The 69,906-nt window shown below is 44.0% G+C and overlaps 1 protein-coding gene across 1 annotated transcript; it reads left to right on the top strand.

Annotated features, from left to right (window-relative positions):
• The first annotated feature begins 13,804 nt into the window (after positions 1 to 13,804).
• On the top strand, positions 13,805 to 43,801 carry RCAN3 (RCAN family member 3). The gene is made up of 5 exons (XM_052635688.1): positions 13,805 to 13,882; positions 22,306 to 22,546; positions 40,977 to 41,150; positions 42,205 to 42,376; positions 43,617 to 43,801. Exons 2-5 carry the CDS (start codon positions 22,352 to 22,354, stop codon positions 43,799 to 43,801), a joined length of 726 nt encoding a protein of 241 aa, XP_052491648.1. The 5' UTR covers positions 13,805 to 13,882; positions 22,306 to 22,351.
• Positions 43,802 to 69,906: the final 26,105 nt, after the last annotated feature.

The raw sequence follows: 69,906 nt of genomic DNA, 5'->3' as shown, positions 1-69,906 counted from the left end.
GTCTGTTGTTCCATGTCCAGTTCTAACTGTTGCTTCCTGGCCTGCATACAGGTTTCTCAAGAGGCAGGTCAGGTGGTCTGGTATTCCCATTTCTTGAAGAATTTTCCACAGTCTGTTGTGATCCACATAGTCAAAGGCTTTGGCATAGTCAATAAAGCAGAAATAGATGTTTTTCTGGAACTCTCTTGCTTTTTCGACGATCCAGTGGACGTTGGCAATTTGATCTCTGGTTCCTCTGCCTTTTCTAAAACCAGCTTGAACATCTAGAAATTCATGGTTTATGTATTGCTGAAGCCTGGCTTGGAGAATTTTGAGCATTACTTTACTAGCATGTGAGATGAGTGCAATTGTGCGGTAGTTTGAGCATTCTTTGGCATTGCCTTTCTTTGGGATTGGAATGAAAACTGATCTTTTCCAGTCCTGTGGCCACTGCTGAGTTTTCCAAATTTGCTGGCATGTTGAGTGCAACACTTTTACAGCATCATCTTTTAGGATTTGAAATAGCTCCACTGGAATTCCATCACCTCCACTAGCTTTGTTCGTAGTGATGCTTCCTAAGGCCCATTTGACTTCACATTCCAGGATGTCTGGCTCTAGGTGAGTGATCACATCATTGTGATTATCTGGGTCATGAAGATCTCTTTTTACAGTTCTTCTGTGTATTCTTGCCACCTCTTCTTAATATCTTCTGCTTCTGTTAGGTTCAGACCATTTCTGTCCTTTATCGAGCCCATCTTTGCATGAAATGTTCCCTTGGTATCTCTAGTTTTCTTGAAGAGATCTCTCATCTTCCCCATTCTGTTCTTTCCCTCTATTTCTTTGCATTGATCGCTGAGGAAGGCTTTCTTATCTCTCCTTGCTATTCTTTGGAACTCTGCAATCAAAGGGGTATATCTTTCCTTTTCTCTTTTGCTTTTTACTTCCCTTCTTTTCAGAGCTATTTGTAAGGCCTCCTCAGACAGCCATTTTGCTTTTTTGCATTTCTTTTCCATGGGGTTGGTCTTGATTCCTTTCTCCTGTGCAATGTCATGAACCTCCGTCCATAGATCATCAGGGACTCTGTCTATCAGATCTAGTCCCTTAAATCTATTTCTCACTTCCACTCTATAATCATAAGGGATTTGATTTAGGTCATACCTGAATGATCTAGTGGTTTTCCCTACTTTCTTCAATTTCAGTCTGAATTTGGCAATAAGAAGTTCATGATCTGAGCCACAGTCAGCTCCTGCTCTTGTTCTTGCTGACTGTAAAGAGCTTCTCCATTTTGGCTGCAAAGAATATAATCCATCTGATTTCTGTGTTGACCATCTGGTGATGTCCATGTGTAGAGTCTTCTCTTGTGTTGTTGGAAGAGGGTGTTTGCTATGACCAGTGTGTTCTCTTGGCAGAACTCTATTAGCCTTTGCCCTGCTTCATTCCATACTCCAAGGCCAAATTTGCCTGTTACTCCAGGTGTTTCTTGACTTCCTACTTTTGCATTCCAGTCCCTTATAATGAAAAGGACATCTATAATGAAAAGGACATCCCCTATAATGAAAAGGACCAGGGAGGTAGGGAGGGATAAATTATGAGTTTGAAAATAGCAGATATAAACAACTGTATATAAAACAAACAAGGTCCTACTATATAGCACAGGAAACTATAGTCAACATCTTATAATAACTTATAATGGAAATGAAGTGAAAGTTGCTCAGTCATGTACAACTGTTTGTGACCCCATGGACTGTATAGTCCCTGGAATTCTCCAGGCCACAATACCAGAGTGAGTAGCCTTTCCCTTCTCCAGGGGATCTTCCCAACCCAGAATCGAACCCAGGTCTCCCTCATTGCAGGCAGATTCTTTACCAGCTGAGCCACAAGGACAGCCCGAGAATACTGGAGTGGGTAGCCTATCCCTTCTCCAGCAGATCTTTCCTACCCAGGAATTGAACCAGGGTCTCCTGCATTGCAGGTGGATTGTTTATCAACTGAGCTACGAGGGAAGCCCCATAATGGATAAGACTATGAAAAAGAATATATATATATATATATATATGCATGTATATATATAACTAAATCACTTTGCTCTACACCAGAAACTAACAGAAGAAGAAGAGGTCAGAGAGCTGACTTGTACTCTCCCCACCACGTGAGGATATACAAGGAGACGCCTATAAACCAGGCAGAAGGCACTCACCAGAGCTTGATCATGACCTTGGACTGCTAACCTCCAGAACTGAGAAACAGTTGATAAGCTACCCAGTTTATGTTGTTGATAAGCCACCCAGTTTATGGTGTTTCGATACTGCAGCCCAAGCTGATTAAGACAGCACATCCTTATCAAGCTTTTCTCTCTGCTCTAAACCCACCCTTCCAGGAGATGGCTTTGAGGGTGCCGGGGCTGAAACCACCTTTCTGCTTTGCCAGTTGCTGCTCCCCGTGAAGGAGACTGTGAGGCTGCAGGAGGAAGAAGGGACTTGAACCTTCCTGTCTATCTCCTGTTCTATCATAGCCCAGTAACACCGCTTCATTCTCGCACAGCAGCAGCTTCCCCTGGTTTTGCAGTTCTTTCCAACTCCTGCACACCAGCTTCATGGCCACCTCTTAGAGACATCAGCACCCTCTACTTAGAGGTCTGGGTCCCAGGTCTACTGTATCATCCCATTATATATAGATATTGTAACAGCTTTAATGATATATTCACATACCATACAATTCACTCATCTAAAGTGTACAATTCAACGATTCTTAGAATACCCATGGATGTGTGTGACCATCACCATCATTGCAGGGGTTAATAGGCAGCCATCTGTTGCCCTGGCTAACCCATGAGAAAATCACCATGGAAAATGATTAAAAGCGAAATATAGCAATGTAGCATAACCCAAATAAAAGTAAACTGTGTTGATTGTTGGAGTCGTCATACCCTGCTAAGCTAAGGAAAAACATAGTGTGGACCTTGGAACACCAGGTCAGCACAAGTTCGGAACACTGTGCACACACCAAGATGTTTTCCCAAGGCATATGCAAGTCTATGACCTCCAGCTAGGTGATAGCCCTTGTACAAGAAAATAACAAAGATAGTTTAATCGATAAAATGGGAGACGTGACTGGGGACGTAGGAGGCTGACGTCATCCGGGAAACAGGAGGCTGACTTCATCGTAGCATAGCAGACATTTCTGCTTGCCAAGACCACTAAAGAAAAGTGATATGGCTCCAAGGAACAGAGATCTTGATCCAAGAGGTCTTGGGTCCCCCGGTCCCATCTTTCAAACTTTAATTCTGTCTCTAGTTTCTTTTTCCCAAACTGTGCGTCGACCACTTCCAATCCCTACCTGCTGCACTGGGTGCAGCACACCATTAACTTTAGAACAATTTCATCACCTCGAAGAGAAGCTCTGGGAAAGAAAATAACAGGTGTCGGTAAGGACGTGGAGACGCTGGGACCCTGTGCACTCTAGTGGGAAGGCAAAAAGATGCAGGCACTCTGGAAAACAGTCTAGCGCTTTCTCAAAAATTTTAAAAATAAAGTAACCATATGATCCAGAAATGCCGCTTCTGGGTATATACAAAAAAGAACTGAGGCGTCCCTGATGGCTCAGTGGTAAAGAATCCCCCTGGCAATGCAAGCAACACGGGTTCAATCCCTGATCCGAGATCAAACATGTCATGGAGTATCTAAGCCTGTGTACCATGGCTACTGAGCCTGTGTCCTAGAGCCTGGGAGCCACAGCTACTGAGCCCACATGCGGCAACCACTGAAGCCCGCACAGCCTAGAGCCTGTGCTCCGCAGCAAGAGCAGCCGCCACAATGAGAAGCCTGCGCGTACAGCTGGAGAGTAGCCCCTGCTCGCCACGACGAGAGAAAAGCCTGTGCAGCCAAAAGTAAATAAATAAAGGAATACTTTTTAAAAAGGAATCAAAAGCAGGGACTCAGATATTTGAATATACATGCTCACAGTAGCATTATTCATAATAGTCAAAAGAAGGAATCAACTCAGTGTCCATTGACAGGTGGGTAAACACAGTATGGTGTACAGATAAAACAGAATACTATTCAGCCTTATAAGGAAAGAAATTCTGACATATGCTGCAATATGGATGAAACCTGAAAACATTATACTAAGTGAAATAAGCCATTCACAAGAGGACAAATACTGTATGAGTCCACTTATACAAAGCACTTAAAGTAGTCCAATTCATAGACACAGAAAGTAGGGGATGGGAGTGGCCAGGAGCTGGGGTAGGGGGCAGTTAACTGGGTAGAGAGTTTCAGTTTGGAAAGATGAAAAATGTTCCAGAGATGGATGGTAGTGATGTTTGCACATCAGTGCAAATGTACTTAGTGTCCCTAAACTGCATACTTTAAAATAGTTAAAACGGTATATTTTATGTTGTACGTATTTTACCACAATTTAAAAACACCTGTACCCTGTAGCTATCAATGCCCCCATCCCATATTCCCTATGCCCCCTAATCCTACCCTCCCAGCCACTGGTAACCACTACTCTATCTTATTTGTAGATTTCTCGGTTTGGGACTTTGACGTGAATGGAATCATATAATACATGGACTAGTGTCCCTGGCTTCTTTCACTCAGTTCCTCGAAATCATAGCATGTATCCATGCTTCATTCCTTTTTATGGCTGAATATCCTCTTATCTTCTAAGTGTTAATAATTGAGTCTCTTCTTCTCTTGGTATCCTTCATTCTAGGAATGGGAAGCTGCTTCCTGCAGTTGCTACCTCTGTGATCCCTTAGAGGTTTTTTTGGTTTTTGTTTGTTTTTTTTTAAACCCATTTAGGCTTCCCTGGCGACTCAGTGGTAAAGAATCTGCCTGCAATGCAGGAGACGTGGGTTCAATTTCTGGGTCAGGAAGATCCCCTGGAGAAGGAAATGGCAACCCACTCCAGTGTTCTTGCTTGGGAAATCCCATGGACAGAGGACTCTGGCCGGCTACAGTCAATGGGGTCCCAAGAGTTGGACACGAATTAGTGACTAAAGAAGTTACTAGTTAATATCTTAATATGTTGGGTAACAATTACTTTATCTTAAATTCTTTTTGTTGAAATCACTGGTGTGATTTCTGTCTCCTGATCAAACCCTGATAGTCTAGCAAAATCAAAATAATTTTAACTCCTGGGCTATTCATGCAGCTGCTGGCATGAATAATAATGTTCCATTTTCTTCCTTTGCTCTGTGTCCCACCCCCTTTTCTGATTAGGGTCATCGAGTTATTATCTTCCACCCATCTGCAGCTCAAATTAATCAGGAAATAATATCTCCTCCTAACAAATTCCAGGAATGAAATGTTTAAAGAATGGCTCCTTCCAGCATAGAGTAGTTCTGCTTCTCCTGAACCAATCTGCAGTTAATTTTGCAGCCTTTGAGTCTGCAGGTAAGTAGGACTGATTCTTTCTGATTTGAAGAACATAACTGGATGAAATTGTTCAGAGCATTCCGGCTTCAGAAACCGCTAATACACCTTATCTTACAAAAAGATTGCAAAGAAATATAGCAAACTATTGAATAATCTCTAGACCATGGGGTTGTAAGTGATTTTCATTTTCTTATTTATCCTTTTGCTTTCAAACTACCCATAAAAGCCAAGTCTAGCTTTGATAATGAGAAATTTCTAAATATTAAAAATTGACATCACGCATCCTCCAACCAGTGTTGAATGCAGTGCTGGTTGCATTGTAACTCCTTGGGGGAATGACTGATTTTTCCAAGGGGAGACAAATTAAGGTGTTACCAGGGAAGCAGGCTAATTTAAGGCTCTTCAGGAAAAGGTGCCATGTGCGAGGCAAAACCCACAGGACATCGAGTGTGTGTGGCAGGTCATGAATTTAAGTACCTACTATACCCCAGTACTATGAGCCTTTGAGACAGAGGCTGAGCTCAACTGGCAGGCACACTTCTATTTCCAGGCCTCCTGCTTTCTCAGTACGTACTCTCAGAAGTAGCTGTTTCCTCCCTCCCTTTCTCTCTTCCACATTTATTAGCACCTACCACACACAGAGCCCCGGTGGCTCAGACAGTAAAGAATCCGCCTGCAAAGCAGGAGACGTAAGAGACGAGGGTTCAGTCCTTAAGTGAGGAAGATCTCCTGGAGAAGGAAATGGCAACCCATTCCATTTTTCTTGCCTGGAGTATTCCATGGGCAGAAGAGCCTGGCAGGGGTCCATGGGGTCGCAAGCGTCGGACACGACTTAGCAACTAATGCTTTCTCTTACCACTTACTTACCATATACTAGAACCAGATATTGTTATAGAAGCTGGGTATGTATCAGTGGACAGACTATTCCCTGCCCCCATAGAACTGATATTCTAGTAATGTGAGCTTAGTCGCTCAGTTGTGTCTGACTTCTTATGACCCTACAGACTATAGACGTCCAGGCTCCTCTGTCCATGGGATTCTCAGGGGAAAATACTGGCATGGATTGCCATTTCCTCCTCCAGGGAATCTTCCCAACCCAGGGATCGAAGCTGCATCTCCTGTGTCTCCTGCATTGCAGGCAGACTCTTCACCAACTGAACCATGGGGAAGCCCCTTTAGTAATGAATTTAGGTCATTAAACCAGTAATGGCATAATTATTTCCTTAAATACAGTTTTGCCAGATGCTGTGAAAAGTAGTACAGGGAACTGTGGGGTCACGCACAAGGTGTATCAGCTGGGATTAGGTTCGGCTGCAACAGACAAACAGAGAAAGAATATCTCTCTCCCGGGTAAAGGCAGTCTGGATACAGGTAACCCAGGGCTGGTATGACAGCTCCGGGTCACAAGGGATCCAGGATCCTCATCTTTCGGATCCACCACCCCAGAATGTGGCTTCCATCTTCAAGGTTACTTCCCAGTCCAAAATGACTGCTGGAACCCCAGCTATCATATTCAGATTTCAGGCTACAAAACAAGTGCACAGGGTACCTCTCCGACCTAAGTCAGCTTCCTTTTGCCAGTATCTCACTAGGAAAAATTCATGCTTAGCTGCAAGGGAGGCAACACCAGTCCATCCTAAAGGAAATCAGTCCTGGGTGTTCCTTGGAAGGACTGATGTTGAAGCTGAGACTCCAATACTTTGGCCACCTGATGCAAAGAGCTGACTCATTGGAAAAAACTCCAATGCTGGGAAAGATTGACGGCGGGAGGAGAAGGGGATGACAGAAGATGAGATGGTTGGATGGCATCACTGACTCAATGAACATGGGTTTGGGTGGACTCTGGGAGTTGGTGATGGACAGAGAGGCCTGGCATGCTGCGGTTCATGGGGTCGCAAAGAGTCGGACACGACTGAGCAACTGAACTGAACTGAACTGAACTGAATGTTTACTGAGCGATTGTAATGTGTCTGGCACTTTATAAAACAAGCCTGCGAACTTTCGTGGTGGTGCACTGGTTAGAAGTCCGCCTGCCCATGCAGGTGACATGGGTTTGATCGCTGGTCCCAGAAGATCTCATATGCCGTGAGGCAACTAAGCTGGGACCCCACAACTACTGAGCCTGTGAGTCCTAGGGCCCTTGTGCTGTGAGAAGAGAAGCCACTGCAAGGAGAAGCTGGGCACTACAGCCAGAGTGCCCTCCCACCCTGTGCCACAGCTAGAGAAAGTCCAGGGGCAGCAGCGAAGGCCCAGCACAGCCGCAAATAAGTTAATTTTAAAAAGCAAGCCTGCAATGCACATACCATCACTGTCATTCAACAGACTGGAAAAGTGAGGTTCAGCGGGTTTTAAAAAACTACTCGAAGATCATGCCACCAGTGATGGTGGAGCTGACGTCCTGAAGCCCACCAGCTTCAGAAGCACAGCTCTTTGCACTGTATTTTGCTGCCTTTCCACCAGCAACTGAAAAATGGAGAAGAAAGTTCCTCATGCTTGTCACTGGCTCTATTTAAAGAAAAGCTACCTTTTTTTTTTCTATTTAAAATGCATAGATGCTTTGCAGTCACTGTAAAGAACTGAGGCAGATCTGTATAAAAGCAGGAACGTCATTTGTTTTGTTCACTGCTGTCTTCTCAGTGCCTAGAATGGTGCCTGGCAAATAGCAGAAATCCAGTAACGATGAATGTTCCCAGAATGTTCTTTCGTATCCCTTCCCAATCAATCTCTAGCCTTCAGCCCATCCACCGTCCTGAGGCTGATCACCATAGTCTGGCCTTCGGTTTAAGTTCATGTGCATATATATTGTCCATCTTTAACTCTTTGATGTCTGCCTTCTTTTGGCCCAACAATTGTTTTGAGAGTTATTTATGTTGTTACGTGTGTCAGTAGTTTATACTTTTATGGCTGCGTAGTATTCCCTTGTTTGAATACACCATAGCTTGTTTATCCATTCTTCTTTTCATGGACATTTAGACTATTCCAAGTTTGGAGGTATTATGAATAAAGATGGTAAGAAAATTGTTGTACAAAGCCCCCACTTTGGGGGAACATTTGCTAACATTTTTGTTGAATATATATCTAGAAGTAGAATTTCTGTATCACAGGGTAGGTGTACATTTAGCTTAAAAAACTGGCAAAGTTTCCAAAAATTGGTTGTCTCCTTTTACATTCCACCAGCAACACTAGAGTGTGGGATGGAGATCTTTCACCATTTCTATTAATTCCAGAGCACAAACCAATAAGAACTTTTTAAAGTTATGAGTTTTAAGTCTACTTAAATAAGAATAACCAAATCTGCAATAAAATGATCTGTCTGGAAATTCTCCTCCGAGGCAAGCGAAGAGATACTCAGGATCTGACGGGTTCTGTTTGAATTTTTCAGGACAGAAAAATGCTTATCAGTCTTGGCCCAGGTTTCATTGGAGATCAATTTCTCTCGTGTTTTTCTCTGCTTGGAACTCAAACCTCACAGTGATGAAGAGGAGAGGGAGTGACTGTTAGAAATGTAAAACCACGTGAGGTTCATTCATAACTTATCGCACACTGGCGGCACAATGGTAAGAGGAAAAATGTGGAAGATTCCACCCTTGCTCTCAAGTTACCGGCAGCCTAGCTGACGTCTACAAGATGGCACCTCTTCCCCTGCTCACCATGTAAAGACTGAGGTTGTTTTGGATTCTGCTCTTTGCCCTTTTTGTGTTTTTTCCCACCTGCTCCTCCTGAGTCATCTCACGTGAGTCAATAATTTCAACTACCCAGCACACCTCCTTCCAAAATCACTGCCCTTCATCTGAGCCCACTCCTAGGCTCCAGATCTGTGTCTTCTAGCTGCTTCCATCTCTATTGCTCATAACCTGCATTAATTCATCAGGAAATTTTGTTAACTTTGCCTTTAAATATCACCAGGAACATACTATTTTTTACCACTTCCTTGTCCAAGCCACCGTCATTTCTGGTCTGCCTCATTGTAATAACACCACCAAACCAGTATTGCCATCTTATCGTTGTTGCCTGATCTTTACTCATTTCCCTTTCTTTGGGTAATAAAAAACTTGAATTATCTTTGGTGAGCGTAACCGTCAAAGTTCCAGCAGAAGGTTAATCTAAGCTGAGTTTGGTAAAGGGTGTGTACAAATGTGTGGGCAGGGTTAAGGGAAACAGGAAGAAATGATGGGATGAAACCCCAAGACTGCCAGCAGAAGAGAGCTATTAATACCACCACTTAGGAAAAGAGAAGGGAGACCACCAGAACCAGGAGCGAGAGCTGTGTGGAGAGCGGCACACAACAGAAGACTCAGCAGAGGTATGTAGCCAGCCTGCAGTGACTCAGAAGGGCAAGTCCCGTGGAATAATACTCTTACTTCATCCTCCTCAACTCTCTGAGATCTTCCAATGTCTTTTATGGATAAATCTGACGATAAGCCAGAGTATAAGGGACCCATTGAAGCAGTGTATGCAGGTCACCTCCAGAGACACAAATTAGGAAGAAAAAAAGTAGAGTAGATAAAGGAACCAAAAATACATTTTTGGTCACAGAGAAAGTCCCCTTTCCCTAGTTCTCAGAGATGTAAGAGCTGCTGATCACACCGTAAGGGCTTCCCAGTGGCTCAGTGGTAAAGAGTCCACCTGCCAAGGCAGGAGACATGAGTTCCATTGTGGGTGAGGAGGATTCCCTGGAGGAGGAAATGGCAATCCACTCCAGTACTCTTTCTTGGAGAATCCCAAGGACAGAGGAGCCTGGTGGGCTACAGTTCATAGGGTCACAAAGAGTCAGACACGACTGAGTGACTGAGCGTGCCCACGTGCACACGCCACCACACCTTAGCTCTGGAGGTTAGCACATGCCCCAGGTCTGGGCTGTTGGAGTACTCAATCCCCCTTCTGAAGAGAGTGGCTTGATGATGCACAAGAAACCCAAGTTAGATCAACAAAATGCAGTTCTGGGACTTTCATTCACAGCATGGAGGAAAAAACCTCTCTGCCAGTAAGATATGATTTGAAGTTGTTAGCAGTCATTCTGCCATCTCCTGAGGAAAGACAGCCTCAGAATGAAGTCAACACAAAGGAAAACAGAGTGAAATGGAAATCAAATTCTGATGTCATACTTTTAAGCTCCTAGATCCAGCCATGCCTGAAGCCCACATTTCTGAGTTACATGAGTTAATGAATTCCATTTATTGTTTAATCCAACTTGAGTGGCTTATTACATGCAAAAAAAACTTTTGAATAATATTTAATACTTATCCCAGAGACTAATGCAAAGATATATCTTTATATCTCTAAATATGCCACTATTTCTAGGGAATGTCCTTTTCCATATTCTTCACCTAGAAAACTCCTCCTCAAATAACTTCTTAATACAAAGCCTTTCCTCAGTTTTCCAGGTAGAATTGCTCTCGTCTTCCTCTGCATTGTCAGCACTTTGCGAATGTCTCTATTTGTATATACAAAACTGTGTTGTGGTTACTTGTTTGCTTATCGGTCTCCCCTGCCTGTGAACTCCTGAAGTGTAGATTTGTATAAGCCTAGTACCCAGCCCAAGGCCTAATATCTCAGGGAAACCCTGAGTCGAACAAGGCTAAATCAGTCTGTTTTAGCTTTGACTAGACGGACCAACAGGTCCATCTACTCAAGGCTATGGTTTTTCCAGTAGTCATGTATGGACCCGAGAGTTGGATCATAAAGAAGGCTGAGTGCTGAAGAACTGATGCCTGCAAACTGTGGTGCTGGGGAAGACTCTTGAGAGTCCCTTGGACATCAAGGAGATCAAACCAGTCCATCCTAAAGGAAATTAACCCTAAATATTCATTGGAAGGACTGATGCTGAAGCTGAAGTTCCAATACTCTGGCCACCTGATGTGAAGAACTGACTCGTTGGAAAAGACCTTGATGCTGGGAAAGATCGAAGGCAGGCAGAGAAGGGGACAACAGAGGATGAGATGGTTGGATGGCATCACTGACTCAATGGACGTGCGTCTGAGCAAGCTCTGGGAGCTGGTGAAGGATATGGGAGCTTGGCTTGCTACAGTCTGTTGGGTCGCAAAGAGTTGGACGTGACTGAGTGACTGAACAACAATAAACCAGTCTTTTTACTTTAGGGTCTCTCAGAGCCATTTCTGTGGTTAGACGCATTAACGGATCCCCATGCAGGGGTACAGGATGCAGCGGTTTCCAAATTCATTTTAAACGAAAACCTCAACTTTTGCTGAAGTTGCTGTGTTCGAGAAATTTAGAGAAGAAAAACTGCGGTTCTTAGGGGGACTGTAACAGACAAAGTGGCTCTTGGTAGATGTTTTTTAAGCATATAAAAGTGAGAACTTGGTAGGGGGTAGAAGGCAGCAGGGTTGGAAGCAGCAGAAACATCAGAAGCAATGAACAGGAAGCCAGAGGGGTGATCCCCTGGACATATCTCTGTGATAGTGCCAGGTCAATTGTTAAGAGTGATTGGGGCCATAACGCAACCCTGTTTCCTTAGTTTAAATCTAACAGAGATTACATATATTCTACACATCTTATTTTTTAATTTTTAGTTTGTTTTTGTTGGAATATAGTTGCCTCACAGTGCTGTGTCAGCCTCTGCTGTGAATCAGCCATAACTATTCATATATCCCCTCTTTTTTGGATATCCTTCCCAATTTAGGTCACCACAGAGCACCTAATAGAGTTCCCTGTGCTACATAGTAGGTTTCCATTCAGTTCAGTTCAGTCGCTCAGTGGTGTCCAGCTCTTTGCGACCCCATGGACTGCAGCATGCCAGGCCTCCCTGTCCATCACCAACTCCCGGAGCTTACTCAAACTCATGTCCATTGAGTTGGTGATGCCATCCAACCACTTCATCCTCTGTCATTCCCTTCTCCTCCTGCCTTCTATCTTTCCCAGCATCAGGGTCTTTTCCAATGAGTCGGCTCTTTTCATCAGATGATCAACGTATTGGAGCTTCAGCTTCACAGTCCTTCCAGGGAATATTCAGGGTTGATTTCCTTTAGGATTAACTGGTTTGATCTTGCAGTTCAAGGGGAAGAGTATATATATAAATACACGATAGTTCTTTTTCCCTTTCTGACTTAGTTCATTCTGTATGAGTCTCTAGATCCACATATTCTACACACCTTAAACCTTCTTCCTGTCCCCTGAACCCAGAGGCTAAGTGCCTAACAGCAGGGCTTCCTTGATTTTGACCCTCAGTTTGCTTCACTTTGCCTCAGAGGCAGCTATGTCTGCGAGATCAGAAACTGGTTTTCTTCTAATTTCACATCCTTCAGACAAATTCCCTTCTTGTTCTGTGCCACTGTTTACCTCTCTGTGAACCAAGAGAAGGAGAGGCAGGCTCCCTTCCAGGCTTGGCTCAGATGCCTGGGGGGAATTTTTTTTTTTTTTTTTTAATAACCTGCCAAAGGAAACCTCAGTTCTAAGACTGTAACTTTGGACAACTTATTGAACAGCTTAGGCCTTTGATCTATTTGTAAAAGAACATAATTATGCCCCACTGTTTCCGGAGAATTCAGGGAGAATCAAGAAAGACTGTGTCATGAAAAGCGTTTTGCAAACAAGAAATAAAATATTAGAAATGTAAATATTGTTAGTATTGTACATACGATGGAGAGAAGGGAGGGGAGAGTGGAGAGGAAAGGCAGGCGGGAAGGCGCCAGAATTCCACCTTGGCTCAAAGCGCAGAAAAAGGCACAGCACTCCGATGCAACCTATAGCTCAGCCACCCACATAACTAGCTGCTCTCCATGGGCAATTAAGCCCCTGGAAGCCCATCTTATCTATAACAGGAGGATAACAATGTTCGGTTCGCTGCTTGCGAGGTTACATGAGGTAAATCCTGCAAAGCAAGCGGTGCAGTGTACATAGTAATTGGCTCGCAGTAAATGTTCGTAATATTCCTACTAATTATTCTTGCCATCGACATAATAGGGCCAAACAGAAAAAAAAAAGAGAGAGAGAGAAGCTATTTTTGGTCACGATGCAAGACGCAAAGATCGCCTAAGGTCCCGCCGTCGAGGGAACCTTAACACCACCCACCCAGCGTGACAGCCCGAGCCCCCAAGCTCTCCGCGGAAGAGAAAACCCGGGAAGGCAAGCCCAGAGCGCGCGGCCGCGCCCCGCCCACACGGCCGCTCCCAGCCCACACGGCCGCACGCGAGGGGCGTGGCCGCTTCCTGTTGGCGTAGGGGCCCGGCGCGCCCCTGCCGGGCGCAGACCTCGAGCGCCTGCGCCGCGCGCGCTCGCCGGAGGCGGAGCTGAGCCGCGCGGGGCCGGGCGCGCGCGCCCGACGCCAACCGCCCAGCTCGCCCGGTGGCGGCTCGCGCCCTGCGCCCAGGGAGTAGCTCGCGCCGGGGTCGAGGGCGTGGCGGCCCGGCAACCGGCGCCGCACAGACTCAGCCGCGGCCATCTCCCGCCGTGTCTCCCCAGAGGCCCAGCCCCTTTGCGACCCCCGAGCTCCCGCGTAGCCCGTCTGGCAGCCCCGGCCTCTCCTTCCCTTACCTGCCTGCCTGCTGCGGCGACCACTCGCGCAGGTGAGTCTCCGCTTCGCCGGGTGGGGCCCGCGCCCGCCTCTCCGAGCAGGCTCTGCACCCGGCTCGGGAGGATTGGGGTGCACTGGGTGTGGAAAGTTAAAAAAAAAAAAAGAAAAGAAAGAAACAGTCCGCCTGTGCCCTGGAGGGGTGGGCGCTCCGTGTGCGCCAGACCCCAGAGATGCTGCGCCTTTGCCTCCCAGGTCCAGCCCTTCTCGCGCCCAGGGTCTTCTCTGACAGCTCTGGGATGATGTATTTGCAGAACACAACCAAGAGAAAGGATCTGTCTCCCAACAGCTGTTTGACCCTTTGAAAAGCTGACAGGTCCAACCTGCTCCGGGGCGACCAGAAGGTGGAAGCCCATCTTTGTTGTTGTGGTTGTTCTCCTTTCTCAGTGGTGCGTGTGTAACCATCGCATTACCTGTTGGATAACTTCTTGAAACTTGTCTGTCTGCTTCCTTCTGCTGCCTGGGCCAACACCAGGGATAATCCCAATAGAGCAGTAGTGGTCTGTTTTCAGCTTGCTTCGTCTCAGCTTCCGTGCAAAATCTGATCATCTCCTTCAGGAGATTAGGAGCCTAGGGCAGGGAGCAGTTCGGGTCCGTGTTGCAGATACTAACAATTATTTAACGTGATGCTTTACGGCAGTGCTCAAAAGTATTAACTCCCTCTTATTGAAAGTCACCTGTTGTTGTTGAGTCTCTAAATCGTGTCCGACTCTTTGCGACCCGATGGACTGTAGCCCGCCAGGCTCCTCTGTCCATGGGATTCTCCAGGCAAGAATACTGGAGTGGGTTGCCATTTTCTTCTCCAGGGAATCTTCCCGACCCTGGGATGGAACCCACCTCTCCTGCGTTGGCAGTTGGATTCTTTACCGCTGAGCCACCACGGAAGGCTGAAGTCTCTGCATTTCATGGAGTCTCACATGTACTATTTGATAATCGATTGAGGGATTCCCTGGTAAAGAATCCGCCTGCCGGTGCAGGAGACTCGGGAGACGCAGGTTCGATCCCTGAGTCGGGAAGATCCCCTGGAGGAGGAAATGGCAACCCACTCCAGTAATCTTGCCTGGAAAGTCCCATGGTCAGAGGAGCCTGGTGGGTTACAGCCCATGGGCTCACAAAGAGTCAGAACCGATGGAGAACACACGCATGACTCGTTGTAGCTGTGATTACATAGGATTTAAAATGATTAATTTTAAGACTGTTTCATTAGTTGTGATTCAAAATACTAAATTATAAAACACAAAATATTGAGACTCAGAATATAGATGTTTGTGTATCACCTGACGGTCGTGCTTTTTGGTGGGGGTTTTGTATTGGTTTTCTAGAAATGGACTTTTGATGCAGAAAGACAGTGAAAGGCTTGAAAACTCAGGTCCCCATCTTTAGCCACGCTGTCAGCTTTATGTTTTACTGGGTTAGCAAAACTTCTTTCTTAGAGTGGGAAGAGATCTCAGTGCTTTTTGAGAAGGCAAGATTTTTTTTCCGCTGTTGAATTAGAACATTTGTAAAACATCTAAACATGTGCATGTTAACGGTTACAAGTGAGTACAGATTTTGTATGGTGCTGGAGGATATAGTGGTTGAAAGCATCATGAAAAAGTGTGATCTGGAAATCCATTAGACTGAAGTCTGTGAAATAATGGGAGCTCTAAAGTTCAATGCCATTTATTATCTAGACCAGAGAACTACAGGAGGTGGAGGCCAGACAGACAGTGTATCTCCACTTTTCCCCTCGAATGTAAAGGTTATAGTGAAGGGAAACGAATTACATGCTGTGAAAGAAATAGCGTCAGTCCTTATATCTGTACTTCAGTTGTTCTTTAAAACCAGTTATTTTCATTTGTTCTGTCAGTTCGTTCTTGTTATTTCTCTCTCCTGCTGAAAAGTACTTCACTGCATCTCAGTAATTATAACAGGACCCTTGCTGAATTACATATGAAAAGAGGGCACAGGCCGTTGAAACATACAAAATTCAAAAATCTAATTTTCACCTTTACTATGGCACCATTTTTTTTTCCTTACCACAACTACTAGAAAGTAGTAAGATTTTCTGCCTGTAAGTAGTGAATGGGGAGGAAGTGAAAGATAACAGACTTGCAAGAAAGCTATCTGAAACCCTCACACTGACAATCCAGAGGGTTCTTTTTTTGAAAAAAAAAAAAAAAAAAAAAAAGGAATTTAGTCTAAACTTATAATATGGAAATTTTAAAAGGTATCTAGTAGTTCAACAACATCTCTAAGTATTTTCCTCATTATATATTGAGAGGAAAAATGTAACCCAAAAAGCCAGATGACTTTTCCCAGGTTATTCAGCAGGGCACTTGTGGAGCTGGAAATAAGGTATTTGTTTGCTTCCAGTATTGATTGATCACGTCAGAAAATAATAAGTTGCATCTAGCTAAGGTATGTTAAATATTCACCAAGTTGAGAAGCATACTGTTTTGAAAAATTATTATTATTTTTTAATCCTGGAAGAGGAATTTACCTTTTCCTGATCAGAGTTTAAAATGCAAAGTCAGATTCACATGCTTGACATTTTCCCTTGATGATTACTTTTGTCACAAGGCTTGTATCTGAGCAGATGGTCATGCTACTTGGAGTTTTCCACTCATTTGATATTTCCATGAAGAAACAATTTGCCAGAAGCCAGCCACAGCTACAGTTGTGCTGCAGATGATGCTAAATCCTGATTACCACAGACTTTTGCTTATAAAAGCAGATGGATATTGGTCCAGCCCTTTCCGATCCATTTTCCCTGAGCTAGGAAATTGAGGGACACCTTAGTCTTGTAGGGGTTGCAGCGGAGCAGAGTTAACAGACTCCTGTAATATCAACCTTGAAGCAGTGTACTTCTGTAAATTCTTTTCTTAGTAAAATCAAGCTATTTCTTAAGTACCAGCTGAAATAACTTATGATTTCTTTACAGATGTGCTAAGGTTGTTTTTTCCACTGGTTGATTCTGATCATATCTCTGTTCACATGTAGCTGCATTTGTGATATCAGAAAATTATGAAATGGTTGACAATGTTGATTTAAGCTATATCCAAAAAAAAAAAAAAAACTCTCACAGCAGGCCTTTAGCAAGAGAACCATCAGGTGAAAGATGATGTCTCTAATACTGCATGCACTGAATTACAACCTAAAGTTCTTCGAAGTCCTTGAAAAGTACACCATGGACTTTTTCAGCTAGCTCTCTGTTTTTAAATGTTTACATGGTTTCATACTGGAGCTATATCACCACACCAGTGGTTGCTCTGGAACTGGTTTTATTGATAGCTGCAACTGAACAGTCTTCTTGAAATGATTCAAAGTGTTGCTTTTGTTTTTTTAGCTTTATTTTTGTCCTTTTTGTTGCCTAGCATTAGATCATTTGGGCGTGTATTTTTCTCATTTTGTAATTTTAATATCAGTTCCATCAAAGGTTCTGATGTTATTGGGATCGTTTCCACCCAAAAATATCTTGGCATAGATTGTGCCTATGTAAAAATAATTAATTATTGATCACCAACTATATGCAAAGCATCATTCTGAGCACACAACATGTATTCTCTGATTTAGAACTTCTAGTATCCTTATTGGATAAGGATTATTATTACCCCCATTTTATAGTTGAGGAAACAGAAAAGGAGGCGTACTAATGTGCCTAACATCGAGCACTGGGGGCAGGCTTCCCAGGTGGTGCAGTGGTCAAGATTCCACCTGCCAATGCAGGACACAAGAGACGTGAGTTCGATCCCTGGGTCAGGAGTACTCGGGGCAGGAGACAGAGTTTAAATCTAGAAAACTCTGATTATCAAGCCCGAATCTTCCTGAGATATATATTTAAAGATTGTTCAGACTTATTTGTAGGGATTTCATTAATCCATCCTTTTAAACTGTATCAAATATACACTAATGTATTGGTGAAGAAAATGTAGCAATACTATAAAGATTATTGAAATAATTTTTGATGAAAGGCAAATAATTTAACAATCATCTAAAAAAACTGAAGGGGAAATACCTGTAAAATAACCTATGTAAATTATAGGGGATAATGGGCAAATCTTGAAAATAGACTCTGATTTCAGTAACAGTGATATATCATTGTTAAAGTCCTTGGTTGTGAGAATTGAACTGTGGATTATACAAGAAAATGATCTTGTTCTTATACAGTGAAGTATTTGAGAGTGAAAGGAGCAATACTGTCTTAATCTCAGTGGTTCTAGGGAAAAACGTGTATATAGAAAAATGAGCGAATGATTTTTAAAATGGGCCAAAATGTAAGTAATTGGTAACTCTGAGAAAAGGGTATACAGGAATTTCTCATACTATTCTTATAGTTTTTCTGTTTGAAATTATATCAAAAGAAAAAGTTGCCCTGAAATGAAAGTAGAAAACAGGAAATGAAGGTGTAACATTCTAAGAATTTTTTAAGTCAGGTGAAGGATTGTTTCTTGTGCTCTGATTTTTTTTTTTTTCTTTTTGGAGGTTGGAAGAAGGTACTTGAGACCAATAGAAAATCTTACCAAATATAGTTTGACTCTCCCAAATTTTAAAATCTAGCCATTCAGAGCTCCCTGACTCTCCAACCAGGTCCAGTGTTTTCCTTGCCTCTTCTTAATGGGGCGGGGAATAAAGCATTAGTGTCTCTTAAGAGATAAGAGATAAAAAGACCGCCCACTTGTAGTCATACTGAAAGTTAAATTGCCTAAAACCTTCACTACCATGCTGATATTGACTAAGTTTTAAATTTTTGTCTATTTTGTCTGCACTGGGCTCTCATTGCTGCGCACGGGCTTTCTCTGGCTGTGGGATGTGGGGTTCTCATTGTGCTAGCTTCTTCTAGCTGGGGAGCTCCGCTCTAGAGTGCAGCCTCAGCAGTGGTGGCGCCCGGGGTCAGCTGCCCTGCGGCGTGTGGAGTCTTCATGGACCAGGGATCAAAACGGTGTCCCCTGCAATGGATTCTTAGCCACCGGACCACCAGGGAAGCCCTAAACTTGGCTAATTTCTATGTCAGAACTCTGCAACCCTGCTTTCAAGGCAGCCCGGCCCAAGCCCACCTTTCTGACTTTGTCTCCCGCCATCCCCACCAAACACGGTCTGCTCCAGCCACGGCAGACCTCATGTCTTGTGCCTGCTGACCTTTCTGTCTCCCCGCCTTTGTCCATGTACTGTTGACTTCGCCTCGAATGCACCCCATTCTCTTCTTGCTGAGATTCTCTTCTGAGACGCTGTCTTTCACCCTCATGCAGAATTAAATTTTCCTTTGTCTGTGCTGCCGTATCACGACGCTATCTGCTTTCATTCAGCGATCCTTATTAAGCATATACTGTGAGCTAGAAACTGGGCCAGGGACTAGGGATTCAAAGGCACTTACGCTCTGGTGGCTGAGAGTGATTTGTGAACAAACAATCGTAAGTACTGTAACAGCGAAATGAACAAAGTGCTGTGAAACCTACAGACTACCCTACCCAACTTGGTCCTGAAGAAAAGGTTACAGTGAAAGTCACAATGAGATACCAGGTGCTCCCTATCAGGCCGCTTTACAGATTGGAGATTTCCAGCGCAGTAATCTACTGGAAGAAGTTTTAAACAGGTGTAGTTGCCTGTGCGCTACCCAGTTAGGCATATCCAGTGGAAAGCTAAAAGACTAGTCTGCAAGTCTAGATCTCAGGAGAGAGAGGCCGAGTCCAGGTACGTAACTCACACAGACCTGTGATTTTCCGTGTGCAAAGGCAGGAAGGACTTGAGGGCAGGTTAGAATCTCTCAGGGTCACGTTGGTTTTCAAACCACCATCCCCTCCAGTGCCCAAGATCCTGCTTCCCCCTTCACTTCGGTGACATCTTTCCTGGCTTAAGAGTAATTGTCGGAAGCAAGAGACTGTCTTGATAGACACATGTCATGCGGGTGGACCACAGGGAAGCAGGAAGCAGAGTTGAGAAACACTGGTGGCAGCGGAGTTAAATGCTGGGGCGTGGATGAAAGCGCTCAGGAAGAGTAAGATGACAAAGAGGATGGGGTTGAAACCTCAAGGAGACAGAGTTGTCAAGGCTGAGTGGAGAGAGAGGAGCCACTTTGAGGACAGATGAGGAGGAGGGAGAGCTGGGAGGCAGGGGCACAGAGACATCCCACGGTGGATGGGTGGGGCCGGGGCCGTCCGGAGGCAGGTGCCAACCCCGAGGAGGCTGCTGCTGTCCAGTCAAGGCCGGTTCAGCTGGAAGGTGGTGACAGGAGTCCAGCTGCCTGGAATTCAGGAGTGATGGGAGTCAAGGAGATTCCTCTTTCCAGGACGCCTCTAGAAAAGGGGAAGCAGAGACAGAGGGAGGTGGATTGAGGGGCAGGCAGACTCCAAATGGAAAATCTTTCTTTTTTCAAAACTGGGGTGGGGTGAGGGCAGGGACTTGGGTAGAAGTATGTTTGCTAAGGAAGAAGAAAGACTGGGTGGAGACCGATACATTAAAACTATAGGAGGCAGGGCTTCCCTGGCGGTCCAGTGGTTAAGACTGTGTACTTCTAATGCACGAGGCACAGGTTCGATTCCTGGTCAGGGAACTAAGATTCTACATGCTGTGCAGGGCAGCCAAAGAGGGGGGAAAAAATTCTGAGCTCTAAAACAGTGACCCGAGTTTGATCCCTGGTCAGGGAACTAGATACCGCATGCCGCAACTACGAGTTCACATGCTGTGAAAAGGAACGAATTTGACTCAGTTCTAGTGGAATGGATGAACCTAGAGCCTTTATACAGAGAGGAGTAAGTCAGAAAGAGAAAAATATCATACACTAACATGTATATATGGAATCGAGAGAAATGGCACTGATGAACCTACTTGCTGGGCAGGAATAGAGATGCAGACACGGAGAACAGATTTGTGGACACAGCGGGGGCTGGTGGCGGGGGGCCAGGAGGAAGGAGAGAGAGGGAAGAATGAGAGATGAGCAGAAACGTATGCATTACCGTATGCAAAATAGATAGCTAGTGGGAAGTTGCTGTATAACTCAGGGACCTCAACTAGGTGCTCTGTGACAACCTAGAGGGGTGGGATCGGAAAGGGGGTGGGACCTATGTGTAGCTACGGCTGATTCATGTTGTTGTATGGCAGAAACCAACACAACATTGTAAAGGAATTATCCTCCTATTAAAAAAAAAAAAGAGTTCTTATGCTGCAGCTAAGACCCAGTGCAGCCAAATTTAAAAAAAAAAAAAAAAGGCACACAGAAAACAAAAAAATGTATAGGTGCCAAGATCCTTTTGAGGTAGTTGGTGTCGTTGAGGAGAAATTCTTGCTGGGTGGGAGCTCCTTGAGGATAGGAACCATGCTTTATTCATCTCATGGCTCCCTGTACCTGGCATGCAGTATAGATTCGGAAAATGTTTATAAAAACAAGTGAAGATTTACTTTTTAGAATTAGCCTTTCCTGATTGATATAGTGGAATAACGGGGGGAAATCACTATTTTTTCCCCATAATTAACATTCTATATTGTACTCTTTGTAAGCAATCTATTTGCAACTTCATGTTCTTTGAAATAAAAGAGAAAAATCACAGATTAGGTAATATTGAGGTAGTAATAATCATGCTTATTTAATTTTCTTGCGCCTGATAGGTAATGACTTAAATTCCAGCATCTTGAAATGTGTAATGTTCAAGGCACCTGCCTGGTGGGTGTCGTGTGCAGTTCATCAGAAGAGATAAAAATGGGTAAAAATAGTCTTATAAGGCAGTTGCTGTTCATTATTTAACAGAGGGACACTATCCACTCCATGCTGGTAAAGGGATTTATTTTTAAGCATTCAGTGAAAGGACATTTTTTAAATTGTCTTCTATGTCAGATTTTGCCTGTAGTTAATATTTCTGACATTAACAAGGACCGACTTTATATAGAGCTTTTGGTTCTGTGTAACTTAATTCTTCGAGAGTATATTCAAAAAAACGGATTGGTTAAAAAAGGTGAAGTCAGCTCATTGCAGGCCATATTTCAGGGTGCAGATGGTGAGTGAATCCGTGTGGGTTTTCTTCTGCTCTGCCAAGTTTCAGTGTTGTGGACCTAAATCCCAAACAAATATGTGAAGGAGGTTCTGGTTCACGTTTTCCTTCCCCCTGCTTGTAAACAGATGTGTATGTTGATAGTATCTCCTTTTGTATTATCCGCCCCCCGCCCCCACCACCTCATTTCACTAGAAAACTTCCAGCCTTTATTTTTCATAATAAGTCATTGCCTGTGAAATATCTTATGTAAAATATGCTAAGCAAATCAAATTAGTATGTATAAAATTCATTGCTGAGGACCCTGATGAGTTGATTTCAACGTTGATTGATCTTTCCCGAATAAAATTGCCTCCTTTAATGAATTGCTGTCTTGAGAATTGATTGGAACCTTATTGGACCTTCAATATCTTATCTCTGTTGTTTTCTCTTTTTTTAAACACTTGATGCCTGGTAGACATCCTCGAACTTTAAAAACGGAGACGATCTGCTTTTAGAGGAAAATGCTGAGGGACGCTATGAAGTCTTGGAATGATAGCCAGTCAGATCTTTGCAGCACTGATCACGAAGAGGAAGAAGAGATGGTTTTTGGTGAAAATGAAGATGACTTGGAAGAGATGATGGATTTAAGTGACCTGCCTACCTCACTTTTTGCCTGCAGAGTCCATGAAGCAGTGTTCGAGGTGCCGGAGCAGAAGGTAGGCATACCTCCTACCTTTCTCTGTCTTTGCTAGTGTGTTGAATGTGTGTGGATTCGGGGAAGCAGTTGCTAGCTGCCTATTTGCAAAATTTGTTATTGGTCCATGGCAGGTAGAGAAGTGTTTTGGGGCTCACTGGTGGCTCAGACACAGTAAAGAATCTGCCTGCAATGAGGGAGACACAAGTTCGATCCCTGGGTTGGGACGATGCCCTGCATTAGGGTATGGCAACCCACTCCAATACTCTTGCCTGGAGAATCCGATGAACAGAGGAGCCTGGAGGGCTGCAGTCCATCGGGTCTCAGAGTCGGACACGGCTGAGCAACTTTCACTTTCAGCCTTCTGGCATTTTTATTATGTTTTATGAGAATATCAGAGAAAGCAATGGCACCCCACTCCAGTACTCTTGCCTGGAAAATCCCATGGACGGAGGAGCCTGGTAGGCTGCAGTCCGTGGGGTCGCTAAGAGTCAGACACGACTGAGTGACTTCACTTTGACTTTTCACTTTCATGCATTGGAGAAGGAAATGGCAACCCACTCCAGTGTTCTTGCCTGGAGAATCCCAGGGACAGGGCAGCCTGGTGGGCTGCCGTCTGTGAGGTCGCACAGAGTCGGACACAACTGAAGCAACTTAGCAGCAGCAGCAGCATGAGAATTTCAGCCTGCAACAGATAGAAAATGCTTAAAATCCAGCCCTAGCCCATAAATATTTTGAGAAGCACTGGTTTATAGTGAATGCTGAATGAAGTCTTAATAAGTTCATCCATTGATACACTCGGTCATTCATTTTTGTAGCTTGTGGTTAAAGAAAAGCTAAGTGACTTTTAGCCTCACTTCTTATTACTTGGTAGTAAATTCACAAAAGACGAACTTATTTTAAGCCTTTTTCTGAGGCTAATAACATGATTAGGACTGTTTATGATTTCATTTGGGGCTTCCCAGGTGCCTCAGTGGTAAAGGATCCTCCTGCCAGTGCTGAAGATGCGGGAGACAGGGGTTCAGTCCTGGGTAGAGAAGATCCCCTGGAGGAGGAAGTGGCAACCCACTCCAGTTTTCTGGCCTGGAAAATCTCATGGACAGAGGAGCCTGATGGGCTACAGTCCACGGGGTTGTAAAAGAATCAGACACGACTTAGCTACTGAGTATGAGCGCAGTGATTTCATTTTAACAGAGTTCTCAGTATTTCTTTTTTTGCTTGCTGCAACCTGCCCCAGGGCAAAATGATTGAGTTTATTTATTTATTTTTTTGAAGATGTCTACTCTTTAGCTCATTCATTATTTACCTATAAAAAAGAGAATGTGTGTGTGCGTTTCATTCCACGGTGGCCTGGTGGGGGAAATTGGAGTGCTTCTCCTTACTGCTTTGGTCTATGTGTCTGAGGGATCTTGGTAAATGTTGATGCAAAGCAGCACTCCAGCTGGGACCTGACTTTATAAAGAAATGCATGTCGCTTTTGGATTAGTCTGTTCGCAAAGCACTACCCTTTGTACATAAAACTGCTTCTCCTGACCTACTTACCATACAATTGTAGATTTGTTTTTCTAACGACAAAGCTTGGGATATATTAGGACATCTCTACTTGCTCTCCTGGTCCTGCTTTTTGATCAGTGACACCTAGCATCTAATACAGTTGCCTAGTACAGAGCAACACCTGTTAGGTTGAATGAATGGATTCTGTAAGATATTTATTGAGGATTAGTGATACAGAGTTGTGATGGAGAGACAGACGTACTGAGCTCAGTGAGGTTCAGTAGTGCGTAGGAGATTTAGCCTGAAATTATGATTTCAGATACACTGGCCCAAATTTCTCTCTGGTCCGTGTAATCATATGCATGATACAGATCTTCCTGTCAAGCATCTGGTTTCTATATCCTCCATTTAAAGATTAATAGAACATATTACTTAAGAAAAATAAATGATATTTAGAAGTTAACTGAAATCCTCTGATTCTCCTAATCAGTTGTTGAATGTTCTAATACAGCGTTCAATCCAGAAGAAATAAGTCTTTTGAGGAAACTGATTTGTTTGAAATCTGGAAATTGAAAAGGGAGATTCAAAGGAAGAATGTTTCTGTTTAGTGAACTGTATTTTTAACAGTGCCTAGAAGGTAACACGGTTTCAGTAAATACTTAATTGAATCTGTAGTACCATTCTGGCCAAGAATTAGTAAAAATTTAGTTAACTTTAAGGCTAGATTAAATACTAGAGAATCATAGAAGTTTAGAGCTAGAAGAAATCCTATTCAGGTCTTCTACATAGTCATTTCAGAGTAGCAGAGTAATTGAGCTTGCTTTTAGAACCCATTTTTCACTTATTCACTGAAAACTACAAAATATTGCTGAAAGAAATTAAAGATAATACAAATAAATGAAAAGATATTCATATCTGTGGGCTGAAATACTTACTATTGTTAAAGTGTCAGTACTACCTAAAGCAATCTACAAATTTGGCACAGTCGCTATCAAGATACCAAAGATATTTCCTGCAGAAATTGGAAAACTCTTCCTAAAATTTGTAGACTCTCAGGAGACCTCCAAATAACCAAAGCAATTTTGAAAAAGAACGAAGTTGGAGGACTCAAACACTTTCTGATTTCAAAACTTAATACAAAGCTATAGTAATCAAAGCAGTGTGGTACTTAATGTCAATTGTATCTCAGTTAAAAAAAGAACAGTGTGGTATTGGCATAAAGATGAACAAACAGGGGCTCTGTGTCAACCTAGAGGGGTGGGATGGGGAGGGAGATGGGAGGGAGGTTCCAGAGGGAGGGGACATGTGTACACTTATGGCTGATTCATGTTGATGTTTGACAGAAAACCACAAAATTCTGTAAAGCAATTATCCTTCAATTAAAAAATAAATTAAAAAAAAGAAAGCCCACCACAAAGGTAGACATATTGACAAGTTAAATAGAACAGAGAGTCTAGAAATGAATCCTTGGATATATGGTCATATGATTTTCAACAAGGATGTCAAGACCATTCAATGGGGAAAGGACAGTCTTTTCAACAAATAATGCTGGGAAAACTGGAAATTCACATGCAACAGGATGAAGTTGGACCCTTACCTTACACGGTATACAAAAGTTAACTAAAAATAGATTCAAGACCTAAATGTGAGAGCTAAAGTTATAAACTTAGAAGAAAACATAGAGGGAAAGCTTCTTGACATTGGATTTGGCATTAATTTCTCCAGTAGGACACCAAAAGCACAGGTAGCAATAGAGAAAACAGACACCTTAGGACTTCATCACAATTAAAAATGTGTGCATCAATTGACACTGTTCATAGAGAGAAAAGGCAGCCTACAGAATGGGAGAAAATGTTTTCAAATCATGTATCTAATAAGGGATTAATACCCAGAATATATAAAGAACTCCTAAAATTCAACAACAAAAACCAAATTGGGTATATACAACCAATTTTTGGGCAAAGGATTTGAATAGACATTTCTCCAAAGAATGGCCAGTAACCACGGAAAGATGCTCAATGTCACAAATAGTTAGGGAAATGCAAATCGACTTGACCGGTGCGGGGCCGAAGCCAGTGAGTAAGTCCCTCCTTCTCTGACTCTCCAGCCCCCAATTCCTTGGCTCCTTCCAGGGCTCATAGCAGGATCAAGCCCCCATTGCTCACAGAGGTGACCAGCTTGGTAACACAACCTGGACAGGAGGACAGACTTTTCCTGTCTTCCTTCTTCTAACCTTATCCCATGGGGTTACTTCCCAAAACAAGCTTCCTGTGTGTGCCCTTGCCTTGGATTCCACTTTCCCTAGGAGCCCAGGGAAGACACAGGCTAATGACTTCCAAGTTTGGTGATTCTTCCTGTGCGGAGGCACTATCTCAACCTCTCAAAAAGGGGGCAGTTTCTAGGTTGTGCGAAAAGGTAAAGACTAATGTAAAGGAAAACTACGGGCCCACCCAATTTAGCAAATAAAATCTTACTAATACAGTTGAGCCTCTTGTCTCTTCTCCCAGAGATAACCATTATCCTGAACTCTGTGTTTATCATTTCCCATGCAATTTTAACCTTTTATTATAGTTCAGTTCAGTTCAGTCGCTCACTTGTGTCCAACTCTCTGACCCAATGGACTGCAGCATGCCAGGCCTCCCTGTCCATCACCAACTCCCGGAGCTTACTCAAACTCAGGTCCATCGAGTCGGTGATGCCATCCAACCATCTCATCCTCTGTCGTCCCCTTCTCTTCCCGCCTTCAATCTTTGCCGACATCAGGGCCTTTTCCAGTGAGTCTGCTCTTGGCATCAGGTGGCCAAAGTATTGGAGCTTCAGCTTCAGCATCAGTCCTTCCAGTGAATATGAAATTGGTGTATTTGTAGGCCAAAATGGTCTACTTTCCCCCTCTCTCTGAAAGTAGTTTTCCTATGAAATCTTTTATAAGCTGCAATGGTATAAAGCAGAAAAGCAGTTCCTTGGGGGCAATCTTGCTAACAGATGTGCAAAATAAATTAAGGTAAAGCACAGATGCTCACAGACCCAATTCCAGGCTAATGTGCTTGATGCTGGAAGCTGAGGGTAGTTTCCTAGGAAGGAGCTTGGTGGAGCCGCTCTTGCCACTCGGGGGGCATGCTGCCTCCATGACAGCTGCTGCAAGACAGATGCTGAATGTGATTTTCACCTTTTTTCAAAAAAGGAAAAATCCTCCTTGGACTTCTTTCTGTTACAGAAAATAGGTTCTAGTGCAGGTCCTTTGTAAAAGCAAAGTGGCACAAAACAAACTTTTAAAAACTGGCAGATACCTGTATTGGCATTTCTTCTAGTTCAAACGTAATACTCTGTGTATGTGTATGTACAGTTTTTAAATTTTGCTCCATTTTCAGTTGACATGATTGTCTCTTTAGAAAGAAATCTACACAAAAACTGTACTAATAAATGAGTTTGACTTTTTATATAGGCGTCCTGCAGTCCATGGGGTCACAAAGAATCAGACATGACTGGGTGGCTGAACAACAACAATAAGTGAGTTTAAGAAGTTTGTAGGATACAGAGTCAATAGATAAAAGCAACCACATGTCTATTTACCAGCAGTCAACATTTGGACATTGAAATTTAAAAACATTACAATAGCACCATGAAATACTTAGATCCAACAGAGTATATGCAGGATCCGTATGCTGAAAACTATTAACACCAGTGAAATACATAAGATTTTACATTTTTAAATTTTATATAAAAGGCATAATTAGATCAGTTTTTTCCCCAATGTTGTATCTATAAGATTAATCCATATTGAAATATATATTGCATTTCCCTTGCTATATATACTGTCCTAGTTTACAAATATCCCATTATTTACTCATTCTTATGTTGGACATTTAGGTTATTTTTGAGATGTTGCTCTTGCAGCAGCGATGTTGTGAATGTTCTGTGTGTCTTGTGTATATCACGGTGGAAGTGGGGGAGTCTTCTCAGGGTATGTAAACAGGAATGATATTGTTGGCTCATCAGGTTGTGCTTTTACACAATCTTAGCAGAGACTGTCAAATAGTCTGTGAAGCTACAACTGTTTGCATTCCTACCAGCCCTGCAAAAGAGTTCCCATTGCTCTGTAGCATCACCAGTACTTTATTTTTTCAGAAATAAGCATTTTTGCCAGTCTGGTAGTTAACATTTGTTTTCCTTTTAACATGCTTTTGCATAAACTGTAGACAAAACCTTCTCAAATGTATTGCTTTGTGAAGGACCAGGTTTTCCCCCAGACTATCACAGATTTATAAAATGCAATAAGAATATTATAGCAGTGCAAACTTTCTGTAACGTTCCTAGACGTATCCTCTCAATTTCTGTACCAAGCATTGTTGTGGACCAGAAGCAAAGTTCCTGGACTAGTGCTGGGTCCTCTGACACCCCGTCTTAGATAGAACATTTCGGAATTTTCAGATGTAAGATTTTGAAATGAAGCTATCTTCATTTATCTTATATTATGTTTGTAGCTTCCCTTGTGAATACTTTGTCTCAAAAACAAGAGTTGAAAAGTGTCTTAGATCATTTAGTTAGTAATTTAGTTATCCTAACTGTCAGGCATATTAAAAGATCACTGAATAGTCAGGTGAGCTGTCACATTCTTAGAGACCATCGGTTTACAGACTCTACAGCTGACCTTGATTTGTGTATTCAGTAAGTGTTTAATGAGCGTTGTAGCAGTCACGATTAAAGGTTCTAGGGAGACAGCGGTGGACACAATGAAGCTCCAGCTCCAGCGGAACATTAGAAGAGGAAAATATTTAACATGCAAACCAGTGAATCAGAAGTTCAGATAATACAAGTACGATGAAGAAAATGGGCTTCCTCAGTGGCCCGGTGTTAAAGAATCTGCTTGCCGATGCAGAAGACGTGGATTTGATTCCCTGAGTTGGAAAGATTCCCTGCAAGAGGAAATGGCAACCACTCCAATATTCTTGGCTTGGGAAATCCCATGGATAGAGGAGCCTGGCAGGCTGCAGTCCACAGGGTGTGAAGCATCAGGCATGACTGAGTGACTGAACACACACATGAAGAAGAAAGCACTGTGGAGCGGGGCTTCCCTGGGGGCTCAGGGGTAAAGAACCCACCTGCCAGCGCAGGGCATGTGGGTGCAGTCCCTGACCCGCGACGATTCCACAAGCCGCAGAGCAGCGAAGCCCCATGCGCCGCAACCACTGAGCCTGCTGTGCTGTCGAGCCCAGGCGCCGCCAGCATGGAGGCCACGTGCACTCTAGGGCCTGTGGTCCACAAGGAGATAAGCCGTCAAGCTGAGAAGTCCGTGCATCACAGCTGTAGAGTAGCCCCCACCGGCTGCAACCAGAGAAAATCCTGCCCAGCAGTGAAGACCCAGCACTGCCAAAAAGAAATAAACAAAATTACTTAATAAAAATAAAGACAGAGGAGGGCTAGAGACTGGCTTGATGGGAGACGATGTTCAACCAGAGTGGTCAGGGAAAGCCTGTCTGGAGAAGTGACACTTGAGGTCACTGAATAATAGAACTGCTTTCACTAGTTTGGGTGTACAAAGGACTTTTTCTCTAAACCATTCCAAGAGTCAGTTGCCAGCCATGGTGGCCATTACCCCCAATATTTTAATATGTATTTGCTACAAACAAGGGCATTCTAAGAAAACAAAACAAAAACAAAATTCAGGAAATTAACATTGACACATTACATGGTTCTAATCCTCAGACCCCATTCAAGTTTTCCCATGGTTCCAGTAATGTCCTTTATAACAACAAAAATCCAGTCTCTTTTATTTCGCCTCTTTCAGCCTGAAACAGTTCCTCGTCTTCCCCGCCTTTCAGGATGCTCACACTCTTGGAGACTGCAGGCTGAACCTGAGCTTCCCTGGTCTCTCCTGCTTCGTGGGAGAGCAAGAAGGAGGAAGTGAGGATCCGGGTGGACACCCTAGAGAGGGGCTTTGCAGGTTTCCTTGTGCAGTCGCACCAGTGGACAGTACTGCCCTTGACAGCTGCAGCCTGAGGACTGGGAACAGAGCAACTGAAACTGTTTCCCTGTTCCTGGGGAAATTCTCCTGGTTTTTAGGGGAAGAACTCATGTTTGTGGTTTTCCTCAACCTCTGATGTTTTAGATCAAAATTGTGGGAACTTCCCTGGTGGTCCAGTGGCTAAGACACTGTGCTCCAATGTAGGGGGTCTGGGTCAGGAAACTAGACCCCATATATCACAACTAAGAACCCAGTGTAGCATAAATAAGCAAATAAATGTTTTTAGAAAAAAACTGTTGGAGCCCAGGTACCTGGATGCGTTTGCAAACCTGAAGTGTTTTTGCAGGCCACTTTGAGTCTTAGATTGGCTAACTGCCCTGTAATTGGACTGCTTCTTCAAAGCGCCCGTGAAAACAGTAGCTCAGTGGGGTGGCCAGAGGACCGTTCACTGGGGACAGAATTCTCTGCTTCTCCATTTGTCCTTTCTCCCTACTTTTGTTCCACCTGTGCTTTCCTCCAGGAGGCCTTAAAATCTGTTACTCTGTCTTCCCTGCTGTCTTTAGTAAACAACTAAACAAACTTTAGGCTAAAAAAAGCAAAAAGGCAAAAGCCATGGGTGCTGCTGGGGGGCTGTCAACAGCTGGGACCTCACTGGAAGTTCTCATAGTTATGGTTTTGAAGACTGTGTGTCTCTAATAGATATTCCCCAGAAAAGCCAAATGGAGTGTTTTTGTTTATTGATGGGCTGCAGGGCTTGAGTATCATTCATTGAGTGCAGTCAGTACCTTTGTGACTTGCAGATTGTGTGAGGGAGTGTGTGAGTGAGTGTGTGTGTGTGCACATGTGTGTATGCGTCTGAGCTTAGCTGTTAGTGTGACCAGGTGGTGGCTGTGGTTGTGGGTCTCGCTCCCCTCCTGAAGTGGCAGTCTGCATTTTCTCGGTGTTTAGGGTGAGCAGTTACCCACTCAGCTGCTGGAAAATGACTTCTGCACTGTGCACACATCTTCTGTAAAGCGTCATCACAGAATCCTTTCCACCTTAGCCATGGGGAAGAAAGGCAAAACCAATAACCTTGGCTCTGGCATCGGTGAACCTGTAGCCACTGGACTTCTGGATGGGTGGAACTTTCTATCTCAGATTTACCGAAAGAGAATGTGAAATTCTCTTGCCTTAGGACTCCAAAGATAATTTCACTGCTGAATGGATTGAAACGTCACTTCTGTGCTTTCCTGATAGCACAGTTGGTAAAAAAAAAAACATCCTCCTGCAATGCAGAAGACCCTGGTTCAATTCCTGGGTTGGGAAGATCCGCTGGAGAAAGGGATAGGCTACCCACTCCAGTATTCTTGTGCTTCTCTTGTGGCTCAGCTGGTAAACAATCCGCCTGCAATGCGGGAGACCTGAGTTTGATCCCTGGGTTGGGAAGATCCCCTGGAGAAGGGAAAGGCTACCCACTCCAGTATTCTGGCCTGGAGAATTCCATGGACTATACAGTTGCAAAGAGTCGGGCACAACTGAGTGACTTTCACTTTCCAACTTAATGTACAGAAATGATGGATGCCTCAGCATTTTTTGGTTCAAGGCAGACGGGTGCAGCACAATCATTTTCATAGTTTGTTCCTCAGTGAATTGATAAACATCGCCTTCTCTGCCTTGGGCAGGGGACCAAAGGGTAGAGCAGCCATAATTCTGGGAAGGTTGAGAAACGCGCATCTAGCAGCTGTCCTTACCTGTCACTCCCTGAAGCCTATTTTCCTATCTGGCCTTCCCATTTTCCCCTTCAGTGATTTTAGTGCACCCAAGGCCCAGCTGCAGAGTAACCTTGAGTTCCCAAGAAACTGTGTTGGTTATGTGTTTTCCTTAACATATTTTAGGTGCTAGCTATTTGTAGTCATTTTTACTGCTCACTTATTGCATGAGTGATTTCTGCATATGAAGGCAGCTCTGGTCTCTATTTTGTGGAAAACTTACATAACAGGAAAAGCCTGGGATTTTAGGCCAAATTATTTGCTTTCCTTATAACTGTTGTAGTGCCAGAGATGAACAATAAGTGACCTCTGAAGAAGTAGAGTGGTCAGTGATGCTCTGGATTTTATGGGATCCCCGCGATCTTCTGGGGAATAAATGTGCAACTGTCCCCCATTTAACAGGATGGTGTTACTTTTATATCATTAGGAAATTCAGGAACCTATAAAAGGGAATTATTTCTACAGCTTCCCTGGTGGTCCAGTGGTTAAGCATCTGCCTGCCAAAAAATAAGATCCCGCATGCTGCGGGGTAATCAAGCCCGCTCAGCACAAGGACTGACCATGTGGGCTCTGGAGCCCCTGTGCCCCAACTGCTGAGCCTGGGGACCCTAGAGCCCCTGCCCCACAAGAGGAGCCCACGCGCCGCAGCTGGGGAGGAAGCCGCCCTCTGCAACCAGAGAGAGCTCGAACCCAGCAATGGAGAGCCCACGCGCCTCAGTGAGGGCCCAGGGCAGCTCCAGTGCATTATTTCTAAAACAGTTTAAGGAGGGGAAAAAAATAATTTGGTTTCTGAATGGATTCTGTTTGTCCTGGGTGCTTTCAAGCCCATGTCCATAGAAAAAGCCCTCGCCTCCTGTCTCCGTTCTTCTAAAGCCCCTTTGTGCTGTTACCGGGATGTTAGGGACAGCTCAGGAATCCATGTGCTGATGTCTGTGGACACAGTGAGGGGCGGAGCCACCAGCCAAGGGCGCTGACCTTTTTCCTCAAATAGGAAACAGGGAAAGTTCTGCCTCTGCATAAACTGTTCGTATCTTCTGCTCACCTCGGACCTTAGAGTCACACAGTCCATAAGCTGAATTTATGCCACATTAAGGGGGAAATGCATGTGAAAGAGAGGGGAAAAAAACAGCAAAACTGAGAAAAAGTCTCATCAGCTCCTGATTGGCTACATTTTTGAATCATTCTTGATCGGTGCACACATATTGGGATTTAGACGAGAGAGATACCTATAACTCATTGCTGTCATCTGCATGTTACATTCAGTTATGGCGTATTTCTGGAATGCTTTTAACAAGTGTTTGGAAAGGAAATAGGAAGAAGGATGTGATTATCAAGTAGCTAATTATCTACACACGTTTTTAGGAGGTATATTTAAAACAAAAGAATACATAAAGTTCAGAAATAAAGGATAGGAATTGAGTTCTGTGCAATATACAGTTGACTCTTGAACAACACAGATTTGAACTGCACAGGCCCTCTTATATGCAGATTTTTTTCCCAGTAAACTGTAGTGCTGTGCAGGCTGCATGGCTGGTTTAATTCATGGGTGTGGAACCGTGGATGCGAAGGGCCCCTGCAAAGGTATATGCAGACTTTCAGCTGGGCAGGGTTGGTGACCCTAACCCTTGGTCGTTCAGCAGTCGACTGTGTGACTAACAGAAAGCTACACCAGCTGCATTAATATCAGACAAAACAGCCTTTAAGACAAAAGACTTCCTAGAGAAATAGAGAGGCTGCTAATGATAAAAGATTTAGTCCACAAGGAAGACAAAACAATTCTAAACTTGTTTTTTGTTTTTCTCATTGTTTAGTCACTAAATCGTATCTGACTCTTTTGTGACCCTTGGACTCTCGGCCGCCAGGCTCCTCTGTCCGTGGGATTTTCCAGACAAGGATACTGGAGCAGGTTGCCATTTCCTTCTCCAAGGGCTCTTCCTGACTCAGGGATCAAATCTTAGCCTCCTGCATTGGCAGACAGATTCGTTAACATATCTGTAAAAATGTATGAAGCCAAAGTGAGCAAATTACAAGGAAAAATAAATCCACCTAATAGTGGGAGATCTTAACAAGCCTATCGGTAATCAGTAGTTCAAACAGACACCCCGTCTTAAAGAAATCAGTATATAGAACTTCTAAAGAACACGAGCTTAATATGGTCCGGCACCCAACAGCTACAGAAAGACATTTCAAGCGCACATAGCAGATTTATGGAAATGGATGAAATATTGTAACAAAAGCAAGTCTCAAAAATATTGAAGGATTGATATCTCTGGAGAAAAACCTCTGATCATAATGAAAATAAATGAGACGTTAAAAAGTTAGCAAGCAAAATCTCCCACCTATTTGGAATTTAAGAAATATCTAAACAGTTCATGAGACAAGGAAGAAATCATAATGGAAATTAAACTAAATATTTATAATCAAATAATAATGAAAATATATATTCAAACTTGTGGGAATAGCTAAAAAATAATATTTAGAAATATATACTCCTTAAATGTTTCTATTAAGAAGGAGAAAATTGAAAAATTATAGACTCAGCATCCATCTTAAGGCAATAGAAAAAGGAAAAACTCAAAGAACAAAGAGTAGAAATTAATGAAACTGAGAGTAAATATACATAGAATCAATAATGTCAAACAGGTGATTCCCTGAAGAGGAAGTGGTTGTGTCTCTACTTATTTGGGCCTTTAATTTCTTTCAACTATGTTGAATAGTTTTCAGTGTACTGAGGGAAGGATAATTATTTCAACCATGGGTGCTGGAACAAAGGGATAGCCATATGGGGGAAAAAAAGTGAACTCTAACTCTTGTCTCACATACAAAAAGTAACTTGAAGTGGATCCTAGACCTAAATGTAAAAACTAAGCTATCAAACATCTACAAGAAAACATGGGAGAAAATCCTAGTGACCGTGGGTATGGCAGAGATTTCTCAATTTGACACAAAAAGCACAAAGTAGTTTTTTAAAGTCTACACATGGACTTCATTAAAAAAAATTTTTTTTTTTTGCTTTTTAAAAAATACTGTTCATAATGAAAAAGGAAAGCAAGGACAATATTTAAAACACATAGATTTGACAAAGGACTTATATCTAAAATATATAATAGAATTCTTACCACTTAATAAGGTAGCCTAAGTTAAAAATTAGGCTTCCCTGGTGGCTCAGAGGTTAAAGAATCTGCCTGCAATGTGGGAGACCTGGGTTCGATCCCTGGGTCGGGAAGATCCCCTGGAGGAGGAAATGGCAACCCACTCCAGTATTCTTGCCTGGAGAAACCCATGGACAGAGGAGCCTGGTAGGCTACAGTCCATGGGGTCGTAGAGTCGGACACGACTGAGCAACTTCACTTTCACTTTTAAGTTAAAAATTGGGGAAGATTTGACCTAGAGATGGCAAAGTTATAGAGATGGCAAATACACTTATGAAAAGATGTCAGTGTCAGGAATCATTAGGGAAATAGGAATTAAAACTACAGTGAGATAATTCTGTACTCCCAGTAGAATGGCTGAAATTAAAAAGACTGACCATACCAAGTGCTGATGAGAATGCAGAGCTGCTAAAACTCTCATACATTGTTGGTGTGAATATACAACAGCTCTGAAAAACAGTTTAGTAGTTTTTGAAAAGTTGATCATATACCTAGCATCTGATTCAGGTATTTACCCAAAAGAAATAAAATCATATATCTACCCAAAACCTGTACATGAATGTACATAGCAGCTTTATTTGAAATAGTTCAAAACTAGTAACAACCCAGTTGCCTGTCAGCAGGTACATGCATAAATATCCTTACAATGGAATTCTACTTGATAATAAAAAGGACCGTAAAAGACAACCCAATAATATGACTCTCAAAATGATTATGCTCGGGGAAAAAACCCAGGGCCCTCCCCCCTGCCAAAAGTACATTGATATGAAATACTAAAAAAATACGATCTGATCTAGAGTGATAGAAAAAAAGATGGTTACTGGTGGGAGTGGGGTGGGTATCTCATATACTTTAGTTTTATGGAGAGTACAGAGTTAAATATGAAAGGTGAAGGTGAAGTAGCTCAGTCGTGTCTGACTCTTTGCGACCCCGTGGACTGTAACCTACTAGGCTTCTCCATCCATGGGATTCTCCAGACAAGAATACTGGAGTGGATTGCCATTTCCTTCTCCAGGGGATCTTCCCGACCCAGGGATCGAACCCAGGTCTCCCGCATTGGAGGCAGACGCTTTAACCTCTGAGCCACCAGGGAAGATAAATATTAAAGGTAAAACCATAAAATTTTAAGAAGACAGTCTGGGAGAACATCATTGTGATCTCAGAGTATACAACGATTTCTCAAGACACAACACAACACAAAAGGAAGATAATGGATACATTTCAGTTTAGTCCAGTCGCTCAGTCGTGTCCGACTCTTTGCGACCCCATGAATCGCAGCACGCCAGGCCTCCCTGTCCATCACCAACTCCCGGAGTTCACCCAAACTCACGTCCATTGAGTCGGTGATGCCATCCAGCCGTCTCATCCTCTGTCGTCCACTTCTCCTCCTGCCCTCAATCCCTCCCAGCATCAGAGTCTTTTCTGATGCGAATGAGTCAACTCTTTGCATGAAGTGGCCAAAGTACTGGAGTTTCAGCTTCATCATCTTTCCTTCCAAAGAAATCTCAGGGTTGACCTCCTTCAGAATGGACTGGTTGGATCTCCTTGCAGTCCAAGGGACCCTCGAGTCTTCTCCAACGCCACAGTTCAAACGCATCAATTCTTCGGCCTTCAGCTTTCTTCACAGTCCAACTCTCACATCCATACATGACCACAGGAAAAACCATAGTCTTATACATTTAGTAAGGTTCAAATTTAAAACTTGTATTTCTCAAAAAAAATTTGGGAAAAAGTACTTATGGCACCTATAATTAACAAAGAATTAGTACCCCTATAGAACTCCCATTCCTCAATTAAAAGAGACAGCCCAGTAGAAAAATGGACAAAAGATATGAGCACGCATATCATGGATTCTGCAGGCAAGAACACTGGAGTGGGTCGCTGTGCCCTCCTCCAGGGGGTCTTCCCGACCCAGGCATCTAACTGCTTCTCTTTTGTTTCCTGCGTTGGTGGGCAGGCCCTTTCCCACTAGCGCCACCTGGGAAGCTATATCATGAAGAGGAACCCCAGAAGACCCATAAACATGAAAAGAGGTTCAACGTCTTTATTTTTCAAAGAAATGTGAATAATAACCAAAATTAGAGCCTATTTCATATTCCTTACTTTGCATTGGTAAAAATTTAAAGTTCTGTATCAAATGCTGGCATAGATATGAAGCAGCCAGAACTCACTTTCACTCCTAAACAGTAAATTGGTACAAACACTTTGGAAAACTATTTGGCATCATCTACTAAAGTAAAATATATGTCAGTGTTGAGGCCCAGGATGCTTGCTTAAAAGACGCTTGCTCCTTGGAAAGAAAACTATGACAAACCTAGATAGCATATTAAAGAGCAAAGTCGCGACTTTGCCGACAAAGTTCCATATAGTCGAAGCTATGTTTTTTCCAGGAATAATGTACGAATGTGAGAGTTGGACCATAAAGAAGGCTGAGCATGAAAGAACTGATGCTTTTGAATTGTGGTGCTAGAGAAGACTCCTGCAAATCCCTTGGACAGCAAGGATATCAAACCAGTCAATCCTAAAGGAAATCAATCCTGAATATTCACTGGAAGGACTGATGATAAAGCTGAAGCTCCAGTACTTTGGCCACCTGATATGAAGAGCTGACTCACTGGAAAAGACCCTGATGCTGGGAGGGATTAGGGGCAGGAGGAGAAGGGGGTGACAGAGGATGAGATGGTTGGATGGCATCATTGACTCAATGGACATGAGTTTGAGCAAACTCTGGGAGATAGTGACGGATGGGGAAGCCTGGTGTGCTGCAGTCCATGGGGTCTCAGAGAGTGGTGCATAACTCAGTGAATGAACAGCAAAGGCCCAGTAATTCCACTTGCAGTGTGTACACCAGAGAAACCCATGCACATCGGTACCAAGGATGTTCATAACAGCATTGCAGTAGCAAAACCTGAAGGCAGTCCAGATTCCAGCAGCATTAGAGGAATTGTGGTATAGCTGTACAATGGAATATTATACAGTCCTGAAGAGGGTGGCTCACAGTTAGTTAACACACAGCAACAAGGAAGAATCTTAGGAAAAAAGGCAAGTTATAGAAGAATATATGCAACATGATTCAATCTTTAGAGGAGCTTATAAATGTTGTAAAACGATAAAGAAAAACAAAGATAAGCTTGAAATTCCAGAAAATAATTACTTTGAAGCTAAAAAGGAATAGGACGGAGTAAAAACTCTGGCATGCTGAGGACTTCAAAATGATAGTGATGTTCTTGTTCTATCATTGGGCATGTTTTTATCATTTTACACCTTACATTCATTTTATCATACTTTACATTTGATTTTATAATATGAACTCTACATAATATAATCTTTCAGTTCAGTTCAGTCACTCAGTCGTGTCCGACTCTTTGCTACCCCATGAATCAAAGCATGCCAGGCCTCCCTGTCCATCACCATCTCCCGGAGTTCACTCAGACTCACGTCCATCAAGTCCATGATGCCATCCAGCCATCTCATCCTCGGTCGTCCCCTTCTCCTCCTGCCCCCAATCCCTCCCAGCATCAGAGTCTTTTCCAATAAGTCAACTCTTCGCATGAGGTGGCCAAAGTACTGGAGCTTCAGCTTTAGCATCATTCCTTCCAAAGAAATCCCAGGGTTGACCTCCTTCAGAATGGACTGGTTGGATCTCCTTGCAGTCCAAGGGACTCTCAAGAGTCTTCTCCAACACCACAGATCAAAAGCATCAATTCTTCGGGGCTCAGCTTTCTTCACAGTCCAACTCTCACATCCATACATGACCACAGGAAAAACCATAGCCTTGACTAGATGGACCTCAGTCGGCAAAGTAATGTCTGTGCTTTTGAATATACTATCTAGGTTGGTCATAACGTTTCTTCCAAGGAGTAAGCGTCTTTTAATTTCATGGCTGCAGTCACCATCTGCAGTGATTTTGGAACCCAAAAAAATAAAGTCTGACACTGTTTCCCCATCTATTTGCCATGAAGTGATGGGACCGGATGCCATGATCTTCGTTTTCTGAATGTTGAGCTTTAAGCCAACTTTTTCTCTCTCTTCTTTCACTTCCATCAAGAGGCTTTTTAGCTCCTCTTCACTTTCTGCCATAAGGGTGGTGTCATCTGCATATCTGAGGTTATTGATATTTCTCCCGGCAATCTTGATTCCAGCTTGTGTTTCTTCCAGTCCAGCGTTTCTCATGATGTATTCTGCATATAAGTTAAATAAGCAGGGTGACAATATACAGCCTTGACATACTCCTTTTCCTATTTGGAACCAGTCTGTTGTTCCATGTCCAATTCTAACTGTTACTTCCTGACCTGCATACAGATTTCTCAAGAGGCAGGTCAGGTGGTCTGGTATTCCCATCTCTTGAAGAATTTTCCACAGTTTATTGTGATCCACATAGTCAAAGGCTTTGGCATAGTCAAGAAAGCAGAAATAGATGTGTTTCTGGAACTCTCTTGCTTTTTCCATGATCCAGCGGATGTCAGCAATTTGATCTCTGGTTCCTCTGCCTTTTCTAAAACCAGCTTGAACATCAGGGAGTTCACGGTTCACGTATTGCTGAAGCCTGGCTTGGAGAATTTTGAGCATTACTTTACTAGCATGTGAGATGAGTGCAATTGTGCGGTAGTTTGAGCATTCTTTGGCATTGCCTTTCTTTGGAATTGGAATGAAAACTGACCTTTTCCAGTCCTGTGGCCACTGCTGAGTTTTCCAAATTTGCTGGCATATTGAGTGCAGTACTTTCACAGCATCATCTTTCAGGGTTTGAAACAGCTCCACTGGGATTCCATCACCTCCACTAGCTTTGTTCGTAGTGATGCTTTCTAAGGCCCACTTGACTTCACGTTCCAGGATGTCTGGCTCTAGATTAGTGATCACATCATCATGATTATCTGGGTCGTGAAGATCTTTTTTGTACAGTTCTTCTGTGTATTCTTGCCACCTCTTCTTAATATCTTCTGCTTCTGTTAGGTCCAGACCATTTCTGTCCTTTATCGAGCCCATCTTTGCATGAAATGTTCCCTTGGTATCTCTAATTTTCTTGACGAGATCTCTAGTCTTTCCCATTCTGTTGTTTTCCTCTATTTCTTTGCATTGATCGCTGAAAAAGGCTTTCTTATCTCTTCTTGCTATTCTCTGGAACTCTGCATTCAGATGCTTATATCTTTCCTTTTCTCCTTTGCCTTTCTCCTCTCTTCTTTTCACAGCTATTTGTAAGGCCTCCCCAGACAGATATTTTGGTTTTTTGCATTTCTTTTCCGTGGGGATGGTCTTGATCCCTGTCTCCTGTACAGTGTCACAAACCTCATTCCATAGTTCATCAGGCACTCTGTCTATCAGATCTAGGCCCTTAAATCTATTTCTCACTTCCACTGTATAATCACAAGGGATTTGATTTAGGTCATACCTGAATGGTCTAGCGGTTTTCCCTACTTTCTTCAGTTTGAGTCTGAATTTGGTAATAAGGAGTTCATGATTTGAGCCACTGTCAGCTCCCAGTCTTGTTTTTGTTGACTGTATAGAGCTTCTCATCTTTGGCTGCAAAGAATATAATCAATCTGATTTCGGTGTTGACCATCTGGTGATGCCCATGTGTAGAATCTTCTCTTGTGTTGTTGGAAGAGGGTGTTTGCTATGACCAGTGCATTTTCTTGGCAAAACTCTATTAGTCTTTGCCCTGCTTCATTCCGCATTCCATGGCCAAATTTGCCTATTACTCCAGGTGTTTCTTGACTTTCTGCTTTTGCATTCCAGTCCCCTATAATGAAAAGGACCTCTTTTGGGGGTGTTAGTTCTAAAAGGTCTTGTAGGTCTTCATAAAACCGTTCAACTTCAGTTTCTTCAGCGTTACTGGTTGGGGCATAGACTTGGACAACTGTGATATTCAATGGTTATTTTTAAAATAAGTGCAAATTGCAGAATTTAGCATATGACTAACAGAACACCTGTTCTTGTGCACCTATAGGAAAAGAATGCTTCTTGGGGAAAAAAAAAACAAATTATAATGAATTCTACTCCACGACTTATGTTTAATGATTTAAATTTCCTTTTGGTAAAGGTTTTCCTCCCCCACCCACCCTTACTCTCTCTGCTGTGCTGCCCCTCACTTTGTAGGAGAGATTCGAAGCGCTTTTCACCATCTATGATGACCAAGTTACATTTCAGTTGTTCAAAAGCTTTAGAAGAGTCCGAATAAATTTCAGCAAGCCTGAGGCGGCAGCACGGGCTCGAATAGAACTCCACGAGACAGACTTCAATGGGAGGAAGCTGAAGCTGTATTTCGCACAGGTACTTACTTCATTGTGCAGAGGGCAGAGTGGGCTGGACTTGTTTTCCTCCATCCAACGACGCTGTCAATTCTCCATCTTCTCTATTATCGTATCAGAGGTCTTTGAAATGAACAATCCCGATCAGCAAACCATGGAAACATATTTTCCCTTTGTTCTACAGATACATAAACATATATGTTTATTAAGCATATTTGCCCTCCTAACTTTGTTTTGCATAGCCTAACAGAGGGCTTCATTTTTTTCTGGCGGCTTTGCTCAACTGGGGTTGAGAGGGTTAAGCCGTAACAACTTAAGGTCACTTTTCTCCTGTCGTCTAGAATGGCACTTGTGATGGGACCTCCTTGGAAGACGTGAGAAAAGCAGTCTCTGGACTCATTTCTGTGGGCTGTGATTCCTAAGAGGCGCCCTGTTGAAACTGGCTCCCAGCCCGAGGGGTGAGCAGGGAGCAGACAGAATATACAGAAAGGCTGTCCTAGACTTTAGAATTGCAGAGGACCCTGCAAGTCAGTGAGACTTGGCCGTCCTTGTTGTCTGATCCTCCATTGAGAAGACTCTGACAAACCAATCACTTCTTGGAAGAATTAGTGAAATAAAAGCATTAGATCAGCTGTTAAGTGTACTGTTTTAGTTTTCACAAAGCATTTTTTTCCCTTTGGTCTAGCTTTCAAAATTAAAAAAAATTAAGATGGGGTTTGCCATCTGACATTACAAATGAAACCTATGTTTGGACAGGTCTTGGTGGAGTCGCTGGTGACGGTATAACCTAATCTCTTCTAAAACTGGAATTCAGTGCTTAGTACAATTCATTGTCCATTCGTCTGCTCATCGATTTTTCTTTCTATTTGATGAATATTTATTGGGCGCCTGATGCTCTGTGCCATGCACTAAGTGTTCATTGGTGAAACAGACAGACTCTGACCCAGCCCCTGGCAGCTATGTAGCCTGTCAAAGAGAAATTTTACATTTTCTCCAAAGAGGTGTTATAGTTAATGGGAAGATGAAAGTGAAAAACATAGCCTGGTCATAAACTGTGAGTATCTTCCCCCCTGCAGGTACAGATGTCCAGTGAAACACGGGACAAGTCATATTTACAGCCGCCCCAGCCTGCCAAGCAGTTCCTCATCTCCCCTCCTGCGTCACCTCCGGTGGGGTGGAAGCAAGGGGAAGATGCAACGCCTGTTATAAATTATGATTTACTCTGTGCTGTTTCCAAATTGGGACCAGGTAACAAACTTCTCTCTCCCCTATTTTTTTCTCCAAGAAACTTTTGCTTTAAAGCCCTCATTCATCTAGCTATCTGTGTTCTAGCCAACTAGTGGCAACACGATCAGCGTGGAAGTTAGTCACACAAACCTGGGTTCAGATTCTAGCCTTTGCTAACTTTGTGATCTAGAGCAGGTTATTTAGCTTCAATTTTCTGAGCCTCTGTGTTCTCATCTAAAATCGGGATCATAGGAACTACCCTTCAACATGGTTATAAGGACTAAGGGCTTTCCCAGGTGGCACAGTGGTAAAGAATCTGCCTGTCAAGGCAGGAGACACAGGAGATGCAGGTTCGATCCCCAAATCGGGAAGATCCTCTGGAGAAGGAAATGGCAACCCACTACAGTATTCTTGCCTGGGAAATCCCATGGACAGAGGGGCCTGGTGGCCTATAGTCCACAGAATCACAGAGCTGGACACGACTGAGCAAGATTGAGTGCACGCATGCGCACACACACACACACACACACAAGAACTAAGTGATGTATACGTAATAGTAAATCTAACTGCAGTTTTTACTGCTCCAAATTCTAGTACATGCCAGATTATTAGAGAATATTAGTTGTGATCAAAATAGCAGACAGACAACTTTCTACACTGATTAGTTTATCAAGGAATTGGTGGGGATACCATATCATCCCTTCAGATTCTTCTCTTGTATTTCTTTTCCACTCTTTTTTTCCTTCTGTTTAATTTCTCTCTCTCATCCCTCCAAAATAATATAATAAAGCAGTGCCATTGTTGGTTCATCCACCTAAAATAATGTTGTGTCTTCATTAACATTAGGGGATACAAAAGGCATTTGAGGGGGAATTGTTTTTAGACAGGAGAGCTGTATCTTGGGTCCCTGAGGTCCTATAAGAGATTGCCGATGCTGCCTGAAACCTTACAGATGTCTCCCAAGGGGAACCCAGAAACCATTACGAAGTTAAGCAGGAACACTTGGCGTTGTTCATAGAACAGTAATTTGCACTTGCATTTTAACTCCCAAAACCTCACTCAGTACTCCTCACTACTAATTTCTTGAAATGCCAGAATTTTTTAAGAACCTTAAAAAGCATTAATTCTCTAATGTCTAAACAAGATAAAGTACTATGACGTAGGATTTACAGATTGAAAAGCCAGTAATCAGCAATGCAAACATGAGCAGAACAAGAAGTTTCAAGGTTCAGAACCCTTCCTTTGCTGTTTCCCTCCGCAGGAGAGAAATACGAACTTCACGCAGGAACCGAGTCCACACCGAGCGTGGTGGTTCACGTCTGTGAAAGTGAAACTGAAGAGGAAGAAGGAACAAAAAACCCCAAACAGAGAATCACCCAGACACGGCGCCCAGAGCCTCCGACCGCAGCGCTGGGCGAGCCCCGGGCCTTCGACTGTGCACTTTGAGGCTTTGGTGGTGTGGCGCGGAGCCACTGCCCACCTGGCCAGGGATGGCGGGGACATGCCCACCCACACCATGACCACTGCCCAGCCAAGGGGAGGCCGGGGGGCACAGGGCACCCACACTGGGGACAGTAGGGCACGGAGTAGCAGTTTTAACTGATCAGTTGAAAGCACAAGTTTTAACTGATGTTCTGAACAGCATATTACTTTAAAGGATTAGCCCCCACCACGTGGCAACTCTTGACCATTTTTAAACAGCAAATTAGGAGAATGGCTTCCTCCAGAAACATTGATTTCCCTGATTCTGGATAGCACAGGGTACCCCAAAGTGAAAACGATAGTCACCCAGGGCAGTTCCATTTTTGAGAACTTAAAAATAGTCTTAAAATAATAATAATAAAAAGTATTACATTTTTAATAATCTAGTTGAGTATGTTTGTAATGGTCTATTGGCTCCCAACGTATCTTTTGGTCAAAGACTAATCGGTATTCAATATACATGGAATTTTTTGCCCAGAAAGAGACCTGACATAGAGAATAATTCACAGAAAATCATTTTTTTTCTCAAGTGGTTTTTTTTTTCTTTAGCTTTGGGGAAGAAATGCCCAGTTCCCTTCGACTGTCAGAATCAAGGTGACCAAATCTACGTGCACACTGTTCTCATCACAAAGTGATACGTAATAGACCCAAGTTCCTGATAAGGCCACCCGGGCAAAGAGCTGCTGCTTTGGAAGCGAGACGCATCACCTGTGAGCTTGATGACTGTGACCTTGATGACTGTGATCTCAGGCGGCTACCACGCTCTCCCATTTGTGACGCATCCTGGCCTGTAGCTCGGCCCGTCTTCAGCTACCAGCTGAGTGGTCATTCTTCATGTTTGTGTGTCATCATTCATAGACTTTAAATCAGAAAAAGTACTGATAAGATTTTCTGAAGACTGTTGTTATATTGTCCATTTGAACATTCTTCTGTTTGCTTTGACAAGAGGAGTCACACACACTGTTTTTCTGTGAGTTAGGGAAAGATGGAGCAGATATGGATAATTCATTGGTCAGAGTTTCTTTTGGGTGAAATTTGTTTACTGTGGCTTCCAGTTGGCACTTTCCCTTAAAACAGAATTGTTTCCTACTTGTGTTTGAGGGTGTATCATTGAACGGACATCTTCTTAACTCTTTTGAGGTCTGATTGAATCTCGAAGTCCTTTTTGTAGAAAAGTGTCGTAACTAAGAATGCTTTGCTTCAGGTCAGGTGGCCATACTGGTTCTCTGCTCCCCCAAGGTTTTCTTTGTCAGGCAAGTGTCTGGGGCTCCTTGCTGTATCTGTGCAAGGACTTTTGAGTTTGGACTAATAACCAATGTGGCTGCCACAACAACGAAAGAAAAATGCAGAAATTCAGATTATGCTGTCGAAACATTTTTGATAACGTGTTTCTGTCATCTAGATGTTCTTATTGTGGTTGAATTTAAGGACTTAAACTTTATTGCAAAAAAAAAGTTTTCTATATTTTCCTTGCCTTCAGATATGCTGAGATGATCAACTCTTCTGTTTGTATATATCCACCACTGGTAAGCCTCGATGCAAATTCAGTTGAAATTTGTGGTTCTGTAAGCAGCTTATTAAACTTATTAAATTTATTATTTGGCAGTTTAACTGGCAGCCACTTAATAAATTTACTTTGCAGTTCTAAATTCAGCCAGTTTTTAATCTTATCTGGGTGCACTAACTTATCATTGCAGAACAAACTCTGTAAGTCAGGAAATGTATGTATTTTCAACGTTTGGAAATTTTTGAATTTTCTTTTAGATAATATTTATTCACTGTAATTTTCTAAGTGATCAAAAGTCATGATGTTTTATTGTTTGGCTTGGCTTTCATGCTGTACCTTCCAATTAAAGAATATTCTATCCCTACCTTAAAACTATCTTTTATAGTCCAACAATGCAAATTTAAGTGTTAGTTGCTCGGTTGTATCTGACTCTTTGTGACCCCATGGACTATAGCACACCAGGCTCCTCTGACCATGGAATTCTCCAGGCAGGAATACTGGAGTGGGTTGCCATTTCCTTCTCCAGGGGCTCTTCCTAACCCAGAGATCGAACCCAGATCTCTTGCATTGCAGGCAGATTCTTTACTGCCTGAGCCACCAGGGAAGCCCCCCCAACAATGCAAATTACCTGAATATTTCTTTTTCTCTTCATTTTTTTCAATGTTGAATAAATTGAAGAAAAACTTAAACCAAAATTAAGTATATATTAAATAATATATTTTTAATTTATTATGTGTAAAACTTTTCTGAGGACTTCCCTGGTGGTCCAGTGGTTGAGACTCCAAGCTTCCACTGCAACTTTTCTGAACGGAAAACATTAATATTTTTGTTGTTTCTAGTATAGTGTTTCCACAACATGAGCTCTAAAAGAAAAACTACTAAACCCATTAACTTGTTAAAATTTTTGACTGTACCCCACAGCTTGAGAGAATCTTATTTCCTTCACCAGGGATTGAATCCAAGCACCAAGTCCTAACCACTGGACCTCCAGGCAATTCCTGCCCATTAACATTTTAATATTGTGAAATCAACCAGAATCTCCCCAGGTATTATGATCTCTAATCTTTTTTGACTATTCTGTGTCCAATTCATGTATCCATCTTGCGAGAGACGAGTCTCATTCATCTTTTATTTAAGTACCTTTTAATAAGTTTATGTACGTTTCTTCCTTGAAACTGAGTCATCACTTCGATTTAACTGTAAGTATAATAGCCATGGTTTCTTTAGACACCATGATCTCTGATCAGGTTAGGCAGTTGTGAGGGAAGAAGATGATGCTTTTTGTTAGGAAAAACATTTGTAGAAGATAAGAAAATTATAAGAGTCAAAACAGTTGACAGAACTTGCAATGCGTGGGCTCCTGTGGTCCAGGTTCTTTCAGTTTACCCACCTGACGAAACCAGAAGTGAATCTGTTATGTTCAGAAGTGTACGCCTCTGAGCGTCTCCTAGTTTAGGTAGAAACAGCTCCCTTGCCTTGGAGAGCTGAAAATCAGGGGAAAGCAAACTAGTCTTTTCACATTCTGCTTCCCCAAAATGTTGTACACTGAACCTATCAGTAATTAAGAGCCAAAGAAAAGCTACTGGGAACTTTTAAGTTCAACATAAAGGGTATTTTTATTGAAATATAGTTGATTTTACAATGTTGTGTTAGTTTCTGCTGTATAGCAAAGTGATTCAGTTATACATACAGATACATATTCTTTTTTATATTCTTTTCCATTACGGTTTATCACAGGATATTGACTATAGTGCCCTGTGCTATACAATTGGACTTCGTTGTTTATAACATAAAAGTTTAAATAAGCATTTTGGTTTATGGGATATTCAGAGAGATGCCAGGAGATAGCGTCCGTCTAGCACTTTCATTCTTCTAGACTATGATTGTTTTTCCCATTCACATTAATCCCATCTTTTTAAAATGTTGTGATATAAAGTAGGAATATTTGATTTCTCAGAATCTCAGTTACAGAGCTGAAGGCAACTTTGGGAATCATATAGTCGAATCCTCGTGTTGCTTAGATGAGAAAGCAGGAGGTGTGACTTGCTACGAACCCCACAGAAGGCAGCCCAGGTTCTCGAATCGGCACTCCCAGCGTCCAGGCTGTTTTCTTGCACTGACTTCTTAAAGACACTCAGAGGCCACGATAACCAGTCATAAGAAACCAAAGGGGAAAAAATTTCTTTTCCCCAATGAGGTACAATGAATAAGGAAAATCTTATCTGATGAAGTCAGTGACTTAGTAATTTCAATGAATGAATTTAATGTTCCACATTTTGTGTTTTTGTGGTCATTGTACCATTGGATTTGGAATCTACTTAATGTTATTTTGGTAGCCAGGAATTGTGGTGACATTTTATGTAGGCTTTCCTAGATTTTCATAATAATCAGATCAAAATATAAATAGGCATACTTGAGACATGACTGTAATGAAGCAGAATGAGATCTAATATGATTTGGAAAGAGCTTGCAGTGGAAGGGCACGCTCACTCAGTGTTTGTGAGATGGAATTCTGTTAATGATTGAAGGCCGACCTGTGCTTCGTGTTTTTATATAGACTTGTCTATAGTCCATGGCTTTTTTTTTAGAAGGGAAAATCTAAATCATAATTAAGCATTGGAAACGACAAAATTCTTCTGTGTGTCAGGCTCACTGTCTGATGGATGTCTTTCTTTTCTCCAGAGTTATGTACTTCATACCTCTCCTGCAGGTGAGATCAGTCAGTCTTTCCCTTCTTGGCTCACTTGCATTTTTATTTTCCTGTAGGAAAGGAATTTCTTACAATAAGTATGCTAATATAAAGAAACTAAAGACTTGGAGACGTAGTTGCCATCTAGCTTAAGAAGTAAGTCCGTGTTATAGAACTGTGTCTTTTAAAAGGTTCAACAAATTTAAAGAATAAGATTTATGAACCTTGTCCAACAATTTGATAAATGTTTTTTAAACTTCCATTGGAGTGGGGTCAGTCAGAGCGTACCTTCATTGGAATGCCATTGTTTTTTAACCATGAATCAGGGGGAAATTGTAATAATGTGTAGAGTGTCGTTATTAATGAATATACAAGCAACTAAGCAACTGAAATTTCCAATTCCTAGATTGACTGATCAAAAAATTATAAAAAGGGTCAAATTAGAACTTTCCAGCTAGGGTTAAAAAGAGCTAATCTTGGGCTAAGTCAAAGTATCCCTGTCCATTTAAACAAAAATTTGAAGGCCTTTTGCTAAATCAGTCGTGTGGTCTATCCTGTAAACCTACATTTCCTTTGGAAACAAAACTGTGTTCTGCAGGCCCTTGGAACTCCTGCGTGGCTTTGACTGACTGTCCACTCTCGTCATAAGGGGAGACTTACATCTGTGCACCTAATCTGTGTTTTCTGTGTTGCTTTCTATTCAGTCCCCAGTCTTCCTAACTCAGCTTGGGGACTGAGGAGAGATAAAGGTGGCGAATCCTGCTAGTGTGCCATACTCCTCCCACCGCTTCTCAGCCCAAGCAGGGCCCCGTGATTTCATTCCTCTTATACTGTGCGTAGCCTCCAAGTTCAAGAAATGTTTCTCCACCATTTCACTTCTGAGTCAACTGAACCCAGGAGTCAGATTTATTATGGTATCTGCAAATGTCTGTTACCTTGTGTTACATTTTGGGGGACGTTACCTTTCTGCTACTATCATCTGTAGTGAATATTACTGTACTTCCAAAAATGGGTCGATAATTCATATGTGTGTATTCCACATTTTAGTATCCTTAAAGTGGCAATTCATAGTGTGTAGTACTTTGTTATTTGTCTACTTTGGCACTTCTGTATTTTGAGGACATTTAAACATTCCTTGTCTTGTCAAGGTGACAAAAGCAGAATGTAATTTTGGGGGAAATCTTTGTGATTAAGGGTAACAGTTTTGTTTTTAAAGCTAATAAAGTTAGTTGTTTTTTTTTAATCCTGTGAATTGAGTTTTCTTTGTATTTATTTTAAATAAGTATCACTTACATTTAGGTAATAACATAGAAAAGGCAGAAAAGTGAAATACTATGTTTGATTCTTTAATCCAATCCCACTGCACATGTTTGTGCCAGAGTTAAAGGTGGTGGTGACTCACCACTGACTCTGGAAATAACCACTCTGGTTTATGTTCTTTACCAAGAAAAGTTTTTACCCTGGTTTGCTCCTCAGCTAGAAATGGTTGACCTTTGGGCATCCCTGGTAGTCCACTGATGCAGTGCAGGGGATACCAATTCCATTGCTGGTCCAGAGAGACCCTGCACGCCCTGGGGCAGCTAGGCCGTGCACGGCATCTGCTGGGCCCATGTGTTGCAGCTGCCAAAGCCCAAGCACCCCTGAGCCCAAGCTCCGCAGCAAGAGAGGCCACTGCAATGGGAAGCCCACAGACCGCAACGATCTTCTTTTTAATTATTAATTTTGATATTTTCTGTCTCAGTTAAAAAAAAAAAAACAACACAACTCCAAAATGTTAAACTAGAAGAAATGACTGTAGAGATTATTTAGTACAATGATTTTTTTATATATACATACCACTTTTTTGAAAAATATTATTCATCTGTTTATTTATTTGGCTACATTGGGTCTTAGTTGCCAGGCTTCTCTCCAGTTGTGGTGCTCGGGCTGAAGAGCACGTGGGCTCAGTAGTGGTGGCGCTGGAGCTTAGCTGTCCTGCAGGATGTGGGATCTTAGTCCCCTGACCAAGGACCAAACCTGTGTCCCCGGCATTGGAAGGTGGACTCTTAACCAGTGGACCACCAGGGAAGTCCCCATACCAGTTTTTAAGCCATCTGCTCTTTGTTCAAATAAAATCTTATATAAATCCCAGTGTAAAACCGATTACGAAAAAAAAAAAGGTAAACAAAGCTGCTTCTTTTGAAAGGAGACAGGGTGGGGAGAGTGGAGACAGCACCTGTGAGAGCTCACAGAACAGTTCAGAACACACGTATTACAGTGGCCTCCACTCCCCCGCCCCACGCCTCCTTCTCACACCTTTGCAAGCAAACGGCCCAAGAGACATCGCCAAGTTCACACATCTGGATGGTAGCCCACTTGGGAGATCAGAGTTTCTTGCCTCTGTCCCCAGGTTCTCTCTACCACACTCTTCTACTCTGTTAAACTGATACTCTTTTGTTTTTCAGGAGGAAACATTCTAGGATTCAAAGGTTCTTAAAATTAGTAGTGTATTTCTGTTTTAATACCATTAACTCAGAGTTACTGAGGACATTGCCAGTGTCCCAGATGTTTTCAAGCTGTGTTCTGGGGGGTGGCCTCCAGGTGGAGCTGGGCCTCCAGGTGACCGGGGCCTGGCAGTCTGTTGTACATAATGACCTTAAAATAAGATTTCACTGGAGCTAAAAATTCTTTCCTGAAACAGCAAGTTGGAAAAACACTGCAAATAACCTAAAAATAAAACACTGTTGTAATGCAGAATAGAGAATACAAGAGTTAAGCTTTAGGTAATTTACCTCATAATAGTAGACGGACTTAAATAAAGGAAATGGGGGGAAAAAATAGACTGCTTTAAAAGTTAAATTCAACAATGTTTGTACTGGAATTGTATTATCACCAAGAAACATGTTAACAGATATGAGGGGTGAGCAGTAACCAACTCTGCCTTCACTGAACACATCAAAATATAATTCTAATCTAGAAGGAAAAAAAGATTTAAATCTAAAGCTTACAGGAAAGATCTAAAACCTTGCCCAACTTCCCCTGGTCTTCTGAGGCATAGAGGCTATAAATACAAGTAATTTGTAGGTTAGGTATTTAAATAGGGTGTATCAAAATTTGTTATTTGGGAAAAGCTTGTTGTCTGAAATGTCTGGAAAAGTTAAACAGCTTCTATATTGTTGTGCTTCTAGGAACCTACAAATTTGTGCATTCTGAGTCTCCAAAACTCTGATCAACTATGGAGCCCTTTTGCTTAGGAGAGTTTCATTGTACTGGTACACGAAGAACACTGAAAGAAACTTTCTACTAAAATCCTGACTTTTATCAGTTAAAGGATAGGCTTACAAATTAAAATTTGTTTAATAATAATTTCTCCCCAATCTAAGTAAGAGTATTCTTAGATTGGGGCACCAGAAGGAAACTTCATGGTTTGATAAATGTAAAAACAAAGTGAAACTATCAGAATCTCTTAAGAAGCTACGGTGATGTTGCTGAATAGAATAATTTCTTTCAAAACTCGGTAGCATTTTCTTCCACTATCAATAGCCAAACTGTATGCAATAAGATACCATTCGTAACTGCAACAAAACAGCAGTGGAAATAAACTTTCAACCTCTAATGGGAACACAGATAATTAAGCATATGCTTTTAAATGTATATGTAATTAAGTATATGCTTTTAATTATCTAAGTCTATGCTTTTATGCTTTTAAAACCACAATCACAGAAAACTAATCAAACTGATCACATGGACCATCTTGCTCAGTCTTGCTCAATGAAACTATGAGCCATGCCATGTAGGGCCACCCAAGAGGACTGGTCATGGTGGAAAGTTCTGACAAAACGTGGTCCACTGGAGAAGAGAATGGCAAACCACTTCAGTATTTTTACCTTGAGAACCCCATGAACAGTATGAAAAGGGAAAAAGATAGGACACTGAAAGATGAACTCCCAAAGTCAGCAGGTGCCCAATAGGCTACTGGAGAAGAGTGGAGAAATACCTCCAGAAAGAATGAAGATTCACAGCTAAAGCAAAAACAACACCCAGTTGTGGATGTGACTGGTGTTGTAAGTCAAGTCTGATGCTGTAAAGAACAACATTGCATAGGAACCTGGAATGTTAGGTCCATGAATCAAGGCAAATTGGAAGTGGTGAAACAGGAGATGGCAAGAGTGAACATCGACATTTTAGGAATCAGCAAACTAAAATGGATGGGAATGGGTGAATTTAACTCAGATGACCATTATATCTACTACTGTGGGGAGGAAGCCCTGAGAAGAAATGGAGTAGCCATCATGGTCAACAAAAGAGTCCCAAATGCAGTACTTGGAGGCAATCTCAAAAACGACAGAATGATCTCTGTTCTTTTCCAAGGCAAACCATTCAATATCACAGTAATCCAAGTCTATGCCCTGACAAGAAATGCTGAAGAAGCTGAAGTTGAACGGCTCTATGAACACCTACAAGACCTGCTAGAGCTAACACCCAAAAAAGATGTCCTTTTCATTATAGGGGACTGGAATGCAAAAGTAGGAAGTCAAGAGGAACCTGGAGTAACAGGCAAATTTGGCCTTGGAGTACAAAATGAAGCAGGTCAAAGGCTAACGGACTTTTGCCAAGAGAATAGCTGAGAAAACAAGAGAAGCTAAAGGCAAAGGAGAAAAGGAAAGATATACCCATTTGAATGCAGAGTTCCAGAGAATAGCAAGGAGAGATAAGAAAGCTTTCTTCAATGATCAACACAAAGGAATAGAGGAAAGCAATAGAATGGGAAAGACTAGAGATTGCTTAAAAAAAAAAGTTAGAGGTCCCAAGGGAACATTTCATGCAAAGATGAGCACAATAAAAGAGAGAAATGGTATGGACCTAACAGAAGCAGAAGATATTAAGAAGAGATGGCAAGAATACACAGAAGAACTGTACAAATAGATCTTCATGACCCAGATAACCACGATGGTGTGATCACTCACCTAGAGCCAGACATCCTGGAATGTGAAGTCAAGTGGGCTTTAGGAAGCATCACTACAAGCAAAGCTAGTGGAGGTGACAGAATTCCAGTTGAGCTATTTCAAATCCTAAAAGATGATGCTGTCAAAGTGCTGCACTCAATATGCCAGCAAATTTGGAATACTCAGCAGTGGCTGCAGGACTGGAAAAAGTCAGTTTTCATTCCAATCCCAAAGGCAATGCCAAAGAATGCTCAAACTACCACACAGTTGCACTCATCTTACACGCTAGCAAAATAATGCTCAAAATTCTCCAAGCCAGGCTTCAGCAATACATGAACCGTGAACTTCCAGATGTTCAAGCTGGTTTTAGAAAAAGCAGAGGAACCAAAGATCACACTGCCAACATCCGTTAAATCATCAAAAAAGCAAGAGAGTTCCAGAAAAACATCTATTTCTGCTTTATTGACTGTGCCAAAGCCTTTGACTGTGTGGATCACAATAGACTATGGAAAATTCTGAAACAGATGGGAATACCAGGCCACCTCACCTGCCTCCTGACGCAGATCAAGAAACAACAGTTAGAACTGAACATGGAACAACAGACTGTTTCCAAATCAGGAAAGGAGTACATTAAGCCTGTATATTGTCACCCTGCTTTTTTAACTTATATGCAGAGTACATCATGAGCAATGCTAGGCTGGATGAAGCACAAGCTGGAATCAAGATTTGCTGGGAGAAATATCAATAACCTCAGATATGCAGATGACACCACTCTTATGGCAGAAAGTGAAGAACTAAAGAGCATCTTGATGAAAGTGAAGGAGGAGAGTGAAAAAGTTGGCTTAAAGCTCAAAATTCAGAAAACTAAGATATTGGCATCCAGTCCCATCACTTCATAGCGAATAGATGGGGAAACAGTGGAAACAGTTAGAGACTTTATTTTCTTGGGCTCCAAAATCACTGCAGATGGTGACTGCAGTCATGAAATTAAAAGACCCTTACTCCTTGAAAGAAAGGCTTTGACCAACCTAGATAGCATATTAAAAAGCAGAGACATTACTTTGCCAGCAAAGGTCCGTCTAGTCAAAGCTATGGTTTTTCCAGTAGTCATGTATGAATGTGAGAGTTAGACCATAAGGAAAGCTGAGCACCAAAGAATTGATGCTTTTGAACTGTGGTGTTAGAGAAGACTCATGAGAGTCCCTTGGACTGCAAGAAACTCCAACCTGTCAATCCTAAGGAAATCAGTCCTGAATATTCATTTGAAGGACTGATGCTGAAGCTGAAACTCCAATACTTTCTCCACCCGATGCAAAGAACTGACTCATTTGAAAAGGCCCTGATGCTGGGAAAGATGGAGGGTGGAAGGAGAAGGGGATGACAGAGGATGAGTTGGTTGGATGCCATCATCAACTCTTGGACATGAGTTTGAGTAAGCTCTAAGCGTTGGTGATGGACAGGGAAGCCTGGCGTGCTGTGGTCCATCAGTGCACAAAGAGTCGGACACGGCTGAGCAGCTAACACTTTCACTTTCATACGACTTCATTTTATTAATATTTTAATTACCTGTTTAAATGCCATATCTCCAAATACAATCAGATTCTGAAGAAATTATATTAGAAGTTAGGACTTCCAACATAGGAATTTTCAGGTAGTGGACAGGGTAGGAATAGGGGGAGTGGAACACAACTCAGCCCATAACAGAAATTGAATTCGGAGTGATCAACAGCCTGGCCATTGCTGAAAACTCACGCAGTTTCTTAGCCTTCAGGTAAGAGAGCCACTGGCCTTCCCGGGTGGCACAGAGGCAAGGAATCCACCTGCCAACGCAGGAGACACAAGAGATGCAGGTTCAATTCCTGGGTTGGGAGGATCCCCTGGAGTAGGAAATAGCAACCCTCTCCAGTTTTCTTGCCTGAAGAATCCCATGGATAGAGGAGCCTGGTAGGCTACCATCCACAGGGTTACAAAGAGTTGGACACGACTGAGTGAGCACACGCGCAAGAGGGCCACTCCGGCCTTCGGGAAGGCGGGAGGAGGGGCTGAGACGCCACGGCAGCCCTGTGCGGGCTCCCGGCAGGGAGGGGAATGAGGTGCCAGGTGACACGCGGTGACACTGGGCCTGGGAGAGGAAAGATCTCAGGGTTTAGGTAAGTCATCCCCTCTCTGTGGTCAGATGCTCCTCTCCACCCTGGTCACATGTTAGCGTCACCTGGATGGTTATAAGAAACGATGTGAATGTCTGGCCCTGCCCTCAGAGACTTAGGTTCCAGGGACTCTGCAGAGCAACTTTGATCTCTTTTCAAAGCACGTGGGTGACTCTGAGGGACTGCCAGATCCCTGAGCTAGAGGATGTCCAAGCTCCCTTCCCAGCCCCAGCCATGATTCAAGCTGACTTGGGTTCTCCATTCCTGGGTCACCACATTCTCCATGCCTTTCAGATCTTTTGAATATGTTTTCATTGAACAAAACATTATGATATAATTGTCCTTTATATTTGCATAGCCCATTACTGTTTGAGGAAGTAATTTTATGGACATCAGCTCATTCAGTCCTCACGGCAACTCTTTGGGTAGGCAGCAGACATCACTCGCCCACCTTCCTTTCATTTTTCCCCAAATCACTTACCGCCTTCCAACACGCCCTATCCCTGGCTTATTTATTTTTAGTGTTTTCCCCTCATATCAGAATGTCAGCTTCATCAAGACAGGGTTTATTGTCTCTTTTATTCATTGCTGGCACATGGCGAGCACTCAGTAAATATTTGCATGGATGAATGAATCATAGAAGAGTCAACTAAAACCCAGAAAGGTTGGGAGATCTGCCTGAGGTCACCCAGAAGGAAACAGAGTGGCTTTTTTGTGTGTGTATATTCCTTCTACTGCTGCTCTGGGTTTCCTAGGGTGACTGTGATATTAGAGGGGACCAGGAGGTACCAGGGGAGAGCGAAGCCAGCAGCAGAGAGAGATGCAGGTAGGCTCTCTGCTGCCAGGAAGTGCTCCTAGAATCCTAGATACCAAGACAGTTTCCTTGCCAAGGTGAGGAAAGGCAGCTTGCCCTGGCGGCCAAAGGGCTTCATTTACAGCCTCTCATTTTCACTCTGGGAACAGAAGATTCTTCCCTGGCAACCAGTGAGATTGAATCATAGGGTTCCTAAAAATTATAAAAATGAGGAAGCTGTCAGGTGTGACTTGGGCTGGCTGGTTAAAGGGACAGTCACGAGAGTCACACTCACTGGAAGAAGCCTCAGATATGAAACAGCCCAATCTGCCATTTTACAGATGTGAGAACAGAAGCCTCGAGAGGCCGGGTGGCTTGCTGGGGGTTCCAGAAGCCTGGCTCAGTCTCGGTCACTCTCTCCTTTCTTCACCTTCCATCACCCAGAAGCTCCCAGAACTCAAGTGGGAATTAATCCAAATGCAGGACCACAGCTTGGGGGAATGGGTCCTGCCTCCTCTGGGTCACATCTCTGGGTTCCACAGGATACACTTTTTTTAAAATTTATTAATTTATTTGCCTGTGTCGACTCTTAGTAGTAGCACGTGGGATTTTTGTTGTGTCATGAGGGATATTTCACGGTGGCACATGGACTCTTTAGCTGGGGCACAGGCTCCAGAAGTTGCAGGATGAGGCCTCACTAGCTGCAACTCCTGGGCTTTAGAGCACAGGGTCAATAGTTGTGGCCCACAGGCATAGTTGCTCTGTGACCTCAGTTATGCAGATGATACCACCCTAAGTGGCAAAAAGTGAAGAGGAAGTAAAAAAAAATCTTGATGAAGGTGAATGGAGAGTGAAAAAGCTGGCTTAAAGCTCAAAATTTAAAACACTAAGATCATGGCATCTTGTTCCATCATGACATGGCAAATAGATGGGGAAAAATAGATGGGCAGGTTTTGTTTTCTTGGGCTCCAAAATCACTGCCGATGGTGACTGCAGCCATGAAATTAAGAGATGCTTGCTCATTGGAAGAAAAGCTATGATAAACCTAGGCAGTGTATTAAAAAGCAGAAACATTACTTTGCCAACAAAGGTCCATCTAGTCAAAGCTATGGTTCTTCCAGTAGTCATGTATGGACATGAGAGCTGGACCATAAAGGTTGAGCGCCAAAGAATTGATGCCTTCGAAATGTGGTGCTGGAGAAGACTCTTGAGAGTCCCTTGGACAGGAAGGAGATCAAACCAGTCAATCCTAAAGGAAATCAAGCCTGAATATTCATTGGAAGGACTGATGCAGAAGCTGAAGCTCCATCTGATGCGAAGAGCCAACACATTCGAAAAGACCTTGATGCTTGAAAATTTGAGGGTAGGAGAAGGGGACAAAAGAGGATGGGATGGTTGAATGGCATCACTGACCCAATGGACATGAGTTTGAGCAAACTTCGGGAAATAATGGACAAGGAAGCCTGGCATGCTATAGTTCATAGGGTCGCAAAGAGTCAGACACAACTTAGCAACTGAAAAACAACAAATGTGGGATCTTAGTTCCCAGACCAAGGACTGAACCCATGCCTCCTGCATTGCAAGGCAGATTCTTTACCACTGGGCCACCAGGGAAGTCCCCAAAGAGTGCTATTTATATGGGCAACAGTCACATGGACAGTCACACAGTGTGCACTGTAAATAGTTGAGAATCATGGCTTCTGAGTCTTTTGGCCTTTGTTGCTGTCTTCATCCCCTTGGCTGAGAGGCAAGGCACTGATTTCAGAATCAACTGGCCTGGGTATGTTTGCTCCCTCTTTTTTGTGTACTGGCTGAATCAGTGTGGACTTGGATGTCTCTGGATTCATGAATCTCTGTGCTTTGTCTCCCCTCGAAATTGCATTCTAATCCTCTGTGACATTTGTCTTGTTTCCCCAGCAACCATCTCAAAAGCCATAAATAGCAGATTAAGGCTTTGAGGGCAGAAGTGAGAGACTGCACAGTTCCAGCCAGGAGATAAAACCCCAGGTGCTCAAAGGCTGGTTTGCAGCAACACCCTTTGCTAACAAGAAAAGGAAGGTTAGCTCCATGCATTTGAGTACCTTCTTTGTAGAAAGAGCAGATTTTTTTGTTCTTTTTAAATCTCCCAGAGCCTAAGGATCCATATGGTACATCTGAAACAGGGGTGGTTTGTTGGGTAATTTCATGAGCCATTTTCATTCACTTAGAAAACTGTTTAACATAAACACCATCTTCTCTACAGGGAAAAAAGAACACGGAAAATCCCCACATTTTATTTACACTCTGCCAAACTTCAAATCTTTATCAGTACATGGGCATTCGTTTTATATACTTGTCAGAGTCCACACGTGCTGTTTTTATTTTCTGTGTCTGCACTCCTGGAAAAAACGTACTCATATCTCCTCCGCTCTCAGTAAGCAGCTTTACTTCTGACACTTCTGGGCAGCAATTGTGTTTGAGGAAAGGGGGCGGGGGCGGGAGGCGGGGTGGGTGGGTAGTTTTCTTACACCAAGCAATTGTGTGACACCAGGAAATGCCCTACAATTTCACTCAGTTCTGACACTATCTCCCCGGAGATAGCATCTGATCCCACAGGTCAAGGGGCTCAGTCCTACAAGACTGACTCTCACTGCAGATGCTAATTAATGGTCCAGGTTATTACCTGTGCTTCTGATGACCTGCTGTAAATCAGAGGTTCCCAGGACCCTCTCCATGGGCTTGACTGATCTGGTTCAGTGGCTCACAGAACTCGGGGAAACTGTTTACTTACTAGCTTACCAGATTATTAGAAAGGATATTAAAAGATACGAATGAATAGCCATATGTATAGACACACAGGGTGAGGTCCAGAAGGGTCCTGACCACAGAAGCGTCTGTCTCCATGGAGCCTGGGGGGCGCCACCCTCCCAGCACGTGAACGTAGTCTTCTTTGCCCACTGGGAAAGTTCTCTGAGCTTCCTTTTGGGTTTTTTTATGGAGGGTTCATTATCTAAACACAATTGATTAAATCTTGGCCACTGAAGATTGAGTCAATCTCCAGCCCCTCTCCCCTCCCTGGATGTGTGTGTGGGGGGAGGGACACCAAAATTTTCAACCACTCCCTGGTGGTCCAGTGGCTAAAATTCCATGCTCGCCATGCAGGGTCCCCGGGTCTGATCCCTGGTCAGGGAACTAGATTCCACATGTTGCAACTAAGAGTTTTGCATGCTGTAACTAAAGATCTCACATGGTGCAACGAAGATGGAAGATCCTGCATGCCACAACTAAGACTCAGTGCAGCCAAATAAATAAACACATAAGATAAATATTTTCTTAAAAATTCTAACCCTCTAATCACTCAGCTGGTCCAGCAACTAGCTCTCATCCTTTAGGCTACTTGGAGGCCTTCCTAAAACCACCTGATCAACATAAACTCAGATGTGGTTGAAAGGGGTTTGTCGTGAATCACAGACGACACTCATTTCACTCTGAAGTTATTTTAGGAATTGAGGATAAAAACCAAGTATTACAATGAAAGATGCCACTATTACTCTAAGCACTCAAGAATCACAAGGTTTGGGGAGCTGTGAGCCAAAAACCATGGACGAATACTAAAATATATATTTCTTATTCTAAATCACAATTTCACATACACATGTCTCCACAGCTGGAAAGACCGGAGTCTTTTATACATCTGGGGCATCTATTATCGGAGAAGGCGATGGCACCCCACTCCAGTACTCTTGCCTGGAAAATCCCATGGACGGAGAAGCCTGGTGGGCTGCCGTCTATGGGGTCACACAGAGTCAGACACGACTGAGCAACTTCACTTTCAAGACCTTAGGAGATCTGACCTCTGTCGGCTTCTGATCTCATCCTGTCCACTCTGCCCTCCGCCCCGACTCCAGTCAACCACACTGACCTTGTAGGCTTTCCCTGCCTCCAGAACCCTGCTCAGCCGCAGCTCCTCCTCCATCTACCCGCTTGTCCTTTCTATCTCAGCTCAGCTGTCTTCTCCCGGCAGACACCCTTCCCTGTTTCTGAAGGGGTTCCTGCTCTCCCACCAATAATAATCAAAAACAGCATGTTATGTCCTTCAGGGAACTTTTCAGAGACTGTCCTTCTCTTGTGTTACCATCTTCTGTGCTTGCTGTCAGCTGTCCCCACAGCCCCTCTGGAAGGTGGCGTCTACAGGATGGGGCAGGGCCCCCGCTGATTGTGCCCCACCTTGCGGAGTGCATGGCCTGTAGCGAGCAGGAGGGCTTAATAAATAAGCTGAGAGAAGACGTTTAGCTGGAGCCTTTTTATGCCTCTGCCTCGCTGAGCTTGGCTTGTGTGTCTGACCCAGTCAACTCCTTATGAGGGAGGCTGGTGAGAGGAAGAGCTGTTACCAGACTGATCTTGAGTCTGCTCACGTGACACCAGCAGAGCCAATCTATGGGCAATGGATTGTGCTGAGGGAAAGTACAGCGTTTATTGCAGGGCATCAAGCAAGCAGAACGGGCAGCTAGAATTCAAAAGACCTGAACTCCCCTGGCCTTTAGGCGAGTATTATAGCATTAGGGATAGGTCACAGGGCACATGATCAGCTTATGGACATTCTTCTGACTGGCTGGTGGTGAGGTAACAGGGAGATGGTTTTTGAATCTCAAGCATCCGCCTTCCGGTTCCAACCAGTCTGGCGTCCTTCTGGTCAGCATGTAGTCCCCAGTCACTCCAGTGAGTGGGGGTGGCTTAGCTTCTGCAGGACAATGCAAGGGTACGTGTCAAACTCTTATCTACTTGCCTTCAGGAGGAACTAGGAGTCCTTTGACTCTATTTTCTAATCGCTGACTGCCTTGAGTCTGCTGTTTGGAACTGGAGAAAGCCAAACAAGAAGTCAGGGACACAGAGGACCTTGTACCAGGCAAGGCTTCGCCAGGGTCCTGCTGGGTTTCAGAGTTTCATCCCCAGATCCCTCATGGCAGGTGTGTGCAAAGCCATTCTGACACGGCAGGTGTCCTATGACTTGGCTGGCCTCGGTTAACGGAGAAGCAGAGGGTGGGGCAGAGCCATGGATGACAGAAGGCTGAAGATCACTGAACCCCTCAGAGGGGACCGTGCCAGAGATGCTGAGGTCCCCTTGTGTCAGCATGCCCACCTCCCCAGCCCCTACCACTTAGCATAAATATTCTTCCATTTATCTAGCATTTTATAAGCATTATCTCATTTTTAATTCTTACCACAATACTGGGGTAAGTATATAACCTTCATTCAACTGAAGAAAACTGAGTCTCAGAGAGGTTTAAAAAACAAACAAACAAACTGCTCCTGCCTTGCAACTAGCAAGCAATGCAATCAGGAATGGAACTTGAGACCATCTGACTTTAGAGCTCTTGACCCCCCTGCACAACCCAGCAACAGCTTCTGGCAGCATCTTGAGGTGGCCTCATAGATTTCAGTTCTCAAGAACAGAGTGATTTCTCAGTGAACTCTCCCTGCCTTCTGCCTTCCTTCACAGCCCCTGCGGTGAAGACAGTCTACCTGTCCCATCACAGAGAAGCTCTCTGAAGCCAAAGACCATGTCTCAAGTATTCGGTGAAAAAGTAGAATCACAGGCTGCTCTGACTTCCCATGTCCTGGGGCTACTCTTACCTTCTGAGATGGACAGTATCCTGTCTATGGAACGGGTCTCGTTCTCAATAAACCTGCTTTCACTTAAAAAAAAAATAGAATGATAGAATTATACTTCTTTTTTAATTGAAGTATAGTTGATATATCAATATAAGTTACAGGTATACAATATAGTGATTCACAGAATTTCATATTTTAATCAATCCTTTTTAATAAACATCACCAGAGTTTCCTGTGAAAACACAGTGGTTCTCTCTTAGTTCTCAGTCAACTTGGGAGGGAGTTATCAAGGCTTTGACAGCATCTCATAGGCGCCAGGGGCAAAGCAATAGGCCCCAAACCACTTTCCAGAAATAACTTGGAAACACAATGGGGAAATCTGACTGTACCCCTGGCTCTGTCACTCCCCTGCTGTGTGACTCTGGGCAACTCACCTCTGCTGCCTGGGCCTCAGCTTCCTGTTTGTAAACAGGGAATCCCCTAAGATCTCTTCTCCTTTTCTATAAATATTGATTGAGGGGCCATTGTGTGTCCATAATAGAGTGCTAGGCTTCACGGATCCAGCCACAAACCAGCCTGATGTAGGAGACTGTCAGATTCTACAGGGCAGAGCTTTTGACACTCTCCAGCTGGCAAACCTCCCATGTAACATTCTGTGATTGGCCAGACCCCAACCTCCCCCAAACCCTTCAGTCAGATTAGCATAATCCCAATTTATTTATTTATTTGGCCTCACCATGCAGCTTGGAGATCTTAGTTCCCAGGCCAGGAATGGAACACATGCTCCTTGCAGTGGAAGCATGGAGTCCTAACCATTGGATCGCCAGGGAATTCCCCACACAATCCAACTTTAAAGACAGCTATACAGGAGAAGGCAATGCCACACCACCCCAGTCCTCTTGCCTGGAAAATCCCATGGACGGAGGAGCCTGGTGGGCTACAGTCCATGGGGTTGCTAAGAGTCAGACACAACTGAGCGACTTCACTTTCACTTTTCACTTTCATGCATTGGAGAAGGAAATGGCAACCCACTCCAGTGTTCTTGCCTGGAGAATCCCAGGGACGGGGGAGCCTGGTGGGCTGCCATCTATGGGGTCGCACAGAGTCGGACATGACTGAAGCGACTTAGCAACAACAGCAGCATACAGGTACAGCCACTACAGAGAATAGTATGGAGGTTCCTTAAAAAACTAAAAACGGAACTACCATATGATCCAGCAAATGCACTTGTAGGCATAAACCCAGAGAAATCATGCTTGAGGAGGTGCCTGGATGCTTGTGTTCACTGTAGCGCCATTTACGATAGCCAGGACATGGAAGTAACCTAAATGTCCATAACAGAGGAATGGGTAAAGACATGGCTCATATATTGCTCAGCCATTAAAAAAAGAAAAGAACAAAATTAATGCCATTTGCAGCAACATGGATGGACCTAGAGATTGTCTTACTGAGTGAAGTCAGACTCAGAAAGACAAATATATGATTCAGCTTAATGTGTGATCTGAAAAAAAGGATACAAATGAACTTATTTACAAACCACAGGTAGAGTCACAGGTGTAGAGAACAAACCAGGGGATGGGGGAGTGGGGAGGGATAAACTGGGAGATTGGAATTGACAGATACACACTGCTGTATATAAAATAGATGACACTAGCATAGATAAAGTAGATGCTAATGAGAATCTATTGTATAGAATAGGGAACTCTACTCAGTACTCCGTAATGGCCTATATTCCAAAAGAACCTAAATAAAGGGCGGATATATCTATTTGTGTAATTGATCCACTTGGCTATATAAGTAAAACTCACACAACTTCGTAAATCAACTATACGCCAATAAAAAAAAAATTTAAGGCTACAAATACTATTAAAAAAAAAAAAGTCACCTAACAAACTCCCTGCAGTTCACTTCTAGCTAGCCTGGCATATTTGTAAAGCTCCTTCTTTTCGGCCCTGGCTGAAGTGGCCTTGGTGGACCGAGGGGCTGGGGTGGGCGAACTGGAACCCCAAGAAGGACCTGGGCCGGAAGAAGCGTGAGGACACGGCCGGGAAGCGCCGCCCAGCCAGTGCCCCGAGCCCGGCGCCCCTGGGGCGGCCCCCAAGGCAGGGACCGAGGGGGCAACGGGGCCCCTCCCGGGATCACCTGCGCGCGATGGGGCGGGGCCGGGGGCGGGATCCCGGGGCAGCCGGAGCCGGGGCGGCTTCTGCGGCGCTGGCGGGAGGCGGAGCGGGGCGGCGGCCGGAGCGCGGGGCTCCCCCGAACAGGTAGGAGGAGCGGGAAGCGGGGGACCCCGAGTCTCCGGGGGCACGGGCGGTCCGGCTCGGGCGCGGCGGCTCACAATCCACCTGCCGGCCTCGATCCTCGGAGGGGAGCCGGGAAGAGGGGATGTGAGGGGTCCCCAAGTCCCACCCACCCCCCTCCCCCTTCGTTGGAGAAGGTGCCTGGGGTCTGCGCCCGGAGGGCGGTGGTTTGTGGTCTGAGCGGAGAGGGAGGTCGGTTGTCTTCTTCGGGCTTTGGAAGTGGGGATGGGGCAGGCGTCGCAAGCTCGACCCTCGCGGAGAAGCCTGCGTTTGGGGCGTGTTATTCCGAGCATCCGGCAGGCAAGTCGTTTCCTTGTCCCACCTCCCTCACTAAGCCTTTGGCAGAGGGACCGAGATCCCCGGAAGAAAAGAGACCCGGCCAGCCAGGAGGTAGAAGAGATTTTAAACCGCTCAGGATCTCTGTTGGCTTCATCTGTGAAATGGGCGTCTGGAAGGGTCGGCCCTGTGCGGAAGCCCCTCTTGGAGGAGGATCTGCTATGAAAACCCACGGCTAGGAGGAAGAACCCAGGGTTCTGGTTCAGATCAGCCATCTCCGCAGCTCCGGAGAAAGGAGGCGGGGACACGTTCTGTGGTCTGGGTACCTGTCAGGAGGAGGACATGGGTGTGTCATATACTAGGCGGGCTTCGAGGGATCTAGGAATCTCTCTAGTCTGGGAGGAGGGTCGGGAAGGTTCCTTGGAGGAAGTGGGATTGAGTGGCGCTAGTGGTGAAGAATCCGCCTGCCCGTGCAGGAGCTGCGGGAGACAGGTTCAGTCGCTGCATGGGGAAGATCCCCTGGAGAAGACTGCCTGGGAAATGCCATAGACGGAGGAGCCTGGCAGGCTACAGTCCATGGGGTCGCAGAGTCAGACACGACCGAGTGACGAAACAACAGCCGTGAAGAAAGAAAGCATAGTGCTAAGAGCTGCTCCTTTGCAGTCAGCCTGGGCGTTGGAATCCCTGCTTTGCGCCTTAAGTAAGTGTTAGTCGCTCAGTCGTGCCTGATTCTTTGCGACCCCATGGACTGCAGCCCACCAGGCTCCTCTGTCCATGAGATTTTCCAGGCAAGGATACTGGAGTAGGTTGCCATTTCCTTCTCCAGGGGATCTTCCCAACCCAGGGATCGAACCCAGGCAAATTCTTTACTGCCTGGTCTACAAGCGAGTCTTGGGCAGGACTTTGCATTGCTCTGTGGTTTGCTTTACTCCGTAAACAAGGCAATTTCTTTGACAGATTATCAGATAGTCCATATAAAGTGCTTAGGACAAGCTCTGTATATTATAGGCACTCGGTAAAAATGAGCTGTTAATTTCCACCAGGCTTCTTGGGGTCAGGGGCCATGCCTCTTTGGATCACCATTATATGGTGCCACATGGACAGAGGAGCCTGGCGGGCTCCAGTCCCTGGGGTCACAAAAGAGCCGGACACAACTTAGAGACTAAACAAAAACAAAACCAGTAGGTCTCACCGCACATTTGTTGAATGAATGAACGATGAGTGAGTATGTAGTACCACAGTTGGTGTGTGGCAAGTAGTCAATAAATAGTGAATTTAGAGATGGCCAGACCCTAACAGATGGGTATGGATAGGAGATGGTGGTCTAGGCGGATAGAGCAGTGTAACAGACTAAGATAAACCCAAAGCAACAGATTTGGGGCACCCCTTCTTGAGGAGGGCAAGGGAGTAACATGATAAGCTCAGCCAGAGCGCAGAGTAGGGGAAGGCACACAGAATGCTGGAATCCCTGACCTGGTGGCCACATGGAAGTAGATGGAGCAGCTGGAACTCTAGGTAGGTCAGATGCCTTTCTCACGTCCTCGAAGTGTCCATCCCCAAGTTGCAGGGGTCAGGGGTGCCAAGAGACAGCAAAGGACGGCGGGTGCCTGATGAGAACGGAAGAGGAAACGGGAAAGGGGCTCCCGTGGCCCCCTCGTGGCAGCGGGACCTTCCTCACCTGGTCCTGCTGTGTCCTGGCTGCTGGTGATGTAGCTGAAGAGGGCAGTGTGGGGCCAGGTGGGCCGACCCCCCGGGTGTGCGTGCTGAGCCAGGCTCGTGGGGAGCTGGGCCAGGGGATCATGCTGGGTCTCTGGGGAAATCTGCTCTAGTGGAATCAAAGCTTATCCCCACAGCCAGTTCTCATGTCCTTCGTCTCCTCTTGTGGACCGTGGCCACTGACGTCTCAGGCCGGGAGGGAGCTGTGTCCTCGAGGTGGAACCACTCTTAGTCAAGTGAGGAGCCTACAGCCTGTCTGACGCTCTGGCAGGCAGCCTGTTGAGGGTTCCATCTCCCTGCGGTGACTAGGAAAGCAGAGATCTGAAGTGGAGGTGAGAGATTTGGGCAAACACATCAAGAGGACATGGGAGGCACTGTATCTCTCTGAAGAGCCAAGTTCAAAGCGTTTCCTCTTAGCGCTTTCCATAATTGCTCATAATCATTTGATATCTGTGTTTCCCACTGACTTGTAAACTCAGGGAATAAGCCTGCCTCCTTTCTCACTGTATCCCCACCTACAACAGTGCCCCGCACATAGCAGGCATTCAGTGAAGTCTGTGGAATGCATGAACCCAGGCTGAGGACTGGGGCTCTTGGCTTTGAGAGGAGAGCTTTGATTTTCCAGGGAGAGCATCTCTTTACAGAAGTGATGTAGATACCCCAAGTTCTCCCCTCCTACCCACCCCATCACTGCCACCCTCGTCTCCCATCCAATCCCCACCCCCTAGCTTGAAAGGCGTGTCCCCCATCACATGTTCTGAGCCTCTGCCTTCTCTCCTGCCACCATCAGGGTCTTTTCTCAGGGAAGAATCCCCTGCTGGTAGAATTTGCACCTGAGGGACAGGCCTGGACACTGTGCTGCTCCTCCCAGCCTGATAGTCAGCCCCCTAAAGACCCCCTAGGCTCTGAGAGGAGGAAAGCAACATCCAGTCTGATCCCTATCCTGTAGGATCACAGGGTGTAGGAGCTACAGTTCAGTTCAGTTCAGTAGCTCAGTTGTGTCCGACTCTGTGACCCCATGGACTGAAGCACAAAGTTTACTCAAACTCATGTCCATTGAGTCAGTGATGCCATCCAACCATCTCATCCTCTGTCACCCCCTTCCCTCCCACCTTCCATCTTTCCAAGCATCAGGGCCTTTTCCAATGAGTCAGTTCTTCACATCAGGTGGCCAAAGTATTGGAGATTCAGCCTCAGCATCAGTCCTTCTGATGAATATTCAGGACTGATTTCCTTTAGGTTGGACTGGTTGGATCCCGTGCAGTCCAAGGTACTCTCAAGAGTCTTCTCCAACACCACAGTTCAAAAGCATCAATTCTTTGGCACTCAGCTTTCTTTATAGTCCAGCTCTCACATCCATACATGACTCCTGGAAAAACCATAGCTTTGACTAGACGGACCTTTGTTGGCAAAGTAATGTCTCTGCTTTTTAATATGCTGTCTAGGTTGATCATAATTTTTCTTCCAAGGAGTAAGCGTCTTTTAATTTCATGGCTGCCATCACCGTCTGCAGTGATTTTGGAGCCCAAAAAGATAAAGTCTGTCACTGTTTCCACTGTTTCCCCATCTATTTGTGATGAAGTGATGGGACCAGATGTCATAATCTTAAGTTTTCTGAATGTTGAGATTTAGGCCAACTTTTTCACTCTCCTCTTTCACTTTCATCAAGAGGTTCTTTAGTTCTTCTTTGCTTCCTGCCATAAGGGTGGTGTTATCTGCATATCTGAGGTTATTGATATTTCTCCCGGCAATCTTGATTCCAGCTTGCGCTTCATCCAGCCTGGCATTTCACATGATGTACGCTGCATATAAGTTAAATAAGCAGGGTGACAGTATATAGCCTTGACATACTCCTTTTCCTATGTGGAACCAGTCTGTTGTTCCATGTCCAGTTCTAACTGTTGCTTCTTGACCTGCATACAGATTTCTCAAGAGGCAGGTCAGGTGGTCTGTTATTCCCATCTCTTTCAGAATTTTCCACAATTTGTTGTGATCCACGCAGTCAAAGGCTTTGGCATAATCAGTAATGCAGAAGTAGATGCTACAGGGACCCTTAAAGGTAACAGAGGCTCCTTCAGGTGAGGACACTGGAGTGCAGAAAAGATGAGATACACCCAGTGAAGAACTGTTAGGGGAGACCTCAAGCCTCCTTATCCAAGTGCTTTGTCACTACTGTGATCGGGGAGATTCTCTGGGAATATGACTACTACAACACTTCCCTTTACTTTCCAGTCTTCCAATAAAATAGAATGGAAAGTTAAAAAAGGAAAGGTAAAGTGGATTTTTAAGTTGCCCAGTAAACGCTTTTAATTAAAAAGAAGAAAAAAAAAACCCTCATATATATTGAAAATAAAGACCCCAAATTATATATGTTCAATTTACTTTTTAAAAGATATGTTCGGTATTGAAGAAAAATAATCCAAAGCAGGAGCCTCTCTAACCTGGGCCAGGTATTGCTGGCCAAGCAGTGCCTGTGCTGGGGTGTACCCTGCAGGCTACCATACCAGGGCCTCTGCAGGCAGCCCAGAATCAGTGGTGGGTTTGTTTCTCCTGGACCACCTCCAAGCACAGAGTGCACTGCCCTATCGATTTCTACATCTCCATCCATCCGGCCTCCTGATGCAGTCGTTGGCGTCTGGGTTTCTGATATCCCACTCTTTGCTTTGGGATCTGGCAGGGTGGATCCTGCTTTGTCTTCTTTCAAAGGAGTTCCTCATCAGGACGATAGGTCCTCCATGGGCAGGAGGAGGCAGGAAGGGAGAAAGGGGACCAAGCCAAGGCCAGAGCCTGCCAGTCAGCAAGTCTCCGTGGATTCCTCAGCAGGGCTGGGTGTCAGTACAGTTGAGGGGTAGGACCAGAGCGCGGCAGCTGGGCTGGAACCTCTCCTGTGGTTTGAAGCTCCCGGGGGTGGTGGCTGCAGTTTGGCCTAAGGAAGGGAAAGGGGGCGTGGCGATCTCTAAAGACAGGAGAGGCCTGTTCTTCAGCCAGCTTCCAGGCCTGTGGTGAGGGGCCTCCTGCCTGGGTCGGACACTCCTGAGCAGTTGGGGCCCTCAGCAGGGCTGCCAGGTCCTATGGCACCCTGTGGGCGGCTCGAGGGGTGGAGGGGGCAGTGTTGGAAGCTCCTGGCATGTCAGGGGTCCATGCAGACCCTGGATGGCCAGGGCAGCCTCAGCCAGCAGGGAGGATGGGGTGCAGAGCTGGGAGGGAGGCCTCAGTTTTCGAGCTATGGGATTTTGATCAAGCCACATCACCTCCCTGAGGTTCGGTTTCCCAATTTATTAAAGGGGATGCTATCCAAGGCCCTTACTTATAAAGATGAGTTTCCCTTCCCCTTCAGAGAAGCTTGTGTCTTGGTACCTATTGAGTCAGCTGTTCGGGCCAACGAGCATCAGGGTGGTTCAGTTCTTCCACAGTTCACGTATCATTCATTCATTCACTCAGTCACTCACTCATTCGTCAAGACTAACACCTGCCTCTGGCTTGTGCTGAAAGTTCAGAGAGACCTCTCTTTCCTGCTCTATGTCTGGTTTCTTGCAGAGCCCCCAGCACATGGGGCCTGGCCTTCTGCTGCTTCCATCTTTTCCTCCACCGGGGATCATCTCTTTCAGTCTGCTGTGCAATAAAAAGCAATAGTGTGGGACTTCCCTGGCGGTCCAGTGGTTAAGTCACTGTGCTTCCAATGTAGGGGGGCATGGGTTTGATCCCTGGTTGGGGAACTAAGTTCCCACATGTCCCGTGGCACAGCCAAAAAAAATTAACCCTACACGGACTTCCCTGGTGGTTCACAAGTGGTTAAGACTCTACTCTCCCAATGCAGGGGGCATGGGTTTGATCCTTGGTTGGGGAACTAAGATCCCACATGCTGCACTGCATGGCCAAAAAATAAATAAAAATAAATGAATAAAAAATTAAAAATGCAATTGTGTAACTTGTTCCCCCAGCTGCTGTCCCTGATCCCCTAACTCTCCTTCAGATATTCCTAAGGTTTTAGCCTTCAGGTCTCAGAGAGAAATAAATGGTCAATGGTTAATGCCTGCTTGCTGTGGGTTTGCTGGGGTCCACACAGCACTAAATGCTCCTCGTGCCTCAGTCCCTTTCCTACCCACAGCAGCCCAGGAAGTGAG

The sequence above is a fragment of the Budorcas taxicolor genome, chromosome 2, assembly GCF_023091745.1.
Source record: "Budorcas taxicolor isolate Tak-1 chromosome 2, Takin1.1, whole genome shotgun sequence".
Taxonomy (NCBI): domain Eukaryota; kingdom Metazoa; phylum Chordata; class Mammalia; order Artiodactyla; family Bovidae; genus Budorcas; species Budorcas taxicolor.
This window is presented reverse-complemented; position numbering and strand designations above follow the sequence as displayed.

Bases quoted from the DNA above. Each gene is read 5' to 3' on its own strand.
- RCAN3 (XM_052635688.1), top strand. From the start codon at position 22,352: ATGCTGAGGGACGCTATGAAGTCTTGGAATGATAGCCAGTCAGATCTT. The intron at 41,151-42,204 runs GTACTTACTTCA...TCCCCCCTGCAG, and splicing joins TGAAGCTGTATTTCGCACAG to GTACAGATGTCCAGTGAAAC. The intron at 42,377-43,616 runs GTAACAAACTTC...TTCCCTCCGCAG, and splicing joins TGTTTCCAAATTGGGACCAG to GAGAGAAATACGAACTTCAC.